General features: G+C 40.6%; 1 long non-coding RNA gene across 1 annotated transcript; it reads right to left on the bottom strand.

Moving 5' to 3' along the window:
- Positions 1–38,032: 38,032 nt before the first annotated feature.
- LOC122656777 lies at positions 38,033–48,720 on the bottom strand. The gene is made up of 3 exons (XR_006332161.1): positions 48,628–48,720; positions 41,789–41,791; positions 38,033–38,044 (listed from the first exon to the last, which is right to left on the bottom strand). It is a non-coding gene; the product is annotated as an uncharacterized LOC122656777 (long non-coding RNA).
- Between the last annotated feature and the right edge of the window lie 23,369 nt (positions 48,721–72,089).

Genomic DNA, 72,089 nt, shown 5'->3' with positions numbered 1-72,089 from the left:
TGAAGGATGTTACTGCCCATGAACTCAGAAGTATCTAATCGAAGGGGGGAAGCCCTCCAACAAGTAGTGTCATGGTTGCAATGTAAAAGCGCATGGTAGACTTTCTTCTTCCTCCTTGCAGAATGGGCAAATTGGAGAGGTTCTGATCTCTCGGTCATAAAGGGCTTTGTTAACAACCAAAGTGTTAAATCCGTGCCCAAAAATGCGGGCTAATTTGAATTTTTGGTTTAGGTTCTAAACCCGAGGTCAAAGCTACCAGTACACTATGGTGCATTGAACCCGTGGTTGAACTTAATGAGGTAGCCCCATTGGTGAGGACCTACATACTATTATGAAGGCAAACACCAACTCTTTGCAACTGTATAGCTCACCACCAAATGTACAGCCTAAGGTTGGTATCATCCCTTGACTTCTAGGGCCCTACCCGAGTACATGATACATTAGGCCTATGAAACATTTACGGATGGTTAATGCGTGAAGACATTAGCAATAAGGTGATTTAGCACTGTTTCAGTAAGAAAGAGAGAAGAATAAAAGAGTGGCCTAGGCTCCTAAACTTAGTTTGAGTATGAGAAGCCAAGCTTGGAATTCTATCAAATTGCTCCCAAAATCTAAGGTAAAGAACCGAACCATGGGAACTAATCCTAGTTTTAGGTTAAACTAATGATGATCCTCATCACCTTGAATGTTTTAGATAAATCTTTTTCAGACCAGACATCAACTTGCACGTTTGATTTGATAATGAGAACCCAATTCCATTCATGCATGTCAAATCCCAACACAAATATCAAATTCTACTACTCTGTAGATTGACCTTCTCTTAGTTAAAATGATATAACTCCACCATCCGAACTCCATTTGTCTAGGTTCCAATTTTGTTAGAAATTAGACTCATAGAGCTGAATTTTATTAGAAGGAACCATTACCTAGTTATGTCTCTGAGTTAGCTAAAAGTTCATTTCAAGTTGCTGTCAAAATCAAATCCTTCTGTTTTGATAGATTGACCTTTGTTTAATAAAAATAGTATAACTCCATAATCCAAATCTTATTCTCTTTGATTCTAATTTTGTTAGAAACTAGACTCATAGAGCTGCATTTTCTTAGAAGGAACCATTATCCAATTATGCCTCTAAATGAACTGAAATTTCATTTCAATCCAAACAAATTCAGCAAATAATATCTCTGGGCGATGCACTGGGCGATTGACCCAAACACCCAGTGAAACGCCCAGAGTTGCACCCAAAGGCCCAGTGAAAGGCCCAGTGACTGATTTGTGACCAACCCTAATCTAAACCTTATGAGACTTCACCCATAGCCCCAAAATAGTAATTATAACATAAAAACCATTATGAACCCCTACCCCATGCAACTTTGCTATCCTCACTTTGGGTGTACCAATGTGCCCAAATGGCCATGATCCAAAGAGGGACCAAGAGATGGTCATTATGATGGGTGGTGGAGCCATAATTTGGAGGAGTGCCAAATAGAAGTCAACAACTGACTCCACAACTGAAGCTGAATACCTAACAGCTAGTGAGGCAGCCAAAGAAGGTATCTGGCTTAAGAAATTCTTGACTAACCTAGGGGTGGTTCCTGAGCTAATTGTGTCACGCCCCAAACCACTCCCTGGGAGGTTTTAGGCAAGTATGACATCCGCCAATCCCCAAGGATCCAGAAGCAGTACTTACATGTCACAAACGACACAATGAGGGTAAAAAAAAATAAACGAATATCAGAGTGCAATGGAAGATCGAACTACCTATAGATGATTTGTATCATTTATAATAAAATCTCAAATACCTATGCTATACCATATACATATCCATTTATATTCAAAAAGTACATTATCATGGTAATTACACTTCTTGAAAAAGAGAAACTCAAATAATAACAAAATTTCCATAGATCAACAACATGAGGAAGATCTACAGTTCCATCAACAGCTTCATCGTCCATTGGCAACCTAGTACCTGCAAAATCACCTAAAAGAGAATATACAAGAGTGTGAGCTCCACCAAGCCCCTGAATAAAATATAAACCATGTGTGCACATGCAAGCACAACCATGAGCCTATATGAATTCATTGTTATTCCACCTAACAGACAAAACTAAGGAAGGTATAGTGCTACTACAATCCCCAATACATGTATCCCTGGTGCGGGCCTCTAATCGCTTCCCTCGACACACCCATTGAGTTGTCGGAGAAAACCACTCAGCTCCAGCATCTCTTCCCAAGGTCAGCTCGACCTGCCCTCTGTGATTAATCTGTGATGCCATCTTACTTGAAGACAGGTACCCAACCGAGCAAATACCTTTGGTATAAGTTCTCTCATAAACATCCAACACCTTAACCCTTTCGTAGCACAGGTGATGATACCCTAGCCATATGCATTCTATATGACATAGTACGAGTCGGGTGGTGCCCTGCATCCCATTCTACGGGTCACCACTAGCCTCATTTCCAAGCCAGCTATGACATCTAGACTAGCAATTTTAATGATATCTTACAAGTCGGGTGGTGTCAACCGCATCCCATTCTACGGGCTACTACCGGCCTCGTTTATTTAAGCTAACAATTTATATGCAAGCATTCCATCAACAGTTCTCAACATAATTCCAATAAGAACATGAGAATATAAATATAAAGACAAAAAAGTAAATTGTTATTGTTATCATAACTCATTAGTTATGTTATACCTACACATATGGTGTAATTCCACTCACCTTGTACTAGTCCTGCTTGCTCTTTAGTCAACTTGGTCCCAGTCGGTATCTGACGCTGCACCTCGTGTTTGGGGTTATAACCTATGTTAACTAGACCATTAGAACATGTCAAATATGATTTAGAATGGGTTAAAGTCCTAGTTGGTCTAGGTTTGATTGAAAACAGATCTGAGTACCCAACATTGAGTTGTAATTCTCTGAGACTTGTACTGGGTCTTTGGGTCAAACGCCCAGTGCATCACCCAGAGATATAAAACATTATATCTATGAATTCCACCACATGGCTTACACATGTAGGGTCCTCATAAACTTTGGAGGCAATGACAAGGTTCCTTAAACTACCCTAGGCCTGTGGGTGATGATCCCAAGGGCTGGAATCAAATCAAACCTCAAACAGCCTCACTAGGCGTTTCACTGGATGTTTGGGTGTAATGCCTAGTGCATTGTCCAGTTCCTGTTGAACACGGGATTTTGGATTTAAAATCTGGTTTTGGCTATTGGGGTCATCCCAACTTGACTTGGGATGATTCCACGGGGGTAGGATCACTCATAATCAAGCTAATACATTAGCATAAAGGGTTCCTAATCATGGTTTATAGGTTGATGGATTGGGTCCAAGCATCAAAAGAACTAAGCATACAAGGCTATAATCAGGCATGCCACTACTTTATTTACTGTAATTCATATAGGAATAGATCATACATAACCATTTCAGCATCTACCCTAAACTAAAATACATTAAACACATAATGCATGCCAAGATCTACACCTCTAGCCTATCATTTATATGATATATGTACATATTTTATCATTTTCATCTATCTAACAAGGCCGGAAACTAAATTTATGAACTAATAGGTTATATTTAGTGTAGATAGTAAATATATCATGTGAAATCTAAGCATGCATGGATGATCCATGGCTGTCCTAGTACTCTAGATGATGATTTTACAACATACATAAATACATGTCTAGATGGCTTATGGATTTGAACTAAGACACCAAGAACAGAGTACAATTTATGGTGAGAGAGATGGCATGGGCTCAGGTTTGATTACCTTCAAGCTTTGGTAATTTTAGCCAAGGCTTCCCAAGCTTCATCCCAACCTCTCTCCTCCTCTTGACTTCTTCTCTTCTTCTCCTTCTCTTTCTTTCCTTCTTTTTCTTTCCTTCTCTCTTACTCTCCAACTTTAGGAAGAGTAGAATTCTAATACTGAAGTTGGGCCCCCTCCAATGTTAGGAATAGTAGAATTCTAATACTGAAGTTGGGCCCCCTATTTATAGATCTTATGGTACTAGGGTCTACTTTGCTTGGCAGTCCCCAAACTCAAAATGCATTTTTAGCTATATTCTTACCCATTTTAGCCATATGGGTGGGGCCCACATGGACCCAAAGGTAAGGGATGGTTCCTAAAATTCCAAAGTTCATATAACAAGTTTGGAATGGAAAATACAGGTTTCAGCTTCTCTGGAGCTTGCACTAGACCTTTGGGCCAATCATCCAGTGCATCGTCTAGAGAATGCAACTCTGCTGAGTTATTGCTGTGGCTTCCACAGGGGTTGGTTCTTCCACATGGTACCTTCCCTACACCCTGCTACCAATGCAAAAAGAACATATTTAAGGGCATGTCCCCCTTGGTACCCAGGAGAGAGAAACTACCTGTACTCTATGTTGTACAGTAGGTGATGGGCTTAGTAGCTATAGGTTGTTGCAACCCACCTTCTTACAGGTATGGTGGATATCATTTGTGGGGGCTCCCTACTAATTATAACCAACACACCACAGATCATTGATGTGGGTAACCCCAGATTCCTGTTATTTAAGCAGAGTCTTAGTCAGATTGGGGCAGGTTTAACATTCTCCCCACCTAACAGAAATTTTGTCCTCAAAATTGGCATACCTTGTGGTCCAAAGAGTTGAGGATATTTAGCACACATTTCCTCCTCACGCTCTAATGATGCTTCCTCTAGTGGGCGATTCCCCCATCAAATTTTAACAAATCCGACCATGTGGTTGTGTAGGTTATGCTCCTTTCTGTCGAATACAGTTGTTCCTTATAGGTCATATTAGCATCCAGCTGCTCCGGTTCGGCCAAAAGTACATGTGTCGGGTTGTTGATATATTTCTTTAGCATCGACACATGGAATACATCATGGACGCCTTCCAAAGATGGCGGTAGGGCCAATCGATACACTACTGGTCCAACCCTTTTCAGAATTTTGTACGGACCGATGTATCTCGGGCTCATCTTTCCCTTCTTATTGAATCATAGTAGCCCCTTTGTTGAAGAAACTCGGAGAAATACCTTCCCGCCAACTCCAAACTCAATGTACTTCCTCCGATTGTCGGCGTAGCTCTTTTGTCTGGACTGAGCCACTTTGATCTTTTCTCTGATCACATTCACTTTCTCACAAGTTACTTGTATCATCTCAAGACCTAGATACTTTCATTCCCCAACTTCGTCCTAGTATAACGGTGTGCGGCATCTCCGGCCATACAAGGCTTCATATGGTGCCATGCCAATGGTGGAGTGGTAACCGTTATTGTAGGCAAATTCCACCAAGGGGATGTGGGCGTCCCGACTATCCTTCATTTCTAATATGCAGGCTCTGAGCATGCCTTCCAGAGTCTGAATGCCCATGTTTTTGGGCACGGGTTTAACAAGTTGAGCATCCCATTGCATTATTATGTGATAACAGGGGAGCAATAGCGCAAGTAAAGGAACCTACAGTTCATCAAAGGAACAAGCACGTGGAGCGGAAGTATCACTTGATTCATGAGATCATACAGCATGATGATATAGCCATTGCTAGGGTTAACTCTGCAAATAATATTTCTGATCTCTTGACAAAGGGTTTGTCACCTATTGTATTTGAGAAACATGTTAAGAACATAGGGATTAGGTTTATGGGAGATTGGCTTTGATGTACAAACTTGATTATTTAAATTAAAGTGTTTAATTTATTTTGATTGGCATGATCATATATTGAGCTCAATTTGTCCATAGGTTTGTTTACCTAAAATTGTTCACTAATAGGGACGAAATTGGACACCCTGTCATATATGGTTGTCACATTATGTGTTCTTAGTGTTGATTCCAAGGCGCAAGTGTGAGTGTACATATGGTGTGTACATTGAACTAGATCACTTGAGAATTTCACATGTGATGATACTATTAGTTTAAAAGGAAAAATGAAATTCTCTTAAGTAGTTCACGATTAGTCCCTGGACCTGAGGGGTCCTTATCAATGCAGTCAAGCACTATGCGTTTTGGCGTACCAAAGGTTGATGTCTCTCTAATTATATATATCGGTGCACTGGATTCATAGTATTTGGCTGTAGTCGAAAGAGATGGCCAACAAGGAATCCACTGCCTATTCTTTTAGGAGAATATCGAAGAGAGAGATAGTCTATGACTGATTGGATGCAAACCCAGATCCGGTGGCATTTTCTTGTGGTTTGAAAATGTTTTTGTAGTTATACATACAAAAAATTTTATCTATTTTTTCAAGCCTTTTGAAAATGTTTTTCTTTGTCCAATCAAAGTTATGGAATCTCTGACATGATATTACAGTTCATTGGGGAATTGACAGTATTTTACACATGCCCTATATTAAACTATGTGATATTGCTCAGTGGGAGACGGATGCGTGTATTTACTACTTTCTTTGGGTATTGATTGTTACATTTGCTTGGGAGCTTTGTGTTGGTTATTATATATAGATATAGTGTGAAAACCCTGGGATAGACTCTCATAATATTATTGAGGTTTTCCATCTTCTCTAGATTTCTTCTCTACCAGTCTGCGATTAGGGTTTTGGTAAAAATCCAAATTGATTGTCGAGGAGCTTGCATTCAAGGGAATGCAAAGTTGTACATGTGTATGAGACTCATTGCAAAAGGGCTAAGATCGCTTGGAGGCTTTGCACTTGTGAAGTTTCAGGCAATGATTAAAACCCTAAGTTTCGTTTAAGTTTTGAATGGTTTATCCCATCGATTGTAATGATTCCAATTCGCTTCCGCCAGATTGTACCCACGATTCTAATAGAAGGTCCTATGTAGCATTAGTGGGGGGATCCTCCTTTCCATATATTGAAGGATTACCGGATCCAATCCATTCAGGTAGCATTACAAAGATTGTGATTCCACAGAAGGATTATGAAGATAATCTTCTAAAGCCCTGTTTTGTATTGATTGGTTGTGTGAACTTTCATTTGATATCTTTGGATGATCTTTAAAAGATGGCAAGAGACACTTGGAATTTGAAGGATCGAGAATCGATGATTCCCTTTAGGAAAGTGATAAACCCAAAATCACACCGGCCAATCGTGAGCTGCCATGTGTCCCCGAAAGAGAACTAGCTTATGTGCGAACCACAAGAACATTCGCGGGCGCGACCTCCTCTTGGGCACGACCCTTTCCTGGGCGCGACCCCTTCCCAAGCGCGACCTCCTCTTGGGTGCAACCCCTTCTTCGATGTGACCTCCTCTTGGGTGCGACCTCCCCGGGGGCGGGATCACCCTTAGGCACGGCATCCCTTAGGCACGGCCTCCCTTGGGCACTGCCTCCCACGGGCGCAGCCTCCCTTGGGCGCGGCCTCCATCGGGCGTGGCCTCCCTTGGGTGTGGCCTCACACAGGCACGGCCTCCTTGCTGGGCGCGGCCTCATCAGGTTCTACACCCAGATTGGACGTTGCGACGCCTAGACTGTGATCCAATAGCCACTGTAGACATGCACCATCTCCAGGACTCTAGGCCACAGCCTAGAGGTCACGTCACCCTGAAGGACTCAAACACCAAAGGTGTTACCACCACACGCCGGTGTCTATCTACCAAGGATCCCAACACCACTGGGACATTCCGTCCCATAGGGAGACAACCAACCAGGGAAGAGCCCTGCTACCCAGGGTCTCTATCCACTATAAGGACCACTCGCCATCAAACTGGGACTCTCCACACCGCCATACTCCACTATAAAAAGGAAGGTATGCTACTCCATTAATCATCTTGAATACAATGATTCATCTGTTTTCTCAAGAGATCTGACTTTGGCATCGGAGAGTCCTAGGCCGGAACCACACCAGTTCTCCTTTGTCATCCCCTGGTTCTTTTGTAGGTTACAATACTCGAAAGGACCCTTGAGCGATTTTCTGACGCAACAGATTGGCGCTGTCTATGGGAACGACGCTAGCCATCATATCTACTAGCTTGTTTCCATACCTATTCAGCAATGGCACCACGAGGCAAGAAGACCACTCCCTCCACCAACAATGCCCCGAGGGAGGGGAATGGATCACCTCCTCCAGAGAGCTCCCGTCGTAGGGTTACTGACCACATCTCTCACGAGGAAGAGATCCCAGAGAACCAATAGGATGAGGCAGTCAACCTCAACCCCGAAGTAGCCATTGAAGCCATTATGGAGCCAATACCAGATCCCAATGCACCAGCGACTGTGGGTTAGATCAATGACCTGCAGCGCCAGATCCTTCGTGACCAGCAACTCTTCCGTGACTACCTAAGGCAGCGTGCAACATCCCACCATCATAGGATGGATCCACGACGGGAGCAGAGCCCTAGGAGGTTACCTCCCAGGGGTGATAGGTCAAAGAGGCACACCAGATCGCAGGGGGATCCCACCTAGCATCTTAGGAGAACAGAAGACCTCCCAGTACAGTCAGACCATGGGAGAACACCATCACACCGATCCGTGGTACCTAGTCCACAAGGATCCATTAGGAAGTCGGTGTTCCGACTAGGAGGAAGTCATACACCAGGGCAGAGCCAGACCTATCGAGAATAAAGCCCCTCACGTTCATTCCAGGGGTCATCACGACATGACCATTCGTCATCCCGCCAACACTCAAGACAAGAGGGAACTTCAAGGAGAGGTCGAGAGCGAGGTCGCAGTGAACATCCAGCCAGATGTGAGGGACAGTCACGAGAAGAGGAGCTAGATAAGAGACTCCGATATTTAGATGAGAAGATGGAAGGATTGAAGAAGCAGACCAAGGGCGAGACACACTCGACACCCGAGCAACATCCATTCTTGGCAGAGATCATGACAGCCACACTCCCCTCCAGGTTTAGGTTACCCACCTTCGAACTCTATAGTGGTACCACAGACCCCAATGATCACATCAACTACTTCAATGGGATGATGACCTTATATGGGGGATCAGACGTGGTCTCCTGCCGAGCGTTCCCTGCATCCTTCAAGGGTGCAGCTACATCATGGTTTTCCAGACTATGACCAAGGTCGATAAGTTCATTTGCAGGGTTATGTGGATAGTTCATCACCAACTTCCAAAGCAGCGTCAAGCAGAAGAAGACCACAATCAATCTACTGAACGTGGTACAGAACCCTGAGGAGTCCCTCAGGGAGTACGTCACTAGGTTCACCAAGGAGTCCTTGGAGGCCAGAGACCTGGACTTGATTAAGGACCTGGCGCAATATAAGACCAGGACTGTGAAGGAGCTTCTGGAGCGGTGTAATGAGTTCGCCAACATGGCCAAGGCACTACAGGCTCGGAAGAATGTGATCGAGGCCAAGCCACAGGATAACAAGAGATCAGCGTCCGACGACTATAAAGAGAGTAAGAGATCGAGGATCGAGCGCCGATAGGAGGAGGACGACCGCCAATGGCTGCAGACAGGAGACCACGACCAAGAGACCATGGCCATGAGGCCATGGCCGAAGGGCCATGGGAGCCATCAATGGGCGGCGACTCTTAAGAGAGAGAAGAAAGAGAGAAAAAAAAAAAAAAAGGGAGGCCAAAAGGCCATAGCCAAGAGACCATGGTCAAGACCATGGCCAAGAGGCCACGGCCAAGGACCGCGATCGACAAGCCATGGGTATGGACAAGGTTCAAGGTTCAAAATTTGAGGTCAAGGAAAATAGGAAGAGGTTCGAGGTCCGAGGTTCAAGGACCGAGGACAAGCCGAGGGCATGGATGAGGTTCGAGGTTTGAAATTTGAGGTCAAGGCCGAGGAAGAGGTTCAGGTCCGAGGTCCAGGATGAGGTTCGAGGTTCGAGGTCGAGGTTCGAGCCAGGATGTGTATGTGGCCAAAGACCAATTTGAGTCAATATTGTCACACCCCAAACCACCCCCTGGGAGGATTAGGTAGGTGACCCGAATTGTGTAACGGCAATCCACCAAATCCCACGGATCTAAAAGCAGTTATTACATTCATGGGTCCGCATTCATCACATTACTACAGGTAAGATCAGAGTACTACAGATAAACCACAATTATAATAACAAGAGGAAGCATAGCGATATGGGAAATGATGATAATATATACATACATGTGATTGTTCTGGTACATTTCCCAAACTACCCACAAACTGAAAAGTAAAGCTGAAAAGAAACAAAACCAAAGAAAATACATACATATATATATATACAGGGTGAGCTGACTCAACCCCAAAAAGAAAGTAAGAGGACTACAACAGAACCACAGGCAGAACGGGGATAAACTCCTAAACAAAACAAAAAGGAGTCCCCAAGATAAAAAGTATTAAGTGCACTCTTCAACGGTCTTCATCAATGACCACCGAGAATGCATGCATTATCGGCACGACCTCCATCGGGGTCCACACCAATATCATCAAAATAATCAGGGCTCTCCCCCTCGTAATGAGCCTCCATGCCACAGCGGCATCAATTTGCAAAATCATCTAAGTAAAACATATATAACAGAGTGTGAGCCCCACTGAGCTCGTGAGCAAAACATATCATCATGCATGCACGTTCAACCACAATCCACATGATCCTACATGATATGCAAGTCCAGATTATTTAATAGCCACCTACATTTACAACTAAGTCAGGTCTGTGCTACTACAATCCCCAATACATGTATCCCTGGTGTGGGTTTGGTTACCTCTTCCCGCGATACACCCATTAAGTTGTCGGAGAGGACTAGTCAGCTCCTGCATTCGTTCACCAAGGTCAGCCTGACCAGCCCTCTGTGATTAACCTGTAGGGTAATCCATCACATTTCTCTTTTCCTTTCATTTTTGTCTTATAGCCCATAATCACCATTCCGTTGCAAACACATTTCTTTTCTTTTCTCGTATACACAATATGGTCACCCTCACATGCATCCAACACCTTAACCCCTGTTGGCAAGGGTGCGTAGCACGGGTAATGAAACTCTAACCCCATGTCTATATGACATCGTATGAGTCAAGTGGTGTCAACCGCATCCCATACTACGGGCTACCACAGACCTCATTTCCAAGCCGACTACAGCATCTAGTCTAACATTCACAATCATCAGATAATATTCACAGTGTTGATCAACAGACAATCGTTGTTCAGTAATTTGAGTCATTGAACAGAATTAAATAACACAGCATTTAAGATTTAAAAATTATTTACCGATATACAATTACACATGCATATATGATAATACTTTACTCACCTGGGTCTGGTTCTAGGAACTCAGTTGCAAATTCAGTTCCAACAGCAGTTTGATTGTAGGCCTCGAGCGCGGGATCAAATCCTAGATATAAATCAGAAGTTGTCATGTTAAGTTTCCAATTTGTCTCTGGTAGTCCTAGGTTTAACCTAAGCTCACTGGGTTGACCCGGTGTTCAGTTGGTTCTCACTTGGAACTCTCTGGGCCTTGCACTGGGCCTTAGGTCTATGTCCCTGTGCATCATCCAGAGATGGTGTTCTAGGGGTAAAATGGTCATTCTCAGTGATTATACCTGACCATAGGTCATAATAGGCTTACTGTGCTGCCCTCAGCTTGACAGTGCTGTAGGACCAAGCACGGGCAGGGTTTCCATCACCTGCGGGACCCACTTGGGTTCTCAAGCCATACCTTCATAAGGGCAGATGTGGGGAGGGGCTTTTATGTCATTTTTTGCCTTCCCACATAGTACCATGGCCACTGGGTGAGGTTCCCTAAGCCAGGTGAGAAATTCTGCCAATATCCATTCACTGGGCGATGGCTCTAGGCCGTGGGTGCATCGCCCAGAGTCTTTAAATCGACAATGGGCTGAGATCCCAAGGTTGCAGCTCATGGGCAGTGATCAAATCATCACCCCATGCATGTTAGGGCATAAGGTGACCCCTGGGGTGATCTTCATCATGGTCCATTTGGATTTTCCACTGGGCCCACCACTTAGCTGCCAGAGGCTGCCCAGACAGCCCAGTGAATAGTATCATAGGGTTTTCTTCAGGTATGAAACTCACTTTCAGCTATATGTTAAGCTAGAAACAAGTGTAAAATGGTGATTCAAGGTTGCTACCACCTAGGACTTGGTCCCATACAACCAGGGTTTGCATCCAGGGTTCCAATCAGCCAGGCAACAGAGCATCTGGCAGTGCAGCTGTGCACAGCCAGATTTTGGCTTCAAGAATAGCATATCAGACTTATAAAATTTACTAAAAATCACAGATCTCCCATGCTCTATGCTTGCATGGCAGATCTGGAGCCATCTATAGCATTTCCCAGCTATTCTGGGCTACCTAAGAGCAGAGAAATCAATAAACAGCAGAGTTCTCAAAAGGACAGCAGGTATTTCATGAGATTTTATACTTGCATAGGTGTGAGAATCTCGATCCCAAGCTTGGATACAAAGCTGCCACCCAATCCTTCCTTCTTCTCCTTCCTTCTTCTCCTTCTTTCTCTCTTTTTCCTCTCTTTTCTTTCTTCTCTTCTTTCCCACGAAATGAGTAGTAGCCAAGAGTTCTAAATGGGCCTAAGGCACTTCTATATATAGCCCAACCTTGACTAAGGCATGTGTGGCTGGTTAAGGTCTATTTTCAAAATGCATTCTTAATTGCATTAATAGCCTCTCTGGGCTCTCTGGTGGGGTCCACAGTGAACCAAGGGTATGAGGTGGTCCCTCAGACTCCCCTCTATCTATGGAGGGTGCCCATGTCCATTATGGGTGGTCCCCATAATTTAAAATTAATTAAATCAGCTATTTTGCTCACTGGGCGATGTCTCTGGGCCTTGTCTGCATCGTCCAGTGCCATCGCCTAGAGATTTCAGCAAACTGAATCTCAGTGGGGCATGCATAGGGGTTTGATCCTTGGTCAGGGCATTGTCCCCACATGCCATGTAGAGGTTTTTTACACACTTTTCTAGAGGTGGGTCCCACAGTTATAGGGAGGAGAGAGATTACCTGAAGTCCAGGCCATACATCATGCTATGAGCTGTGCAACTGCAGGGGTCTGCTAACCACCTTCTGACAGGTATATAGGATGACATGCACAGGGTTTCCTCATTAATCCAAGTCACTGGAGTGATACTCCACAATGTTCCTGGTTGCCTGGTCAAGGGTTCATATCCTTCAATCAAAATTTCAGCCAGTCAGGAGCAGGGTTTGACATTTCTCCCCACCTTACAAAAATTTTGTCCTCGAAATTTGCTTACCTTGCAATTCGAAGAGTTGAGGATATTTCTCTTTCATTTCTTCTTCTCGTTCCTATGAAGCTTATTCCACTGGGTTGTTTCCCCAACGAACTTTTACAAAAGCGACGGTGCCATTACGGAGGTTATGCTCCTTTCTGTCCAATATCTTCGTAGGTTGCTCTTCGTAGGTCATATCCACATCCAACTGTTCAGGTTCAGTTGATAGTACATGTGTCGGGTTGTTAATGTACTTTCTCAGCATTGACACATGGAAAACATCATGGACGTTTGACAAAGATGGTGGTAAAGCCAGTTGGTATGCTACGGGTCCCACTTTATTGAGTATTTCATAAGGACCGATGAATCTTGGGCTCAACTTGCCCTTCTTGTTGAAACGTAACAATCCTTTAGTTGGAGACACTCGAAGGAATACTTTTTCTCTGATCTCAAATTCAATGTCCTTTCTTTGATTATCCACATAACTTTTCTATCTTGACTGGGCTGTCTTGATCTTCTCTCTTATGACATCCACCTTGTCACAGGTCGCTTGTATCATCTCGGGTCCGAGATATTTTTGTTCGCCAACTTCATCCCAATATAGTGGAGCTTGACATTTTCATCCATAAAGAGCTTCGAATGGTGCCATGCCAATGGTGGACTGATAGCTATTATTGTAGGCAAATTCAACCAGAGGTATGTGAGCATCCCAACTATTGTTCATTTCCAAAACACAGGCTCAGAGCATATCTTCCCGAGTCTGAATAGTTCTCTCTAACTGTCCGTCCGTCTGCAGATGGAAAGCTGTGCTAAGATTTAGTTGAGATCCCAATGCCTTTTGTAAACTCGTCCAAAACCTTGAGGTAAACTGAGGATCTTTGTCAGACTCGATACTGATAGGCACACCATGTAAGTGGACTATATTTTCTATGTATAATTGAGCAAGCTTCTCCATAGAATAACTTATCTTGATTGGTACGAAGTGAGCTGCCTTTGTCAGTCCGTCTACTATCACCCAAATCACATTCATGCCCTTCCTGGTGTTGGGCAAATTTGTCACAAAATCCATAGTGATCCTTTCCCACTTCCATTCAGGTATAGGAAGTGGCTGCAATAAACCATACGGTCGGTGTCTCTCTACTTTTATCTGTTGACAGGTGAGGCACTTGGACACGTATATTGCTATGGTCTCTTTCATTCCCATCCATCAGTAATACTTCTTCAAATCTTTGTACATCTTCGTACTTCCGGGGTGAATTGTATAGGGTGAGTTATGCGCCTCTTTAAGGATTCAGTCTTGGACATCATAATCATCAGGCACGCACAGTCTGTCTCAAAATTTTAGTGCGCCATCTTGGGCCAAAGAAAAATCTGGGTACTTATGGACACCTTGTTGTACTTCCCAAATGATCTTGGCCAGCTCGGGATCCACTAGTTGCTTTGCAATTATCTCTTCTCGTATCGACAGCTGTAGATCCATGACTTCTAATTGTATAGTCATTCCTTCGATCACGAGTTCCAGATTAAACTTTCGAACTTCTTCTATCAACTGCTCGCTTACAGCTAAGGAAGCGACAGATGCAGTCTGAGATTTTTTGCTTAATGCATCCGCTACAACGCTGGCCTTACCAGGGTGGTACTGGATTTCACAATCATAATCTTTTACTAGTTCTAACCACCGCCTCTATCTCATGTTCAGTTCCTTCTGGGTGAAGAAATACTTTAGACTTTTATGATCGCTAAAAACTTCACTCTTTTCACCATATAGGTAATGCCGCCATATCTATAACGTGAAGACCACCGCTGCCAACTCTAAGTCATGAGTGGGGTAGTTCTTCTCATGTTCTTTTAATTGTCTGGAGGCGTAGGCGACTACTTTACCTTTCTGCATCAGGACGCCACCTAATCCTATCCTGGATGCGTCAGTGTATACCACCATTCCTCCAGTGCCGCCTGGAGTGGTCAGGACTGGAGCTGTCACCAATCAGTTTTTCAATTCCTGAAAACTTTTCTCGCACGCTTCATTCCATTTAAATTTGGCTCCCTTCTTTATAAGTCTTGCCATAGGTGCCGAAATCCGTGAGAAATTTTCGATAAACCGTCGGTAGTAATCGGCTAACCCTAAGAAACTTCGGATCTCAGTGGCACTCTTTGGAGTCTCCCATTCGAGTACCGCTTTCACCTTTCCTGGGTCCACTTGAATGCCATCCTCAGTGATGATGTGTCCCAAGAATCCAATCTAATGAAGCTAGAATTCACACTTACTGAACTTGGCATAAAGTTGGTGCTCTCACAGCCGCTGCAACACGAAGGTAAGGTGTTGAGCGTGCTCTTCCTCCTTCTTGGAGTACACCGGGATGTCTTCAATAAACACAATGACAAAATTATCCAACACATCATGAAATACTCTGTTCATCATGTCCATAAATGCTGCTGAGGCGTTGGTTAGTCCGAATGATAAAACCAGGAACTCGTAATGTTCGTATCGGGTTCAAAATGCCGTTTTGTGAATATCACCGCTCTTGATCTTCAATTGATGGTATCCCGACCTAAGATCGATTTTGGAGAAAACTCTTGCTCCTTGTAACTAATCAAATAGGTCATCAATGCGCGGCAATGGCTATCGATTCTTGATAGTCAGCTTATTCAACTCACGGTAGTCGATACACAGCCGTATACTACCATCCTTCTTCTTAACGAACAGCACGGGTGCTCCCCAAGGTAATACGCTGGGCCATATTAAACCCTTCTTCAGCAGGTCTTGAAGTTGAACCTACAACTCCTTTAGTTCAATTAGCGCCATCTGATATGGTGCCTTGGATACCGATGCTACACCAGGAATCAGATCAATCGCAAACTCTATGTCGCGATCAGGCGGTAGCTACATCAGATCTTCTGGAAAAACATCAGGAAATTCTTTGATGACTTCTAGTTCCTCCAAGGGTTTTATCTTTGCCTCCATGTCTATTACAGTGGCCAAAAAGCCTTGGCATCCATCATCCAGCAACTTTCGCGCCTGGAGGGCTGATAAGGTTATTCTCCTGGGTTTCTTTCTTGGTTCACTTTGATAGGTGAAGATTGACCCATCTTTCAACTTAAACATTATCTTCTTTTTCGCACACAAGACGTTTGCACCATAGGCAGACAACCAATCCATGCCTAGTATTACGTCAAAATCCTTTATATCCAACTTTATCAATCATGCGGTTAGATTCTTCCCACAAATCTCAATCTGACAAGGGTCGTAGACTTCCTTCAAACTTATGTCACTACCCGTCGGTGTGCTGACTACTAGATTGTGCCCGATGTCTCTCGATTGATCTTTCATCCTACTCGCAAAAGTGGTAGAAACGAAAGAGTGGGTTGCGCTCGAGTCGAATAACACTCGTGCAAGTATGGTTGAGACATCCAGGGTACCTAGGGTTCATACATAATTTAGGTTATATGAAGTAAACCAGTTATTCCCTATAATTTAGTAGTGTTCAACAAACTTACCTCTCAATACATCGGGGTTCGCCTCAGCTTCTTCATTCGTCATCGCAAACGCCTTTCCTCGCGTCCGATTATCCCGTGGCTGAAAAGGTCTAGCGTAGGGCTGATTTGGTGAGTTGTTACGGTACCCTCACAATCTGCAATCTCTATCCATGTGCCCTTCCTTATTGCACACATAGCACTTATAGGGTGGAGCAGTAGGTGTGGAGGCTTGGCTCACTTGACTTTGTGTTGGTCGGGCTGGCGAAGCTGCCGTTGTCACTTGACTCGTAGTCGGTTGAGCAGGTCGATTGAATGTGGGGCGGAAAGGGTTCTGACCCACGTTCGGCCTACGATACGGAGTCGGATTAGGGCTTAAACTTGTTCCTCGATAAACTTTATTTGGCCACCCAAAAGTTTGAAAATTATTTGGCCTTTTGTTCAACCCAAGCGACGTCACAGTCTTCTCTTTCTCCTTTTCCTTGAATCTATCTTCCATTGTCTTCGTCTTGTCGACCATTTGAGCATATCCCGGATGTCCATGATTGACAATACTGATTCGATCTCAGTCTTGAGTCCTTTCTCAAATTTCTTTGCCTTACTAACTTCCCCTTTCAGGTGCTCTGGAGTAAAATGGAACAAGTCTTCAAATCGCTGCTGGTAATCAAATACTGATTTGGTTCCTTGCACCAGTGCGATGAATTTAGCTTCTTTTTTGTCCCTATTACCCTCTGAGAAGTAGTTCTTAAAGAAAACTTCTTTAAATTGCTCCCACATGGGATTCGGATGAGTAGCTTCCAAGTCAGGCTTAGTAGCTTTGCACCAAGCTTCAGCTTCATTCTGTAACTGATAACCCACACATATCAACTTCTGTGCATCTGTGCACTCAAGTACTTCAAATGCCTTCTCTAGGGCACTGATCCACCGTTCCGGCTGCATTGCCTCGGAAGTTATTTTGGAGAATGCAGGAGGTTGTAGTTTCTTGAGTCTCTCCATAACCTTGGCGGTAGAGTTCTCCGCTAAGTGTTGAGGCACAGGTGGTGGAAATAGTATGGGTAGGTTGGGTGGTGGTGGTGGTGCCGCACGTTCATGCATCATGGTTGCAAATTGTGTAGACATCTGACCAAGCAATTCTTGTTGTTGTTGCATGGTCTGCATCATAGTGGTCATGAATGCAGTTGCGTCGCCGGCTGCCACATTTGGCTGAGGTGCTGCAGCAGTGGCTTGTGCAACCACTGGTGCCTCTGACGAAGCAGTCGATGCCTCAGAATTTTGAGCCTCAGTCCCATTTGGTAGTTCAACCTCCGGTATAACACGAGGTTGTTTCCCTTTGCGACCACCACGAGAACTTCTTCTTGTGTTGACCTTTGTGGCTTCTCTGAAAAGAGGAGCATGTTCAATATTCCAATATTGCTCATCGGGGTCAACAATTATTTCCTAGTTAGTGCAGGTACAAATCTAGTCCATAGTTCCAGTGAATTTCATGAGTCGCACCAGTAAGGTGGATTGTTAGATATTTTATCTTGGTTTATTATGAGATGTTTCTTTCCTTTGTGTTTTGTTTCTCTTCTTAAACATTTTATGTAATGGTATGCTATGCATGACACTATATGAGAGATTTCAAAATTTTCAAATAAAAGACTTTTAATTATTTACCTGGTCTAACAAGCAAGCAATTCCAGCTTCTTCTCGGTCACAAACTCCATCGCAAGTAGGTATTCTATGTCGGCTCTTACTTCTTCAGCTAAGGACATATAAAAGTCTCGCTCTCCTGATCCACTAATGGCAGCAAGGGCTAGATAAAAGTCCAACTAGTTCTCAGCTCGGGTTAATACTAGTCATATCCGTCTCAGCCTCTCTCATAGCTGTCTAATATAGATCATGATGCTGGGGTCTCCAGCCTTGGCTAAGGTAATAAGTCCTGTCATAGAAAATGGTTCTAGGCATCAGGTCATACTTAATCAAAAGAACTAAGTACATGTCTACTGGAATTTAAATGACTAAGAATCAATAAAAATATACTTGGGTTGGCTCGAGGTACCTTAGCGTATAAAGTGTTTTGATTGGTTAGACAACCTATTAGATCCTATTCTTGGCTGACCTAGTCTTTGGATAGGGTAAGATCTACGCTCCCTACACGTAGTAAATACGTATTACAACATACCTACATATCTATGTCCGGTTTTACATAGCACCAAACCACTCAGTTTGTACATCACAGTATCAACACATAATAGCTAAATAAATTACACACAAAAACGTTCATAAGTATAAGTATATTTATTTGTCGTTGGATACTTACACTAATAAGGAAATCCATGTACATGTATTTCACTAAAAACCCCAAACAGGAGTTGTATTCCCTTAGTCTTATGAAATTAGTGTTTGTTTAGCTAACTAGTTAAATTAATTGTATCTTATTAGTATATACTATTTTTATTATTATTTTATTTTATTTTTTTTAAACCAATTATGAAAATTTATATTTTCAGGTTTATAAAGGTCATTATAAGTGAAATCCAAGTTTCCATGTGTCAAAACTTCAAAACCAGCAAAATACATTCACTGGGTGATGTCTCTAGGCGTTGGATGCATCGCCCAGTGCCATCGCCTAGAGAATCGGGGCGCAGGTATATGAGTCCGAGAGGGGCCCATTTCAGTCCTAACTTCTTCTAAACTCCTCTAAACACTTGGAGTGAGTCCTTGGAGGGTAGTGTGACTATTTCCACACCAATTCCTCACATTTCTTCGAGTTCTTTGCGAATCCACGCGTGCTTAGGTAAGATTCCTTGGCTCCGTTCACATATTTGGTTTCCTTTTGTTCTATCCTATTTTGGCTTGGGTTTTTTTTTTTTGTTAGTTTTCCTTGCCCTAACTATTCCTTTTTCCTTCTCTTTTGCAGCAAGATGTCCACTAGCCACCATACGACTAGGAAATCGGTAGCCCGGAAGAGGCTACGAGTTGAGAGTGACCATTCTTCATCATCATCATCCACAGTACCTCCCTCTTCACCTAGGGATGATTCTTCTTCAGAGGAGCCCGAGTTTGACCAGTTCCTCTTCTCTAGGTATGAGCATTTTAAGGAGTGGAACAACTTTAAATCCCTAAAAATTGTAAATGGTCGGGTTGTGCGGGTGGTGATGAGCATGAGAAGGGGGTGCAGGGTGACTTCGAGGGTATGCATGGAGAGGAGCAGGATGTTGGTGTGCAGGATATGGGTCAGGGTGACTTTGAGGGTGTTGGCACACAGTTCACAGACTTACCTGCCTATGAGGCGATAAGTGCTACCAGTTCTCAGGTTCCAGGGCCTTCCGAGTGGGCGCAGATGATGTCACATTTCCAGGGCCTCAGTACCCAGCTTTCTGACATGGCAACTAGGATGGATCGGGGCTTCACTTCATTAGAGAGCAAGGTAGGGTCTGTTGAGCAGCGCTTAGACTTTTGGGATAGATTCTATCGTGTTGACTCACGCCAGTCACAGCCTCCTTCGAGCAACTTACCTCCACCGGAGTAGTTCTTCTGACTAGCTCTGGTGTCTATGCTACGTGGTTCTGACTTATCTTTTTTTTTTCTTTATGCTTATGTACTTTTCTTTGTTCGAGATGTATCCAATTTTAGTTAGTTTTTTTTTTTTTCAACTTATGTAGTTATTGAAGTAATACTTTCAATCAACTGATGCAATGGCTCAGCCACAGTTGCCTTTAAATTTAATACAAAATTATGCATCTTTTATTTAATTGCATCTACCTCCCCTGTGGCTTTTAATTATTACTTGTTTTAATTGCATCGCCTAGAAGTAGTTATTACATTCATGGGTCCACGTTCATCACATTACTATAGGTAAGATCAGAGTGCTGCAGAAAAACTACAATTACAATAACAAGAGGAAGCATAGAGATACGGGAAATTATGATAATATATACATACATGTGATTGTTCTGGTACATTTCCCAAACTACCCACAAATTGAAAAGTAAAGCTGACTAGAAACAAAACCAAATAAAATACATACATATATATATATATATATATATATACAGGGTGAGCTGACTCAACCCCAAAAAGAAAGTAAGAGGACTACAACAGAACCACAGGTAGAATGGGGATAAACTCCTAAACAAAACAAAAAGGAGTCCCCAAGACAAAAAGCATTAAGGGCACTCTTCAACGGTCTTCATCAATGACCACCGAGAATGCACGCATCATCGGCATGACCTCTGTCGGGGTCCACACCAATATCATCATAATAACCAGGGCTCTCCTCCTCATAATGAGCCTCTATGCCACAGCGGCATTGATCTGCAAATCATCTAAGAAAAACATATATAACAGAGTGTGAGCCCCACTGAGCTCGTGAGCAAAATATATCATCATGCATGCATGTGCAACCACAATCCACATGATCCTACATGATATGCAAGTCCAGATTATTTATTAGCCACCTACCATTACAACTAAGTCAGGTCTGTGCTACTACAATCCCTAATACATGTATCCCTGGTGTGGGCTTGGTTACCCCTTCCCACGATACACCCATTGAGTTGTTGGAGAGGACCAGTCAGCTCCCGCATTCGTTCACCAAGGTCAGCCTAACCAGCCCTCTGTGATTAACCTGTAGGGTAATCCATCACATTTCTCTTTTCCTTTCATTTCTGGCTTATAACCCATAATCACCATTCTGGTGCAAACACATTTCTTTTCATTTCATTTCATTTCTTTTCTCATATACACAATATGGTCACCCTCACGGGCATCCAACACCTTAACCCCTGTTGGCAAGGATGAGTAGCACGGGTGATGAAACTCTAACCCCATGTCTATATGGCATCGTATGAGTCAGGTGGTGTCAACCGCATCCCATACTACGGGCTACCACAGACCTCATTTCCAAGCCGACTACGGAATCTAGTCTAACATTCACAATCATCAGATAATATTTACAGTGTTGATCAACAGACAATCATTGTTCAGTAATTTGAGTCATTGAACAAAATTAAATAACACAGCATTTAAGATTTAACAGTTATTTGCCGGCATACAGTTACACATGCATATATGATAATACTTTACTCACATGGGTCTGGTTCTAGGAACTCGGTTGCAAATTCAGTTCCAACAGCAGTCTGGTTGTAGACCTCATGCACGGGATCAAATCCTAGATATAAATCAGAAGTTGTCATGTTAAGTTTCTAATCTATCTCTGGTAGTCCTACGGTTAACCCAAGCTCACGGGGTTGACCCGGTGTTCAGTTGGTTCTCACTTGGAACTCTCTGGGCCTTGCACTGGGCCTTAGGTCTATGTCCCGGTGCATCATCTAGAGATGGTGTTCTAGGGGTAAAATGGTCATTCTCAGTGATTGTACCTGACCATAGGTCATAATAGGCTTACTGTGCTGCCCTCAGCTTGACAGTGCTGTAGGACCAAGCACAGGCAGGGTTTCCATCACCTACGACGCCCACTTGGGTTCCCAAGCCATACCTTCATAAGGGCAGATGTGGGGAGGGGCTTTTAGGTCATTTTCTGCCTTCCCACACAGTACCATGGCCATTGGGTGAGGTTCCCTAAGCCAAGTCAGCAATTCTGCCAACATCCATTCACTGGGCGATGACTCTAGGCGTTGGGTGCATCGCCCAGAGTCTTCAAATCGACAATGGGCTCAGATCCCAAAGTTGCAGCTCATGGGCAGTGATCAAATCATCACCCCATGCATGTTAGGGCATAAGGTGACCCCTGGGGCGATCTTCATCATGGTCCATTTGGATTTTCCACTGGGCCCACCACTTGGCTGCCAAAGGCTGCCCAGACAGCCCAGTGAATAGTATCATAGGGTTATCTTCAGGTATGAAACTCAGTTTCAGCTATATGTTAAGCTAGAAACAAGTGTAAAATGGTGATTCAAGGCTGCAACCACCTAGGGCTTGGTCCCATGCAGCCAAGGTTTGCATCCAGGGTTCCAATCAGCTAGGCAACTAAGCATCTGGCAGTGTAGCTGTGTACAGCCAGATTTTGGCTTCAACAATAGCATATCAGACTTATAAAATTTACTAAAAATCACAGATCTCCCATGCTCTATGCTTGCATGGCAGATCTGGAGCCATCTATAGCATTTCCCAGCTATTCTGGGCTGCCTAAGAGCAGAGAAATCAACAAACAACAGAGTTCTCAAAAGAGCAGCAGGTATTTCATGAGATTTTATACTTGCATAGGTGTGAGAAGCTCGATCCCTAGCTTGGATGTAAAGCTGCCACCCAATCCTTCCTTCTTCTCCTTCCTTCTCCTTCTTTCTCTCTTTTTCCTCTCTTTTCTTTCTTCTCTTCTCTCCCACGAAATGAGCAGTAGCCAAGGGTTCTAAATGGGCCTAAGGCACTCCTATATATAGCCCAGCCTTGACTAAGGCCTGTTTGGGTGGTTAAGGTCTATTTTCAAAATGCATTCTTAATTGCATTAACAGCTACTCTGGGCTCTCTGGTGGGGTCCACAGTGAACCAAGGGTATGAGATGGTCCCTCAGACTCCCCTCTATCTATGGAGGGTGCCCATGTCCATTATGGGTAGTCCCCACAATTTAAAATTAATTAAATCAGCTGTTTTGCTCACTGGGCGATGTCTCTAGGCCATGTCTGCATCACCTAGTGCCATCGCCCAGAGATTTCAGCGAACTGAATCTCAGTGGGGCTTGCATAGGGGTTTGACCCTTGGTCAGGGCATTGTCCCCACATGCCATTTTGAGATTTTTTACACACTTTTCCAGAGGTGGGTCCCACAGTTATGGGGAGGACAGAGATTACCTAGAGTCCAGGCCATACATCATGCTATGAGCTGTGCAACTGCAGGGGTCTGGTAACCACCTTCTGACAGGTATATAGGATGACATGCACAGGGTTTCCTCATTAATCCAAGTCACTGGACTGATACTCCACAGTGTTCCTAGTTGCCTGGTCAAGGGTTCGTCCTTCAATCAAAATTCCAGCCAGTCAGGAGCAGGGTTTGACAAATATCAAAAAGAAAAAAAAAAAAGGCGGAAGTACAAGACGTCATATTTGACACGAGTTCAAGGTTTAGAGGCAAAGTCCGAGAATTTCATGGAGTTCAAGAAGTTCGAGATGGTTTGAATACCAAGGCGCAATTCCACCAAGGCGTAATGCCACCAAGGTCCATAGACCACCAAGGCCCATCGGCCACTAAGGCCTGTTGGTCACCAAGGTCTGTAGACCACCAAGGTCCGTAGACCACCAAGGCGTAATGCCACCAAGGCCCGTTGGCCACCAACGTCTGTAGACCACCAAGGTACAACGCCACCAAGGTCCGTAGACCACTAAGGCATAATGCCACCAAGGCTCGTTGGCCACCAAGGTCCATAGACCACCGAGGCGTAATACCACCAAGGTCCGTAGACCACCAAGGCGCAGTGCCACCAAGGTCCTCGGATCACCGAGCCGTAAGGCCTCCGAGGTCAAATGACCACCAAGGCGTAAGGCCACCAAGGTGCACAGACCCCCAAGACTCAAGGCCACTAAGACTCAAAGCCATCAAGGTTTGATAACCACCAAGGCTTAAGGCCACTAAAGTTGAACGACTACCCAGGCCTATCTGCCACATACGAAGGGCGAGGAACAACAACACCCAGAAGGGAGGAAAGAATTCAATCGTAACTATCAAAAGAAGGAAGTGACAATAATTACAGGCCAAGTGACCCAGTGACCGAGGCACGGGCGACACGGGCACAAGGAGGCGACAAGCTCATGATCGAGACCGCGGATGAGATCAAGATCAAGAGTAAGCAACACTAAGTAGGCCAAGGCTGGGCAAGCCACCAGGAAGGCCTAAGGCTAGTAGCCAAGAAAGGAAGAGACTAAGAGGAGAGCAAGGGAGACAAAGCTTCAAAAACAAAAATGAAAAAGGCTATTCTCTTGAACACTCCGTTCCAAGAGAGTGGGGGGTAAATGATAAACCCAAAATCACACCGGTCAATCATGAGTTGTCACGTATCCCCGAAAGAGAACCAGCTTATGTGCGAACCACAAGAACACTCGCGGGCGCGACCCCTTCCTGGGCGCGACCTCCTCTTGGCCGCGACCCTTTCCTGGGCGAGACCCCTTCCTGGGCGTGACATCCTCTTGGGCCCGACCCCTTCCTGGTCGCGACCTCCTCTTGGGTGCAACCCCTTCTTGGGCGCGACCTCCTCTTGGGCGCGATCTCCCTTAGGTGCGGCATCCCTCAGGCGCAGCCTCCCTTGGGCGCGGCCTCCTTGCTGGGCACGGCCTCATCAGGTTCTACACCATAGATTGGACGTCGCGACGCCTAGACTGTGATCCAACCGCCACTGCAGACATGCACCATCTCCAAGACTCTAGGCCACCGCCTAGAGGTCACGTCACCCTGACAGACTCAAACACCAAAGGTGTTACCACCACACGTCGGTGTCTATCTCTACTAAGGATCCCAACACCACTGGGACACTCCCTCCCGCAGGGAGACAACCAACCAGGGAAGAGTCCTGCTATCCAAGGTCTCTATCCACTATACGGACCACTCGCCATCAAACTGGGACTCTCCACACCATCATACTCCACTATAAAAAGGAAGGTATGCTACTCCATTAATCATCTTGAATACTATGATTCATCTGTTTGCTCAGGAGATCTGACTTTGGCATCGGAGAGTCCTAGGCCGGAACCGCACCGGTTCTCCTTTGTCATCCCATGGTTCTTTTGCAGGTTACGGCACTCGAAAGGATCCTTGAGCGATTTTCTGACGCAACAACCACACCGGTTCTCCTTTGTCATCCCCTGGTTCTTTTGCAGGTTACGGCACTCGAAAGGACCCTTGAGCGATTTTCTGACGCAACAGAAAGGATTTGTTATTCTTCAATTCAATTCTGAAGCAGACATGGCATCAATTTGGCATAAGACTCCAATTAGAGTTGGAGTGCAATTTATCCGCTTCCAAAAGTGGAGACCAGATTTCAACATTCATGAGGATCAATTGATGACGAAGCTGGTGTGGAGTGGATTCCCTAATTTACCGTTTGAATACTAGCATGAGAGTATTCTTTTGTAAATGGCCAAAGCAGTAGGAAGACCTGTTGGCACTAGATCGGCATACCCACCTTGCCACGGTGGGGGTTATACAAGGGTCCTTGTAGGGGTTCCTCTCATGGATTCTAGATTGAAGGAAATCCAAGTCGAGCAGGAACAACCTGGCACTGCCAAACCCTACATCTTCAAACAAGTAGTGATATTTGAAGATTCTTCTTTAATGTGCGGTTTCTGTAAAAAGAAAAAAGGGCATCAGATTACAAACTGCCGAGAGAAGAAGATTGTGGATGCTCAATCTCGCTCTTTGATTTCCAATTCAGGGATTCCAGGGCAACAAATGTGGAGGAGGATGCAAAGAGAGATGGCAGAAGTTGCAGCGACAGAGATCCTTGAAGCAGTGTCGTCAAGGAGTGTTGATACGGTGGTTGCTAGAGAGGATCCTCAAGAGGGATTTTTCATCCTTGTAGGTGTGAACACATGGCTACAAGGAGAACAATTTTCTTCTTTTGCTGCTGCTATTAATGTGGCAAATTCAGATTTTGAGACAACAACATTGAATCCGGTTGTGGTCCTTCCATTGACAACCCCCATGTGGGTCACTTCGACTTTTCTTCTTTTAATACCTTATCTACTGGTGATGTTGGTTTTGAAAACTTTCAAAATGATTATAGTAGTGGAGAGCAATCGGGGTTAAATACGCATGCCCTCTAAAATGCACCCAATATTCCTCGTACTTCTTAAGGTACTGACAAGTCCATGTATCACTCCTGAAAATTTCATGTATCGCTCTTACTTTACCTCCTAAAGCCATTTAAGATGGTAAAAAATGATCAAACTACCTTTTCTTCTATCTCTTCTAAAATTTGAAAAGACCTAATTACCCTGACCTATTTGTTAAATTTTGAAAAGACCAAAATGCCTTCATCGTCCCCAAATCATCATCTTCTTTTACATACCCAATATTATCACCACCACCACCACCACCTCTTTTCAGGTCCTTTTTCATTTATTCATCCATTTATAGGATCCAAATCGAGATTGATTCTCTAAGATAGAAGAGAAGATCAGATTTTCGATTTTTTTTGGTTCTTCGCATCTTGATTCATTGTACGCATCCTGAGGTTGCAGAATGATTGAGTTTGTAAGAGGAGGCTCTCTTAGTCCCCAATCAAAAGGTTTGGAAATCTCGATTAGGAATCGAATATCAGATATGGGCTCAGGGGAATCAGTGCTCGGGATCAGTCTATAGTTTTTTGCGGTCCCATATTTCTTTATCTATATATATATAGGATGGAGTAATGGGTATTTAGGATGTGTTGCTGTATCGCCCGCTCTAACAATTGACTCTTTCGGCTAGGTAAAGACCCACCAGAGAGAGGCAGGTGTTTTCTCTGTAATCCATGCGGATCCAGGAGAGGGAAATGGAAAACGTGGATAGACGAGTCTTTCTTCTACCTCTTTATTGACCAAAGAGAGTTTCCAGCGAGATTTCATGTCAAAAGTGAGCCTTCCCCTCCCCTTTCTCAACAAGTCAAGCTTTAAACCTCTAGTAGGTATCTTTGTGCGGTGTTGGTTGTTGTACACGACCTCATAAAAAAAGAATGAAAAAACACAGGCAGCCCTACCTAGTTCAGTCAATTCATCTATTTATGATTTGATTGATAATATGAAACAAACTTTTCAAGTGCACTGGTAAGCCAACCCAAGAGGCTATTACCTATAACCCTTCCTGTCTATTTCAAGGAGGCGGGGTAAGAACTTGGAAGAGGCACAACTCAAAGAGGGTCATCTTCCACAATCCCCATCTTGAATATTTTAAAAACATACTAAACAGAAAGGGAAACTTAAAGTTTCTATCTTGTGTTTATATTTCTTTATCGACGCCATAAACGTATGTTGTTACCTATTCGAGCATTGTAAACATGGCTTCAAAGCTATTCTTTCTATAGCGCTTGCTTCTCTCGGGAATTGAGCTTAGCCCTGAATCTAGATCTAGATGGATCCCTATCTTTATCTCTATCCACGGAGATACCTATCTATATGGAGAGAGATCTATCTAGGAGGAATGCGACTCCTGCCCGGACATCGCATACCCCCAGCCAAAGAGCTGAAAAACAGGAAGTCTTGGTCTTTTCTTGACATCATATGTTCTTAAACTGAAATAACATTAAATCTCCTATGTGCTTCATGTGGTTAGATACATTGTATCTTGTTAGAGTACTTATATTTTTGAGTTAACGTCAAGTGGACCCGGATGTGATGATCTGCTATGCTTATCAACAAAGATGAGATACAAATACTGAAAGTGACTCTTACTGTCATATTATTCAGTAGGGTGATATTTAGATTTCTTAATTATCTTACACAAATTTTATGTCTGACTACTAGTTCTTGTTCCTTCTAAATGTGAAATAATTGATTTTTAAGCTTTGAGTTTCATTGTTTCCTTAGAACCTTAATCTATAAACAATGATAAGATTATATGTTGTTTTCATATCTCTTCCTAATGTGGTTAGAGTATGAATATCACTATCTTTTTCTATTTACCTTGATGTTGTAAAGTGTCTCTTTTGTTGAACCTAGTTCTCTCAGGGCTGATCTTAAAAGTGAAAAGTTAGCAATGAACTAATTGAGATTTGGCAAAATAAATGACAAAGCATGGGCTTACAAATTAAGTGTATTCTATTTGGATCGGGGCTTAATTATGCACCATAAGTGTTACATAATTTGAGTTTTTAATTGATTATTTAGGAGCAAATTAATACACTTTCATTATTTATTTTGATTCCAGGATTCCAAGATTAAGCCAGCGATTTGAGAAGTATTAGAGTCAATTGTGCATAGTAGAGTATCATGGGACCTAGAGGAATTTCGGTTCTCCACAGCCCGCGCACAAAGAAGAGTGTTTAGAGGGTGATATGAAAACTCATCTAGAAGGACGCAAGAGGGATAGAGTTGGAATTTCACAAAGAGAAGGATTGACTCTCAAGCTAATTGATTTCTAGCCAAAGAATCTCATTTAATTCTTAATTGGAGGAGTCGTATTTTGCCATGTCTTTTCCAAATATAACTAGACCATATCACGTTTGGAGGTTGATCCCATCCCATAATCTCTGTCTTTCCTAGTCTCTCTCCTCCTATTCTTTCTCCTCCAAGTCTCTCTCACATTTCTTCTCTCCCATTATTCTAAAATCCCAACGGTCATCTCATCTCGAACTCCCTCCACGTGATTCTCTCTTTTTCCCATCTCTCCTAAAATAGCTCCCACTTCTCTCCAATCCCCCGCTCCCACAATTCTATCTCTCCATCTTTCCTCCAACTCTCTCACAATTTTCTCTCCCATCTCCTAATCCTTCTTCCTAAAATCCCATTGGCCCACTGAAACTCTCGTTTTCTCTTTCCTAAAACCCCTCCACTTTTTCTTCTCCTTTTTCCCCCAAAATCCCTCTAATGTCTCCACGGTTTCCCATCTTCTTAAAATCCCAACTCTAAAATCACTTTGGATATATTGTTTTTGAAAAAATCACATTATCATCTCTTGAGGTTTGTAATAAATATAGAACGACCCCTGTATTTTTAAATTATACAATCACACCCCTGAGTGAACGATATTAAATAATACATTTTAAATATCAACTTTATTTTTCTATTAAAATAATCTTATTCTAATTTTTTTTATTTTTTTAACATAAAAAATTGGGACCCACCACTATTTCTTCTTCTTCTTTCTTGTTCTTCTTCTCCCACCATCGCTGCAACCTTCGTCCCACTCCATCGTTGATCTGCAACTCCATCGCACAGTATTCATTTATACGTCGATGTCTTCTCTCCCTCATCTCTTCTCCCTCTATTTCCCCTCGGATTTTTTTCCCCTACCCTCATTAATTCGCTATTAATCCTAAAAAATCTGCAAACCCAAACTTTGAATCTCAACCTAACATGATCTGCGTCGACAGAACCTCCTTCTCTAGTTTCAGAATCAACTCGGCTTCCTCTATTTCTTTTACCATTCGACTCAACTCCACCTCTCACCTTCAACTTTCTCTAAAAACCAAAATTAACCAGATTCGTTGCTTGGTCCACCTAAACCAGCACCTTCAACACCTGACCTTCAGCCGAACACCTGCACTCCAGCCGAACCAGCTTTCCTACCACCTCCAAGACCTCACAAAGATCTGTGATTCTACTCTGTATCAGATCAGAGCTGCCCTATTTCAATTGGTCCTGAAGCAGATCTCAACAACAGATACATGGTGCCCCCCAGATATCTACTTCAGATCCACTAAGAGAAAGTTAAAGACTGCTTTGAAAGAGAAAATCAAGCGAATCTTCAAAACAAGGAGCTGATCGCACTACACGAACTTCATGTTTCCATAACTCCCTCAATATCCAACGGATTTTTGAAACATAAGGGATAATCGTCACCTCTGAGATCTCAGATTAGTAACTATAAAATTCCAAAAATGACAAATCACCTGAGGTGGAGCAACACAAAAAACTTATCCAATAAAAGGAAATTAAGGCACTTATCTATAGTTGCAACAACAACGTATTTCTTCTCCACTTGGACAGAAGCCCCAAGATCAGATCTGAAATGGTTGGTTTTCTCCACCTAGACAGAAGCACCAAGGCACCAAAAACGAGCTGATTTGAAACGCCAAAAACAGATCCACAATTTCAAAAAGTGTCGATCCAAAAAAGAAGACAATTCTCTTCTCTGGGAATCAAAACCGAACAAATCTGAAAAGCCAAAAGTAGATCCATAGATTCAACAGAATCGATCCAAAAACAAATCAGAACTCTCCGCTCTCTTGAAGAACTCACCGCCCCTCCAACAACTACTTACAATATCTCCATCTCTACCGCTTAGAAAACTAATCAAGCTATACAAGAGGTAAGTTTCTGTAATCATTTATACTTTTGATTTTGATCCAAAATAGGTTTTATCAAGATCAGTTTTAATCAAAATCGGAGTTAATCAATTCCACTTTGAATAGATTGGTTCTATAGATTTTCTTATTTTACATTTATGTCTTTAGTGTTGTGCAGCTTGCCCTTTACACTCTCAATTCATCACGGTATTTCAGCCTCATTTCTTTGACGTTTATATAGTAATTGCAGTCCAGGTGCAATGTAGCATACTCTTGCGGGGAAGTTGGGGGTTGGGGAAGGAACAAAGGGAGAGGGAGGGGAGGGGAGGGGAGGGGTGTGGTGGTGCTAGGTGGCGGGGGTAGTGGGGTTGGGATTGGGTTGCAGCAGGTGGTGGGGCCAGTGGGATTGCGGAGAAGAAGAAGAAGAAGGAGGAGGGATGGTGGGTCGCATTAAGTTTGTTTCACTGGTAAAATTAGCAATAAGAAAAAAATTGAGAATTAAGGGTATATTAGTCCTTTTAAGTCATGAATTATCAACACCGTACCACTTAACGGGAATGATATAACAGAGTGGGGCTGTCTGTAACAATTAACCAAACCTCAGGGGATATGACTATATAATTTAGAAATACAGGGGGTCGTTCTTTATTTAATACAAACCTCAGGGGGTGATAGTGTAATTTTTCCATTCTTTTTTTATTTTTTTTCTCTAACTCTAGCATCCACGATCTATATAGTAGCCCCTTACATCTTCCACCAAATAATTGTTCTCTTCTTAATCCCTTTCTTCCTCTTGGACGTTTTACTTTTTAACAGCAAAGCAGCACAAGAGCATCATCGTTTCAGCAGTCTCGCACCTCACTTCATTGCGCCTGTGTTTCATGGAAAATCACCGTTGTTGCTGCCGTTTGTTGATTCGAACCATGAGCAGCTAAGTCTCTTGTCTTTCTTTAGGTTTAGATGAAATTTTGGTTTATTATTATTTGATTTTCGGTGGTAAAACATATTTGATTGTTTGATGTTAAAGATCACTTCTCTTGTAGATGAATTTTAATAGTTAAATCAATTTAGAATATTTGTCTCTGTGATTCACTTGTTCTATTTAAACAATGGTTTCTCTTTATATGATTTTTGACAAACACCGATGATAGCCTTTAACCAATCAAACTAAGCGTGCTAAGTGAAAGCAATAGACGATAGTGCTTGATAGGATAGGTTATACTTAAGGTAGTCTGGAATCATATTTCTTTTTGTAGTTGCATTGGAACTTGTAGTTTTAATGAACCGAAGTATGCACCAGAGATTAGGTAATAATGTGAAAACGGATTCAAAACCTAAGAATAGCTTCTTCTCATTAATTCACCTATTTGTTAATTAGTTTTTACTTAGTTTTAATTTAATTTTGAGTTTTGCAAAGTTGATTCCCAAAACAACATTTACATCAATTTTAGTAAGTTTAGCCGTTTAGTTCTCTATGGATTCGACCCCTTTCTTACCACTATCTCATAGTTTAGTTAGGGTCTTATTTCGATTCGTTTACAACTCGATCATATGTATCCCTTCTATTTGTTTGGTAGAATATGTATCCCCCTTCTTTTACAGTACATAATTTGGTGATTGTCTTTTAATATTTCTGTTTAATGGTGCCCTTAGCACCCCCCACCTCCAAAAACAAATCAGTCAATTCTTTTATTGAAAGATATCATTGAGCTAGCTGTTTGTATAAAATCATGAATCAGTTGACCGGGTTGTGAACCTATCAAACTGATGGCCAACTCACCAAAATGGGTCGACGGGTTGGGAGGGCTTTAAAAAAATGGAACTTGTTGAATAATTTGATGTCTCTATGTTCATTTGCATGTGAAGCTCCATTGCTGTAATTTTGGGTTTCCTAATAGGAGGATGTAGAAGGCTAAATGGTTAAAGTGGCCAAGTTGGAAATGTTGGAAAAGGAATTCGATTAGGAATTGGATTTCAATTCCCATTAGAAAAATCTAAGGGTAATTTGGTAACTGCCCCATCACTTAGTAATAGGATTTTGCATTATATATAGATATGGTGTGAAAACTCTGATACAGTCTCATAATAATATTGAGGTTTTCCATTTTCTTCAGTTTCCTTCTCTACTAGTCTGTGATTAGGATTTTGTACGTGGGAATCATTATGAAAGGGCTAAGATCATGTGGAGGCTTTGCACTTGTAAAGCTTAAGGTAAGGATCGAAACCCTATGTTTTGTTATGAATTTTGAATGGTTTCTCCCATCGGTTGCAATTAATATTCCAATTCGCTTCCATCGAATCGTACCCACGATTCTTACAGTGGCATCAGAGCCTCGCTTCCCTATGGAAAAACCTTCAATTTTTTTTCCCGTATTATACAAGATCTTTTAATTTGTATTCTAATTAAAAAAATATTTTTCGACCAGCGCAGCATCGCCGCGAGATTTCTGGTTGAATATGCTTCGGATCCGCAACCATTGCCGTGTACAGGGGATGTAGCATCAGATATATTTATAAAAAAAAAAAAAAAAAAAAAAAAAAAAAAAAAAACAAACAAATATGTTTATTTACTGTTCCGTGAACAGTAATGTACTGTTCAGAAGAGTAACAAACTAAAACCAAAAGGTCTTTTGTTGAATTGTTATCTACTCCTGTAACTGTACAGTACAGTACTGCATCGTGTGGCGCAGCAAAGGCCATGTGGTACAGCGGATCCCATATGGTGCACATGGCCTCTACAGTCGTACGATGCAATACTGCACCGTGCAGTAACTGCATAGGATAAAAATTCTCTTTTGTTTGTTTTTTTATTTGATTATAATAAAAAAAAAAAAATTATCAGGGCCACACCTTGACGTTTGCCTATATTTTAAAGCACACCAACTAACTACCATAATATCAACCATTACTCATTTTTTATCGGTGTTAGCCTCAAAAATTCATTTGACCAAAATACCCATTATCCTTTATTTCTTTTTTTTTTTCAGCTACGTTAATCTCTCAGTAATCCGAATCCCTGAAACAAGAAAAATAAATAAATAAAAGTGGTCACCGCCTGAATTATAGCAACAGCTACACTTTGATCACTCCTATGGTTGCTTTCGATCAGACTCCAATGGGATTAGGCCCTGTGATTGAACTCCAATGGCCATCTCAGTTTTTTTTTTTTTTTTTTTTTTTTTTGAGCAAGCCTTCACTGGTTCAGATGATTGTATCATTCAAAGCTGAAGGAAAGGGTTAATGGGGGGGGGGGGGGCAGCAGCTTCTCTTCTTCTTCTTGCAACCACACCCAAACCACCCCACCTACCTTGCACCCTGCTGCAACTCAAACCACCATACCAGCCCCCTCCTCCTCTTCTTCTTTTTCTTCAAACCATCCACCTGCCCCCATCCCCTGCTGCAATCCAACCCACCACCATGCTGGCCCCCACCACCCAAACCCCTTGAAAACACACCCCAACCCTTCTTCTTTCTTTCCCCCTTCCCCTTCCTAACTCTTTGATCGACTGCTAGTTTTCAAAAACTACCTTACATGCTCTGTTTGTTGTTGTTCACCCATTTCAGTCTTAGACTTGGGGTTTTCAATCGATACCCATTATACTGAACCTCAGTTCGAGGGCTTGCAAGACCTGGAAGTTCTAATAAAGTTTAGATCTAATCTTTTTTTCCTACTGCCATGGGAGTTCGGTAATGATGAGGTTTTTGTTAGTGGTTGGCTGAGTGTGAGGAAGAAGAAGGGTTTGTTGGTATTTTAATTAAAAGGGTAGATTAGGTACTTAGCCCATTAAGAAAGGCAAAATTGTCTTTTAAAAAATATTAAATTGCTTATATAATCACTTAATAGCTCTTAACTAACGGTAGGGGGTCTGTGTGGAATTAGTTTGATAAAGCAGGGGGTGGCGCTGATAATATGGTACTTAGTGGGTGTGTTTTAAAATATAGGCAAACGTCAGGGGGTGACGCTAATAATTTTCCAAAACAAAAACCAAACAAAGTTTTTTTCTTAATTCCCATCTCCCTTCCAGGTTGTTGGCCATGGACCAGAGTGCAACAGCTGGCCGTGGCCTGCGGCTACAGCCTGGCCCCTACCCGTGGCATATATGTCTTCTTTGGCTTTGCTTGGCCGGCGGTAGCCAGTGAGAGGCTGCTTGATTAAATAAAAACTGCAAATTAGTTGCAATGTTGTTGCAGCTGGGAAGTTGGAAGGAGGAGAGGGAAGGAGAAAAAGAAAGGTTAGGGGTATTTTTTTAATTTGAAATGACCTTAGTGCCCTTTTTCTTTTTGGGTTGGGTCTAAGCTGTTAGAGCCCATATGAGTTTGGTTTTTTGGGATAAATTTAAGGGCCTAAAAAAAATTATTGGATTTTGATCTAATTTTTTTTATGTGCATTGGATGCACATTAAACTTTTGACATGAGATGTTATGCAGTACCAAGAGTTAGTATGTGACTGTGTATTTTTATTATTTTTACATAAATTGGAATTAAAATTGAATGGATCATGTACAATATGATGACTATGAGTATGGGATTTAAAAATTATAATAATGAGATGTATTATGTGAATGGTGAATGGCATGGCATGCATGTGGTGATGTTTGTAATTTTTTCCTTTCTTTTTCTCTCCTTTTTTTTTTATGTAACGGTTGTAATTCCTCAGGCAGTCCAATAGGTGGGCTGATTTCCTAAGTTTTATTTATTTAAAGAGAATTTAATAAATAGGATTAGATGTTAATTTTATTTGATCATGATATGATCGTGATCGTGGGTCGATGCCAGTTTGATGGTGCTGATCGAGAGGAGATTGGAGGATATGATTGCTTTTTTGAAGGGTTCAAGGCCTTTTTTTATTATTCCCTATAATAGTTATGGAGGATATAATGTTAATTGCATTTGCATTTCTATTATCACATTAATAATGCCGTGTGGGAGTGACATTTGAGGCTATCATTACTCTCACCCATCATAGAGTTAAAGTGAATTCACATTACATGCAAACTCATGTTGATTATAGATGTAATCCCATAACCACTAGTTCCTTTTATTTTCATGTGATGGATGGATGACCATATTATGGTGATGATTATATGTATTTTCGTTTTTCCTTTATTTAAAGCAAGTGTGATATGGGAAAATCTAACTGGTGGGATTCCCATGGTCTCCCTTAGTCGGTGAGTGTAGAAATCCTGTTGACCTACTTTGCAGATGTCGATAGGATAATGCTTCAGTAGTTTAATGGGATGGTCTACATTTATCTCCTATGTGATAGATAGAGGATACGGTCAATGGGAGATATACTGCGATAGTGGGAATTAAACTCACGATGCCATGATTCACTCCGAGACAAAGGGTATGCACTTGACTTGAGTGTGTGTTAACTGATAGGAATGGACATGACACTTAGGTGGCCAAAAATCATTGAAAGTCTACGTGACGGACATAATAATCCACTCAACCAACATGTATGTGATGAACTCCGATAGGCTAAGTCATATACATAAGGGTTGATTTGTTCCAATGCACACCACAAAGCTTGGAGGGAAGTTTAAGGTGTGAGAGACAGTTGATAATGCCCCTTCCTTTCAATGGTTTTAGCATGCTAATTTGTTGTTTTGTACATCGTGTAGATTTACTACAATGTCTTCCCGAATCAATTATGCTAACCTTATCAAAGAGCACACTTTAACTGGCGCAAACTATATTGACTAGAGGAGGAACATTAAGTTGCTTTTGACCATAGAAGGTCTGAAGTCTCTCCTAGAGCAAGATGAGCCTGAATACCCAGAAGACAAGAACCCTAAACTTATAAAAGCCTATGAGTTGTTCAGGCAGAATAATTCTAAGGCCAAGCTTCTTATTTTGAATTTTATTGATAAGACCATCACTGATTCTATCAAGGATCTTGCCTTGGCAAAAGCTATGCTAGAGGAGCTGAAAGAGTTGTACGGTAGGTAGAATAGACACGCCCACCATCATCTAGTCTCGCTTATCCACAGTATAAAGTTGACCCCGGGGACTCCATTGATTGACCATGTTATGAAGTTGAGGAATTTATTCCAAGAAATTGAGACCCTAGGAACATCTCACCAGTTGGAATATAAGACTGATGTTATACTCGACTTTCTTCTTAAGGATACCTACAGATCTTTTATTAACAATTTTAACATGAATAGAATCTCCGTAGAACTTCCCAAGCCTGGCAATATGTTGCAAGAAGTTGAGGCAGCATCAAAGAAAAGCAAAGCGGAGGTCTTAACAACAGAACAAAAACCTTCTTCTTCTAAGCCTAAGGGTAAGAAGAAGAAGAAGATCAACAAGCGTAAGACCCCTAAGGTAGAATCCAAAGGAATTCAGAAGAGCAAAAAAACTAAAAAGGGACCTTGCTTTTATTGCAAAAAGGAGGGACATTAGAAGAGGAACTGTCGTGATTTCCTGGCATCTCTGAAAAAGAAGCCGGAAGAAGGTATTTCTGAAACTTTTTTCCTTTATGAGTCGAATTTTTTAGAAGAACCATTTAACAATTGGTTGGTGGACTCTGGTTCTACCACCTACATTTGCAATATGTTGCAGGGGTTCAAGCTGACAAGAAGGCTGAGTAAGGATGAGGTTCGTCTCAGAATGGGTATCGGGGCAGAGGCCATTACAAAGGCCATTGGAGATTTTTATTTACGTTTTGATAATACTTTTTTCGATTTAAAAGATTGTATTTATGTTCTCAGTTTTTAGAGGAATATTGTTTCTATTTTGAAGCTAGTTTTGGATGGATATACTTTTCAGTTTGGAACTCTATTCGGTTAAATGGTTCATATGGTACTACTGGCTTCCTTGATAATGAATTATAACTCTTCAAACCGGTTCTTGATGTAAATGAAATCTCCAATATTACTATTAAAAGAAAATCAGCCCAAGACAATTCAACTTATCTTTGGCACTTGAGATAAGTCATATTGGAGTAGACAAGATAAACAGATTGGTAAAGGACGGTCCTTTAGATAGTCTAAAGGTAGAACCTTATCCAACCTGTGAATCATGTTTGCAAGGAAAAATGATCAAGAAGCCCTTTTCCAATAAGGGCAAGAGGGTTAAAGATTTGTTAGAATTGATACATTCAGATGTATGTGGACCCATTAACGTTCAAGCGAGGTATGACTACGAGTATTTCATAACCTTCACTGATGATTACTCTCGATATGGACACATATACCTAATGTACCACAAATCGAAAACCTCTGAAAAGTTCAAAGAGTTCTGAGTTGAAGTTGAAAAGCAATTGGGTAATTTTGTCAAGTGCCTCAGATCAAATTAAGGAGGAGAGTACTTATCAGATGAGTTCAGAGACTATCTGAAAGTTGCTGGGATTGTATCTCAGTTGATGGCCCCAGGAACACCTCAATAGAACGGTGTTTTTGAGAGACGAAACCGAACCCTATTGGATATGGTTCGAGTTATTCAGAATTACCTTTATCGTTTTGGGGTTTCGCCTTGGAGACTATAATCTATACATTGAACAGAGTGCCAACAAAATCTGTACCCAAAACACCCTTTGAGTTGTGGTATGGGCACAAACCCAATCTACAACATATTAGGGTATGGGGCTGCATTGCACATGTACGTAAGCAGTAGACAAACAAGTTGGAATCTCGTACCGATAGATGCTATTTCTTGGATACCTTAAAAGTAATATTGGATATTACTTTTATGACCTTGTTGGATAGAAGGTTATAGTAAGTAAACACGCAACATTCCTGGAGGATGATATGATTTCTTGTAAATCTGATCCAGTAGTCATTAAAGAAGTAATTAATGACCAAGAATCTTCTGCACCTGTAGTACCTTCAGTCGACATACGCACTGAGGAACAACAACCTCAAGACCCTCAACGTAGTGGGAGGTCTATTAGGCCTCCAACTCGTTTGAATATTCTTACTGAAGTAGATCAAAAAATGGAAGAGTTCCACAAGGTGTCTGATGCTTCGAACACAGATCCCTATACTTACTCTGAGGCTCTAAAGGATGTTAATTCTGCAAAATGGTTGGAAGCAATACGCTCTGAAATGGACTCTATGAACTCCAACCACATCTGGACTCTTGAGGATCCACCTCAAGGCGTAAAGCCCATTGGATTCAAGTGGATCTTCAAGAGGAATAAAGGTGTAGATGGAAAAGTGGAACGTTTTAAAGCAAGATTGATGGCGAAGGAATACACACTCAGAAAGAGGGTATTGATTATGATGAAACCATCTCACCAGTGGCAATGATTAAATCCATTAGAATTCTATTATCGATCGCTGCACACTATGATTATGAGATATGGCAGATGGATGTACAGACCATTTTCCTTAACGGACATTTAGATGAGGTCATATACATGGATCCATCAGAAAGTTTTTCTTCTCCAGGAGAAGAAAATAAGGTATGCAGATTATTGAGGTTCATTTATGGACTAAAACAGGCTTCTAGGAGCTGGAACATCCGTTTTGATCAAACTGTCAAGGAGTTTGGGTTTGAACAAAACATTAATGAGCCATGCATTTACAAGAAAATCAATGGGAATGGCGTGTGTTTCCGTGTCCTCTATGTGGATGATATATTGCTCATTGGGAATGATGTGGGACTACTTTCATCTATAAAGATGTGGTTATCCAAGACATTCTCAATGAAAGATCTAGGTGAAGCCAGTTACATCCTAAGGATAAAGGTTGTGAGAGATTGCAAGAAGAGGATGTTAGGCTTATCATAGTCCACTTATATTGACAAAGTGCTGAATAGATTCAACATGCAGGATTCCAAGAGAGGAAATGTTCCTCAGAGGCATGGAATCGGTCTTTCTAAGTCATAGTGTCCTCAATCTGTTGAGGATATTGAGGATATGAAGAGAATCCCTTATGCTTCTGTTGTAGGGAGTCTCATGTATGCCATGTTGTGCACCAGGCCAGACATTTGTCATACAGTAGGGATTGTGAGCTGTTATCAATCCAATCCAGGGCAAGAGCATTTGACTCTTGTCAAAGGGATCCTTCAGTATCTAAGGAAGACCAAGGATTACTTCCTAGTTTAAGGTTGTGATTAGGTGTCAGTTATGGGTTATACAGACTTAGATTTCTAGACTGACAAAGATGACAAGAAGTCTACATTAGGGATGGTCTTTATGATGGGTGGTGGAGCCATAATTTGGAGGAGTGCCAAACAGAAGTCAATAGTCGACTCCACAACTGAAGCCAAATACCTGACAGCTAGTGAGGCAGCCAAAGAAGGTGTTTGGCTCAAGAAATTCTTACCGACCTAGGGGTGGAACCTGAGCTAGTCGAGCGTCCCATTGCATTATTATGCAATAACAAGGGAGCTAGGGCACAAGCAAAGGAATCTAGAGCTCATCAAAGTAACAGACATGTGAAATAGAACTATCACCTGATTCATGAGATAATATTTCTGATCCCTTGACAAAGGGTTTGTCACCTATTGTATTTAAGAAACATGTTAAGAACATGGGCATTATTTTTATGGGAGATTGGCTTTGATGTACAAACTTGATTATTTAAATTAAAGTATTTAATTTATTATGATTGGCATGATCATATTGAGCTCAGTTTGTCCATAGGTTTTGTTTACCTAAAATTTTTCACCACTAGGGACGAGATTGGACACCCTGTCTTATATGGTGGTCACACTTTGTGTTCTTAGGAATGTTGATTCCAAGGCGCAAGTGTGAGTGTACATATAGTGTGTACATTGAATTGGATCACTCGAGAGTTTTACATGTGGTGATACTATCAGTTTAAAAGAAAAATGAAATTTTCTTAAGTAGTTCACGATTAGTCCCTGGACCTGAGGGGTCCTTATTGATGCAGTCACGCACTATGCGTTTTAGTGTACCAAAGGTTGATGTCTCTCTAGCTATATATCAGTACGCTGGATTCATGGTGTTTGGCTGTAGTCGAAAGAGATGCCCAACAAGGAATCCACTGCCCATTCTTTTGGGAGAATATCGAAGAGAGAGATAGTCTATGATAGATTGGACGAAAACCCGGATCCGATGACATTTTCTTGTGGCTTGAAAATGTTTTTATAGTTATGTATATAAAACTATTTTCTATTTTCTAGAGCCTTTTTGAAAATGTTTTCTCTCTCCAATCAAGGTTATGAAATTTCTACCATAGCATCTCGGTTCATTGGGGATTTGACAGTATTTTATATATGCCCTATATTGAACCATGCGATATTGCTCAGTGGGGGACTAATGCATGTATTTACTACTTGCTTTGGGTATTGATTGTTATATCTGCTTGGCAGCTTTTATGTTGGTTAACCCTGTGTTTGGAATACAGTTCAGTTAAGACACATGGCATGCTAGGTGGAATCCCAATGGGATCCTACCCCTTTCCTTTAAGTCCAACTTATATGTACATCACTTGGATCATGAATTCTTTTCGTGATGGATCCTCATACGAGATAATATCTCATATTAGGATGGAGGAGATTGTTGGAAAAGGAATGAATTGGATTCCGATTCCCACTAGGAAAACCCAAGGGTAATTTGGTAATTACCCCATCACTTAGTAATAGGGTTTTGTATTATATATAGATATAGTGTGAAAACCCTGGTACGGTCTCTCAAAATAATATTGAGGTTTTTCATCTTCTCCAATTTCCTTCTCTACTAGTCTGTGATTAGGGTTTTGGCAAAAACCAATTGATTGTGGAGGAGCTTGCATTTAAGGAAACGCAAAGTTGTACATGTGCGTGGGACTCGTTGCGAAAGGGCTAAGATCGCATGGAGGCTTTGCACTTGTGAAACTTAAGTAACGATCGATACCCTATGTTTTGTTATGAGTTTTGAATGGTTTCTCCCATCGGTTGCAACGATTCGAATTCGCTTCCGTCGAATCGTACCCGCGATTCTTACAGAGAAACTTCTGATGAACGAATTGTGTTCTTGTGCCTAGTCCTTGCATATACTGGAGCAGCTTTAGCATTTGTGGTAGTTGTTCTTTGGGAAAATGGTACTTTCATGCAATTGAGACATCGGAGCCAATTCAAATCAAAGATTTAAAGATCGACACTTTGAGGTTGGATCATTCAGGGTCCATAACAATCCAATACGAATCAGATCGGACAATCTGATCATGGTTCCGGCTATATCAATGATCTCCTAAAACCTTGGATCTAAGGGTGTAATCAGTTTGGTTTCAATTCAGTTTGAGATGTAATGAACATAAACCGAAATCAAACTACTTATTAATTGGTTTCAATTTTTCAATCCAAAACCGATTGTTAACCTAATTGTCTTAATTGATTTCTAATCGGTTTCCTCTTTACAACCTCTTTCCAAAGGATTTTAAGAATGTGTAGAAGTCCATCAAATTTGACAAAAACAAAACAGTAAAAATAGTGAGAGAGGGTAAAACTCTTCGTCTCTCTCAGTCTCAGTCACTCCCCCTTATTCTCTGTCTCCCTATCTTAATCTTCTTTCTTAATAAGTAATTTATAATATTAAATTGATTTACTGATTTAACGATGTTTGCAACTAATGGTTTTTTGATTAAAATTGAAATGAAACTATTATTAGACTTTAAAACCAAAATCGAACCAATTATTAATGGTTTGGTTTAGTTTGAAACGGTTAGTTTTGGTTTAATTTATGGGCTCAGGTTCAGAATTGACACCTTTACATGGATCGGTAAATAATGAGAGTATTTGGATGGGAAGCCATGGGCATAAACAGTCAAAATAATCATTGTCCATGCAAGCAATCCATTTTAAGTACAACAATTATATTCTGGCAAGAAGCGTTGGATTCTTAGTCTTGCTTAAAATTTTTGAACCATTAAAAATACAAGGCATGATATGCAATAAAAAATAGGTCATACAATTGAATTATATCCCCAAACTTGACTCTGACCAGTACATGTTTGGTGTCCTCATATCATTCAATAGTTTTCGTTTATCCAATTAGCATTTGCCATGTGACAACTATTAGGCATTTGGAATAGTTGTATGTTGTCATTGTTGGGAACAATGTGTTGGTTGAGGTGTTCAATGTGTTTTTCCAGTGTTTGGGCTCATTTCACAGGTGTTTGGGTTCATTTCATTGTGTTTTAAATGTTAGGGGCATTCTGGTAATTTCCTAAGTTCTAATGTGGCACAGTATGTATCTAATGTGTAAAAAAGGTTACAACTTGTTTTTGATGTGTTGAAGATGTGTCGGACATGATACAATATGTTATAGCATGTCTTGGTAGTGTTTTATAAGCTCAAGGGCATTTCCATAATTTTTGCACAGATTCTAGTACAATTGGTGATGTGTATTGATGGTGTTTGATGTGTTATGATGTATATGGCATGTGGTTTGATGACAGAACATTGTGAACTGTGAGGATCCACCACGGGATAGGGGGTTTGTTCCCTCGGAATGTGGCTCATATTAAGTTTCCTCCCAAAGATGGTGCTCCTTTCAAGGATCAAAAAGAAGAGTTGCATAGTTATTGGAAGGTTTGGGTTAATGAAATATATAAAATGGAGTACCCACCTAGGATTAGGGCCTAGGACCCAATTGGTGTAGCCCTATTCACTACAAGAAAAAACATCAATGATTGCATTTAGCACGAGAGATATGGCGGCGTTGTTTAAAAATGTCGTCATAGAGGCATATTCAACGGCATTTATTTTGAAAAGTCGTCATATATAGGCTAATTGACGGCGTTATAAATAAATGCCTTTTTATCTCACACTACAACGACGTTTAGAGCATAACGCCATTAAACAATTCTAATCTGCGGCCTTTCTTACAAAACGCTGTTGTTGGTGTGCAAATTCAACAGCACTCTTAGTAAAATGTCGTAACAAGTTTATTTACAATGGCATTTGCTAGAAAACGTCGGAATATATCCATTTTTATATTCGGCTGCCACGGCGTTTACGACGGTGGTGAAGGATGAGTGCAATATAACGACATTTATTGTGAAACGCCGCATAATATTTCCATTCCCACCAAAATCCAAACTCTTCCCGCTCTTTCCTCTGCGCTCATGGTCGATACTCTCTCAAATCTCTCTCATTCTTCTCACTCCCGCTAACCGTCCCTTTATTATCAACTCTCAAATCTCTCACACTCTCTCAAATTTCTTTCAATGTTTCTCCCATTGCAACCTCTGCGGAGGATTTAGGGCTTCAGAAGAAGCTTGGCACTCTCCCACTGCAACATCTGTAGAGGATTTGGGGCTTCAGAAGAAGCTTGGCACTCTTTCGCTGCAACATCTGTGGAGGATTTGGGGGTTCAGAAGAAGCTTGTGCTAGAGAAGCTTGGCATTCTCCCGCTGCAACATCTGTGGAGGATTTGGGGCTTCAGAAGGTATGTTTGAGTCTCTGTCTCTCTCTCTTCGGATACACGACCCACCCTCGCCCATTGGAACCTCTAAGAAAGACCAAATCTAACTTGGATTTGGGCGTGAAAGAATTAATGCTGATCAGTTCTCTGCAACTTCTGTTTGAATTTTGTTTTTTTTTTCTATTTTTAATTATTTTGGATTACTATAACCACGTATAATAAGATTTCAAACTTGGAAGACCCCTCAGTGTTTCTCTTATTTAAATAATAGCATGCGTTGCGTAGGCTAAGCACTAGAATTGGACGGCATTGGTGTAGAAGATTTCCCTTCTGTCGAATTGAGATTTCTTTGGTACTAGAGTAGTTGGGAAATTTCTTCTTCTTTAGTTTATATAATAATTAATCCAAGGCTCCATGGAATATTGTCGAACTGACTGTTTTGGCTTCAAGTGCTTAACTTGTCTTTTATTGAGTAGCAAAGGAGAAAAAGGTTGCCTTCTTACGGGATTTAGCTTTTTGAATGAAGGGATTTCAGGATTGACTACACACCTGCCTCTCTTCTACTATGCTTTAAATTCATTTTATTATTTTGTGTTGCATACAAGTGTGGAGGAGGAGGACAACAGAGATAAAGATCATGAGAGAAACACTATGGTGTCCTTTTCATAAACCTCACAAGAGGAAAGAGGAACAGATCAAGGTCAATAGAAAATTAAAGGAATAGAGTTGAGGAATTAGGAGGACTTTATTTTGGGGCATGGAAGGGTTCTATGGGCCTTGGGATGGATGTTTATTTGTTGTTTGTTGCATTAGGCCTTACCTAGAAGCATATAAAGTGGGCTGAAATAGTACATGAGATTAGTGTCTTAAGTATTTGAGTTAGATGAGGATACTTTTAGCTTAGATAGTATTCTGTTTTGAGTCTACAAGTCATGTTTGTTTGTGGAAGTGATAAGGAGTCATTTAATGAGTCTAATTACGAGTTTCAAAAGGTTATATAAATGTATATCTACGGATCCACCATTAGTTCGACATGATTTGATCATAGAATTTGAAGTTTTTTTGATACGGGATTGGTATTCCAGAAGGTCAATTGCTTTTCTTCTCCTATCTGAGTTCTACTGCAAATCAGGTGTTCTCTCTTCAATCCTTCTTCTCCTAATTTTTATTGTTACTTTTTCTAAACTGCATACTCCTGTTCTAGATCAATTTACGGCTTGCTTTCTATCTCTATATCTCTCTAGTTACTGCACTCTTTTTAGCTATAAATTGAGACACAAGTTCCACTTATCTTCCTCTTTGAAATTCTATTAATATTTCTAAAGAAGTCTATTCAATTCCTTTACTTCTAGTTCTGCTACTTATATCCCTAGTAGCTCTAGGACTTCCCTTTAAAGTAAATGCTCTTCCCTATAATGTAGGAATCCATGGTAAAAATGTAGTCATTTGCAATCTTGTTTAGGCGTTGTTAGTCGTAGATTATGGTGGGCGGAAAGATTTGATCTATATTCTCTCTCTCTCTCTCTCTCTCTTTCTCTCTCTCTATTCTATATGCATTTATTCTCCATTGTCTACTAATGATACAGAATGTCATTCCTTAAATTTATATATGCAAGGTATAATTCCTATTAAGATACTTTTTTTAAATAAACTCCATATAGAAATGAGACGGGACGAGATTTGCTAACCAATGGAGAGGAATCAACCGGATATAGTGATGGTAACACAATCTTAGGCTTCTTCAATAAACAACATATTATTGCGTTATTTCATGGCTTTCAAGCCTGAAAATCCAAACCCAGATGTACCTGATGGATGCTAAAATTTCCTACAAGGATAACATGCTAACCTAAGGTAGGCACAATCACTCTCAAGGACTGTCTAGTTAGGGGGGGGGGGGGGCAGCGGCATACATGATGCACGTACATTCGCGGGACAACAATAACAGTGAGCAATGAACAATAGAAATCATAGGTTGCATGTATTCAACTAAACAATGTTCAATTGGATGCTATAGAGGTTAGAAATCAGGCAAACTAGGAGCAGATTGTTAATAGAGTAAGACAATCTGCTAGAGGTATGTTAATTAAATATGTGTTAAACTAGTGTCCAACCTATTGGATATCTTGCTTTTTGTTACCTCAATGTGTAGGATCCTTGATTCTATCAATTCTGCTTTTCAAAAAATGTTGTGACTACTGTCTCTTATTTCATCCCCCCCCCCCCCCCAAAAAAAATGGTATCCTATCTCTTTGTCTGCCATGTGTAAGCCAAAATTCTAAGGTTGGGTTATTGCTTTTTTATGTTTTCTATACATAACTAGCCTCTTCTCCTTAATTTGCCATATCGCCTTCTAAAAAAGCCCTTCTATTTTATGTACATCTATTTGAAAAGCTAGATACTTCCACAATCAGTCTTTATTTAATGAGGCAACTCTTAGGAAAAAAGGATCTCCAATATAGAATAGACGAACAATATCGCAAAAGTTTTCGAGTTGAAGGTAGGAAGGGATATTTCAATATGGGAGAATCGTTGGATACCATCTCTGAACAATATTATGGTTCCTACTTCTATTCATCCATACCCTTTATATTCTAAGGTTAGCGATTTAATTGTAGATGGATGTTGGAATGTTTAAATTTCTTCTATTTTTTAATCTTATGTATCTGAGGCTATATTACGCATTCTTTTTTTTTTGGTAAACATATTACGCATTCTTTTAAGAGCTTATTATATTTTAGATGATTATGTTTGCCCTCTTACTAGATCAGAAAAATTTTCTACTAAAGTGGGTGTCAAAGTGTTGTTTATTAATCACATTTCTGGTTCTTTGAGTTTGGATTTCTCTTATATGTGGCGATTTATTTGGGGTTTGCAAATTCATTCTCATTTTGTCACTTTTCTTTGAAAATTTGTAGTTGGTGCAATTCCCACTATAAGTATGTTACCACAGCAATTGTGGATTGATTGTTTTATATTCATTTTGCCATAGAGAAACTGATATTGACCCCAAATACTAGCGAGGTAGGTTGGGGTCTGTATTATGGGGGAGGGTGTACACTAAGTCAAATTCTAGCATGCATGAACTTTCAAGAATCCTAAAAATTGTAAGACTAATTAAGCATAGCAAGAATTTCAGCCAAAATTCATGTCAAGACAGCAACACTGCCAACACAGAAAAATTATAGCATAAAATAGGTGAAAGGGAATTAAAGAACAGGGTAGTAAAAAAAATACCACTTAGATTTTAGGGGCTACAGTTAGTGAACAGCTTCCATAAAGTTGTAGTTCTGTCCATTACCTTCACTGTAAAGCAGAAAATTAAAAGAACAAGAAAGCAGCAACAATGAGGGGGGGTGGAGAAAAAGAAGACAGTTCCAAATGGGGCATTAAAACAAGGAATAACAAAGGGGAACAGTGGGGGAATGGGGTCACGACATTAGGAGAGATAGGCCGTGAATCAAAGATCTGACAGTGACAACATCAAGCTTAAACACTATGGACTTGATTGCTCTAATTAACTAGAATTCAATTGCAATATTGCATCCTGACTAGATGGTTTATGGAAAAGAGGTCTTGTTCCATTGCAGGTTTAGGAGATGGATGAGCACCAGGAGATGGATGGGCACCAAGAGATGGATGAGCACCAGGGGTCCGGGGGCTCTAGTTCATCATCATCATCTAGAAGTTTGACCTTCAATTTCTAGTTTGAATACATAATAATTACGCTAATTACATTAAATAAACACCATTTTGGTCACTAATAACATTGCATTTTTTAATTGTAGAGCGTAAGAGAGGTTTTACAAGAGCCATTCGAGTCCTTAATAGGCCAAGTACTGATAAGAAAGATCTTCAGTTAAATAATTTTGACCAAGTGGTTGGCAGTAACGCATCTGAAGTGGCCACATTCACTGGTATTCTTGCCAGGATCCCAACATCTCTACCATTAAACTATAATGATTGGAGATTGGTTCCACGATATCACAAAGAAGATGCATGGAATAGGATTAAGGTATGGTGACATTACATCTTATAATCAATATATAAAGGACCTAATAATGCATAGGTATGTAGTGATTGTTGATTAGTTTAGACTCATACTAATTCATTTTGTTTAATAAGAAAAATATAATGTAGCAGACAAGGCCCAGCGTATTGTGATGATGAAATTGGGTCACTCATGGCGGGATTTCAAAGCAGAACTGCACAAAGTCACAGAGGAAAAATATCCTAATCTATTTGATGCCCCTCGTCCTACTGATCCCATAGACATTCCAGCTACCCAATGGGAATACCTCATTGGGATGTGGACATCTGAGGCCTGGCAGGTAATATGATTTTTTTAATCAATGTATTGATCTAATTTCCTTTTGTTTTATAATTTATGAATCATATTTTAATGATGGATTTGATGTATGATAGAATAAATCTACAAAAAATAAAGAGAGCAGATCGAAACTAAGTTATGTCTCAGACAGCTGGTAGGATGTCCTTTGCACAAGTGGAACATAATTTAGTAAGTTTCTTATGCACATTTCACACATAGCTAGTTGGTAAATATCATAAATTGTTGTGAAGTTATTTGATCTAACTCGCATATCTATTTGTTCAGATTGCTGAAAACCCTGATGGTGAGCCACCTTCTAGAGTACAGATATTTAAGTAAACCCACACAAGGAGAGATGGCACCATCATAGATCAGGCTGCGAGAGATATCATATTAAGTATTTATGAAAAAAAATGCTTATATATGGTGATTACTATGGCGTATGGTGTTGATGAAATTGGATCATTCATGGTGTTCGATTGTATTAGGTTTGTGTAATACTGCTGTTCTACTTACTATGGTGTTTGATTGTGGTGGGAGAGATGATGTCTGTGGCCTCTGGGACTGGTGGTAGTTGGTTCAGTGATGGTTGGATTTTATTTTATTTTTTTGATGAAACAACAATAAAGTGAAGTGTAATCACACAAACCACACATCAATCCCAAAAGGTTAACCGACTTTTGGAACCGTGGAATAAAGTGATGGTTGGGTTTAATATGGACGAAACCTTCTTACCATAAGTATGTATAACTAATGGCAGGAGCTGCTGATTTTGTTCACCAATATGTATGTACTACTGATGGCAGGAGCCACCAAATTGAATCTTACCCTTTCTAACATCCAACCTCAAAGGATGGAGAAACAACCATTGTATTGTTAACTTGTATGTTCTATAAGTTTCTTATTATTCTCACTTGTTTACTTTATTCTTCAGTTCTTCTTTTGTTTTTGTTTGCTGTCTTTGCCCTTGCTAGAAATTCTTAGCCTTCTAAATGCAACAAGAAGCCTATTTGAGTTCTTTTTTGTATAAGGAATAGCTTGAATAAAAGTTGCACATTATATTGGATCAAAAGCATCTTGAAATACTGCATTGAAATAGGATTAGATTGTATCAATATGGTATAAGCATTTGCATGTTAGAATGTATGCTATTTTTTATTCCACCGTTAATATGTTTTACATTGGTTTTCAGAACAATCTTGATGAGAAATTGGAGGAACTACCCCCAGAAATGAGAGAAAATAGAGATGTCCAAAATGAGCAATTCGAGAATTTGTTTGGCTCTGATTCACATGGTCGAGTGCACAGTGCGGGCCTGGGTGTAAGGCCAACTGATTTTGGCACCACAAAAAGAAAAATTGAGAAAAGAAGATCACAAGAAGAATCACAAAGAGAAGTTAGAGAATTGAAGGAACAAGTTGCCAATTTGACAGAAAAGTTGGCAGAAAATTTGACAGAAATGGATGCAATGAAGCGCCAACTAGATATTATCACCCAAATGTTGATGGCCAATAGAGGTAGTTCACAGAGTTCAGTTAACTTATGTAAGTTAGAAAATTGTAAAATTTTGTTGGTTTCTTTATCGGTCTTAAGTACTATATATACTAATTTTCTCACCTATTCATTTGAACAGCTGATAATTGAGGGCCATTTCATAAGCTAGCCTATATTTTGACATCAATGCATGCGGGTAAACCTTTTTCTCTGACCTATCAAGTAGAGTTTGGAATTTACAATTAACCATGAGTTTAGTCTATCTCAGTTATTCATTTTTAGTGATTGTTTGGTTGTTATTCTTAGCCTTGAAGGAGCTATTAGTGCTATTGATTAAGCAACCAAAGCCATTGTTGAAGATTTACTATCTTAATGGCTTGTTATTTGATACTGAAATCAATCTATAATCTGGTTTGTCTGAACCTTCTATCGATTCTTAGATTTGAGAATTCCTTATTCAAGTAGTAATCTTTAGATCCTAAGAATCTGACTATTGGATTAAGCCTGATTTCTGATATTATATTGTCCCATCCAATTTGAGCCTTTGACAAGAATTTTGCCTGAATCTGATCCCTTGATTCTTTGTTGTTAAAATTCTTTGAAAATCTGGTTTTATTACTTATGTGTGATCATGTCACAAGCATATCTCCCACTGAATCTCACAGGTTTGAGAATAGCACTGCATTTGAAGGGATTTTGATCTCGCTAATTTTGTCAATGATAAGATTATATGCTGTAAGGCCACCTCATCAAAATGTTAAGTTGGTGTCTTAGTAGTTGTTTTCTATTTATTTTCTTATTTATTATTTTCTCTTAACTTGAGCTAGAATAGGCTTGATGTTAGCAATCCAACTTATCTCCATCTTATCTCTATCTCTAGAGTTAGTCTTTTAGTAAAATATGCTGTTGTTTTTTATTAGGGACTGGTTTTCACATATGGTCGTGTATGAAATGTGATCAATACCTCAACCGTCGGATAGACACACAAGAATTGAGTATTCCTATCCAAGGGCTAAAATGTTGACCATGTTCATCATGACCATGTATGAAACCTTTCAGCCATTTATTATTTTCTTTGGATAAGGCTATCTATCATTTTGGATAATCTCTCTCTCTTATTTGGAAGATGGAAGTACATGGAGTATTGCCTCTCGTTTAGGCAATCTTCCAAGATTGATTTCGTATAGACCATGCATATTTTACTGATCTATTTGGCCTGAGATTGATCACATAATTCAATTTCCTGTAGGCCAATTTGAACTGTTTTCTGTTCATCCATATGATTCCTATTTTGGTGGGGTTTGATCTGTCCTAGTCCCACTAGGACTTGAGCAGTAGTGATGTCAAATGATTGTATGCTATATTTGTTACTTACCATGAGATTAATGATTATGATTTTACTTGTTTTGTCTCTTGCAGTGTTTATTGCAGTTTTCATTCTTGGGATAGCAGTCGGACTTGAAGTAATGAGATGTAGAAAACTTCATATGCAGAAATTGACAACATGCAGTTGAATTGGTGTGGTCCCAAGTGGGTGGTGGTGTTGATGAAATTTTTTTAGGCTTATCTTTTCTCTTGTCCAAGTCAAGGCTGAAATTGATGTTGAACATATTTAGTGGATGTAGCACCTTGAACTTCCTTTTAGTACTTTTGTTATTGTTCGTTATTTTACGTTTAGTGCTTGTAGCTAGTACTTTGAACTTCCTTTTAGTGCTTTTGATACTGTTCTTTATTTCATATTTAATGGATGTACTACGTACTTTGAACTTCCTTTAAGTACTTTTGATACGTACATTTCATATTTAGTAGATGTTGGGCATTATTTAAAGTACTGTTTTAAGTGGATGGATGTATATTATATATGAAACAGGTGACTGGATTAATGTGGATGGAAGTAGTATATGAAACTGATTTAAAAAAAAAAAAAAAAAAACTAATGTTAGCGGCGTTTACCTACAAATGCCGCCAAATAACTAAAACAGATTTATATCCCGGCGTTTATAGATAAATGCCACGAAACGGTAGAATTCCAAACAATATACCGGCATTAATTAAACGCCGCTGTAGTATATTTACCTGCGGCATTTATGTATAATTGTCGTTAATAAACAAGCACTTTTATACTATAACGACATTATGATAAACGCCGTTGTAAATTACCATATTATGGCGTTTCTTTGGAAACGTCGTGAAAAATATATATACACGGGCATAAGCTATGAACGCCGCTGTATATTTGCGGCATTACATATCATGGCATTTTAGCGGCGTTTATTATAAACACCGAGAAATGAAACAGCAACACATTTTTATCCTTTAGCGGCGTTTAAGAAACGCTGGCACAGATCATTTTTCTTATAGTGATTACATGATTTCATATGGTCTGGTCAGAGATTCTGGGTAAGTTGTCAAGCTACGAGAATGGGAAGGTGTTAGGTACCCACCTCACCCGGTTAAATTGGTCTTTTTATTAGATGCTTGATTTCAAGTATTCTCCCATAACATCATGCCCTATACCAACATGCATGGCTAAATCATGATGCATTAACTATTCAAAAGAAGATAAAATATGTTATTCTAAATACTATGTACACTAAACAAAACTGCTTGAGAATCTATGTTGTGTCAAAATAGAAGAGTAAGAATGTATATCTGTATGATAAACCGATGAGATCACGAAGAATGCAATATAGAGAATGTACCCCGGCTCAGGTGGAGACAAATGACTGATTTATCCTTCGTCAGACAGAGTAACGGCTTGCAACGGTTAGGTTTTGATGCTTAGACTTTGGATAGAGTAACGGCGTCACGAGAGATTTGAAGCCAAATGCTTGATCATTGAAAAGAATAACAGCGTCGCAAAAGATTTGGAAGCCAAATGCTCGATCTTCAAACTGAACAACCGCGCTATATAGAACTCATGGGCTTTATAGAAGCAAAGTATGGGAATGGGTTGGGTAGTCGGATCCGGGCGATCCAGGCTACGGACAAAGTAACGGGGGCTAAGGATTTTGATGCTTAGGATGGGCGGACCCTAGGATAAGTGAAATAGGGCTTCGGACACTAAAACAGGCAAAACTGGACTCTGGGGGCACACTTCCCAAGAAAAATCCATCTACAAATGAGGGAGAGAACCCCTATTTATAGTGGTCCAAGGTCGCTTGCGGTGCCACAAAAGCCTTTTGTGGCACTGCAGTAGAATTTGGACTATTGAGGAGTCGTGGTTTGCAGTGCCTCAATAATCTAAATCACTAGTTCACGATGCCATGCTCTCTCCGGCATCGCACAAGGTAATCCCTCTCATCCGCAGAGCCACAGAAGCCTGACTTTGGCCCCACAACTGGGATTTCATGGGTGGGGTAATTTTGGTTCTTTGGAGGGTTTTTGAGGTCTCGGGGAGGCTTCAAGAGACATGGCAATCATCTGTGTCATGTTTTCGTCATTGCCGGTGTGACAAAATTCACTGTCTACAATTTGCCCCTCTTTGGCCGAGGCTTGTGCCAACAGTCGAAGGGCGAAGACAAAAGATCACCTGATTTTGTCACCAAAAGCATGTACTACCGTCACTTTGTTCACAGGTAACGAAGTTGAATGATAAAACTACTCTTCGGTAAATTGATTGATAAATCTTCATTGAAAACTAATAATAGAATCATGTTCGGTGAAAACCGATAGCAAAACCAAATCCAGTGAAAACCTGTCATTTAACCATTATTAGTAATGTGAGGGTGAGCAAAACCACTTCAACCATATCTAATCATGTGAGGGTAACGTGGTACTACTCAACTGTATTCAATCATGTGAAAGTAATGTGGTAGCACTCAAATATATTCAATCATGTGAAGGTAATACGGTACCACTCGACTATGTTCAATCATGTAAGGGTAATATGGTACCACTTGACCGTGTTCAATTATGTGAGGGTAATGTGGCACCACTCGACCGTCTTCAATAATTTGAGGGTAATACAGTACCACTCGACCATGTTCAATCATGTGAGGGTAATATGGTACCACTCGATTGTGTTCAATCATGTGAGGGTAATGCAGTACCACTCGACCGTGTTCAAAAATGTGAGGGTAATGCGGTACCAATCGACCATGTTCAATCACGTGAGGGTAATGCGGTACCACTCGACCATGTTCAATCATGTGAGGGTGATTCGGTACCACTCGACTGTGTGCAATCATGTGAGGGTAATGCGATACACTCGACCGTGTTCAATCATATGAGGGTAATATGGTACCACTTGACCGTGTTTAATCATGTGAGGGTTGTGAGGTTAATGCGGTACCACTCAACCATGTTCTATCATGTGAGGGTAAGGCAGCACCCTCGATCGTGTTCAATTATGTGAGGGTAATGCAGCATCACTCGACCGTATTCAATCTTTTGAGGGTAATACAGTACCACTCAGCCAGAAGTGAGGTATTCGGAGCTTTTCAGGGGTATTAGGGTAAAATTACCCTGGGCCATTCGTAGCACCATGAAAACTCAGGCTCGTTCTACAGCGTCACAATTGTAATACTGCACTCGCTCGAGCACCATTGTGTGGCACTGCAAAGGGTCTCCCCTCTATAAAATAGAGGGGACCCCCTCATTTTTTATTCTGACTTTTTGGTGCTAGGGCTCTTCTAAAAAATTTTTCTCAGTGACATTCATGTTGCATGGTATCCAGGGACGACCTTAAAGGATACTGGTCTAAACAAGTGCTGATGTGTCTAGGGACAGCACAACAATGTTGTAAGTGCCTTTACCTCTTTCATTTTTTTAAAATGATAGGCATACCTTAGGCACACACAAATAGGATCACTAGTGTGAAAACTAGTGCAAATTTATTTGATACTCCTCTAGGTACTTAGTGGTACATTAGTCCACTCACTTTTAATCCTTCTCATTTCTTGTGTAGGACCTTTATTGTTCCCACTACAAGAAGTACTGCCACACTGATTATGTACGCGAGTGGAACATGAGGCTATGCCCTAACGTGAGGGCAAGGGTCGATCAGACTGGTCTTGGGTACACAACCCAACTGATCGCACCGGAGATGTACACTCCGGTAGTGCGTGCTCTCACCGAGCGCTGGTTGCCCAGCACGCACACCTTCCATGTTCCGGCGGGGGAGGTGACCATCACCCTGCCAAGCTTCTATATGATTATGGGACTGACTTTTGGCGGGGAGCCTGTACGCCTTACTTGGGAGGACCGCTTGAGACCTCTTGCAGCTGACATTCTAGGAGTCATTCTCACAGAGCATGTTGTCAGGCTTACAGCTTTGCGGAGGACCTGGAAGACTCGAGTGGTGACCGATGACTCTCCAAATAAAGGAACAAAAATAAAGAAGAACTAAAGAAGAAGAAATAAAGAAGAAATAAAGAAGAAATAAAGAAGAAATGAAGAAGAAGAAATAAAGAGAAAAACAGAGAGGGAGAAAATTTTCACACAAACAAGAGAGAGCTCCATTGATTCTTTCATTTTTTTCAGAAGGTAATCCATTATCCCATTTTCATTCTCTATTTTAGAGTCATTTGAATATAGGAGATTGGAGTTTTAAGGTTGTCTTACTAGAGTGTACTGTTTTGGACAGATATTGTCTGCTGTTAGAAAAAGAATTGTAGTTCTTAATAGGTGAAGATTTTGGTCCCCAATTTCGGTGGGATTATGGATAACATACTGTTGCAAGTTTGGGATCCATCCAATTTCTTTTGATATCCCATATGAATGAAAACTTGGGACTAGTCTGCGGTCATGGTAAAATTTGAACCTGAAATTGGGAATGATGAAAGCTCATTTAATACTTGGTTTTCAGACTTGAAATTTGGTGTGAATCATTATTTTTTTGTCTAGTTTCATATTAAAAAAATTTGGAGTAAATTAGGTTCGGGATATGGTAGTTCTATATCTTTTAATTCTGTTGCGCAGATTCTAGCTGAATTTGAGTACTAAGATTGAAACACATAATTTAAATATGGAATGTGAGAATTTGGAGATGATTTTTGGTGGAGATCTTAGTATTAAGGTAAATTAGTTTTCTGTAAATTTTGAGAGTCTTAAGATATGTATAACTGGGGGAAATATTGGATTGTGAGGGCTGTCCGTGTTTGCAAGTTGGGTACAACCTTGTAGGGGTAGATTACCCTATTGATTTTTCTATTTATGATCTATGTAGGGGATATTGGAACATTACTTTTGTGATTTGAATTGCAGTGAGAATTGACTTAAAACTTGCTAAGGTGAGTGAGACCCCATAGAACCTATGTATTATTTTCATATACAAATCTTTTTTCTTTGATTTATTTTTTTATGAAATTTCATGATTTGAACAACATGACTATTTGTGCATAATGTTTTGAATTCAACTTTGAAGTACTATGCATGTTTTGAAACGTACTTGATTTCTATTGAAAGAATGCATGGTTGTGCCTTTATCAAAAGCATGATGAGACTTGTATTTTATGAGATATGATTTGAATGTAATACCGTTGGACTGCAACCCTTCCAACAGGGGGTTATGAGTTGGAGTGGATTGTTGAGCACAAGAGTGAGGCAAAAGAGTGACATTTAAGGACATGATCCGGTTCTATGAGCCAAGAGCTTGAAGCTCACAATTCCATTGTGTTTGGGTATGTGGACCGAGGGGTGAGGCAAGAGCGTGACGTTTAAGGAACGTAGTTTCCTCTCCATAGGAGCCCGTTATTGGTTCTGTGAGCCAAGATCCTGAGTCCCATCCCGTTGATTATATCGTGATCTTCTGATCATTAGCAGTGCCACTTTATGGACCTACTGAGACAATTAGTTGGAATCACATAAGATTTTTTTTTCCCTTTTTTTTAATGAGAGCCCGTTATCGGTTCTGTGAGCCAAGATCGTGAGTCCCATCCCGTTGATTATATTGGTGATCTTTTGATCGTTAACAGTGCCACTTTATGGACCTACTGAGACTATTAATTGGAACTTGTGTTATGACCATTTAAACTCATGGCATGTTTTACTAGAATTTGTGATATTTTTTTATTTATACAACTTATGTTTTGAGATTCTATTACATTTCTGCATATGCATTTGTTTATCGATATTTATGTTCTATTTTCCCTTACTCACTAAGCTTTCCCAAAGCTTACCTCTTTATTTAACCATACAGAGGACGAGAGTCAAGAATCATGCTCATGTGATGAGTGCACTGAAGTTGTTGGAGGAGATGATACTCAGATTGGGGATGATTAGAACATTTATAGATTCATTTATTTTCTGTTATTTGGAATGGTGGTAATGATTTTGGATTTAGATTTGACCATAGGTATATGGTTTCTTTTAAGATTTGGATGGATGGATGTAATAGGGATTTATTCTGACTTTTAGTTGTGGTGCCACCAGTGCCTTAGTTTTGAATATTCGAATTCATATTAATCGAATGCTGATTTTAATTGTTTAAGTCTTTTGTTGTGTTATATGATGGTATTGTTGAGGATTTATTTGGAAATCTGATTAATGGTTCAGTTTTGGTTCATCTACATAAAACCATTTCGATCTTATGGATTTGTGTGATGACCCTTACCCCTAGTCCAATTTGGGGGCGTTACAACAATGGTAGCAGAGAGGAGTTTTAGAGTAGAGTATGTACTAGAACTGTTGGCAAAGGATTTTGAACATAGTGATATTACACCTAGGATTGAACCCATATCAATAGGGTAGTTTGTCTTGGAGAGAATTTGATTGCAGACACTATGTTTGAGTCCTGTTTGGTTCTAAAATAGAGGGCAGAGAGATCCCAACAAACTTAATTCTTCTATACATGACAGACTTTGATGTCATACTTGGCATGACTGGTTGTCTACTTATCACGCCAGTAAACAGTATTATGAGAAGGAGGTAGTTTTTAAACTCAAGGATGATACTAAATTAGTTTAGTGGGTTGAGGACAGGTAAACTTGCATCGCCTCTGATATCAGCAGTTGGTGCAAGGAAGTTACTCGCTCAAGGTTGCCACAGATTTTTGGCTTCTCTAGTTGATTTGAAGAAAGAGGAGCATCGGTTGGAGGATATTCATATCTTTAGGGACTTTCCAAATGTGTTCCTTAATGACCTTGTTGGGTTACCACCCGATAGAGAATCAGAGTTTGTCATTGATTTAGTTCTTGGTACGGCGTTGATCTCTAAAGAACCATACCGAATAGCACCATTAGAACTAGAAAAGTTAAAAGACCACCTGCAAGAGTTATAAGAGAAAGGGTATATTAGACCTAGTGTGTCTCCTTGGGGAGCACTAGTGTTATTTGTGAAAAAAAAAAAGGATGGGACCTTGAGATTGTGCATTGACTATAGAGAATTGAACAAGGTGACCATCAAGAACGAATGCCCTTTACCCAGAATTGATGACTTGTTTGATTAGTTGCAGGGTGCAAGTGTCTTTTCAAAAATTTACTTGAGATCTTGGTACCATCAGTTAAAGATCAAGGGTGAAGACATACCAAACACTGCATTCAGGACCCGTTATGGCCACTATAAATTTGTTATGCCATTTGAGTCGACTAATACATCAGCTGCATTTATGAACTTGATGAACAGGGTATTCCATGACTTCCTAGACATATTTGTTATTGTGTTTATCGATGATATCTGGATATATTCCAAGAACAAGAAAGATCATGAGGAACATTTAAGGATTGTACTGTAGAGACTTAGAGAAAAACAATTGTATACCAAGTTGAGCAAGTATGATTTTTGGCTCAACCAAGTTGCATTTCTGGGTCATATTATATCAGCTAGTGGGATTTCAGTTGATCCTGCTAAAGTCAAGGCAGTTACAGATTGGGCCAGGACAACAACAATTATTGAGATCAGAAGCTTTTTGGGTTTGGCTGGTTATTACAGAATATTTATTGAAGGCTTCTCTAATATTGCTATACTTTTGACCAGACTTACCAGGAAGGGTGTAAAATTTGATTGGTCAGAGAAATGTGAGAAAAGTTTTCAAAGATTGAAGCACAGATTGGTAATAGCACCAATGTTGACTATATCAATGGGAATTGGAGGGATGGTTATTTACAGTGATGCTTCACACAGAGGTTTGGGCTGCGTGCCTATGCAACATGGCAAGGTGATAGCCTACGCTTTGAGACAATTGAAAAATCATAAGAAGAACTATCCCACACATGCTTTAGAACTAGCAACGATGGTGTCCGCGCTCAAAATTTGGCGGCACTACTTGTATAGTAAGAAGTGTGAGATTTGCATAGATCACAAGAGTCTAAAGTACTTCTTTTCCCAGAAAGAACTGAATATGAGACAGAGACGGTGGTTAGAGCTAATAAAGGACTATGATTGTGACATTCACTACCACCCAGGGAAGGCAAATATGGTTGCAGATGCATTGAGCAAAAAGTCACAAGGACTTTCAGTAATCATTTTGACTGAGCAAATACAGCTTTAAGAGGACATCAGGAGCCTGGAACTAGAACTGATTGTCAGTTGCCCGACAACATTATTTGTCGAATTGACTATCCAACCATCATTGATTGACCAAATTAAATCAGCTCAAACTACAGACCCTTGTAGAGAGGGTATTTGTAATTCGATTGGAAGGACTGCTTCCATTCCATAGACTAGCAAATAGGGTGTTGCCCCACTTGAAGTTCGGATGGATGTTCTGTATGCCCAAAGTGCATAGGGCAGCTTGTCCATCCAATCATTGTGTTTGTTGGCCATTTTCTGTATTATCCTCTTGATTTTCTTGTTGGTAGCCTCTACTGCACCATTGGTTTGAGGTCTATAAGGTGAAGGCACATGTCTTTGTATGTTCATTTTGTCACACAACTTCTTCACTTCTCCTCTAATGTGGGATCCTTGATCTGATATGAGTTTATTAGAGACTCCATATCGGTACATGATGTTGTTACTTATGAACTTAGCCACCTTGGTTGCTGTTAGCTTTGCATAAGACTGTACTTCCATCCACTTGGTAAAGTAATCGATGGCTACTAGAACGTACTCATGACCATTAGAGGACTTAGGGACCACTTGGCTTATGACATCAATGCCCCAAGTGTTGAATGGCCATGGTGAACTTAGAGTGTGTAACTCTGAAGGTGGTGTATGTATGAGATTGCCGAATATCTGACACTTGTGACACTTTTTCACATATTACGTACAGTCGGCTTCCATGGTGTTCCAATAATACCCTAGCCTAAGGGTCTTCTTTGTCATCATCGGTGTATTCATGTGAGGGCCACTTATGTCTTGATGGATTTGACCCATGACTAGTTTGTTTGTTCTTATCTATGCACAACAATTGTACTCCCTTATACAACCTTTTGTAGAGAATGTCTTATAGTAGCACAAACTGGGTTGCATATCTCCCCAAGAAACATTTTTCTTTGGTCGTGGCATCTTTAGAGTATTGTCCTTCCCTGATGAAATTAGTGATGTTTGCATATCATGACCTTCCATCAACCGTCAAAGTGAGGATGTGATTGGCGTATGCTAGTTGATGTCTTAGTTCGATCGAGAATGGATGTACCTTTGTTCCAAATTCCATCTCAACCATGGATGCTAGGGTTGCTAATGTGTTCATAAACCGATTGCTATCTCTAGGCAAATAGGAGAAGGAAATCTCTTCAAATTCCTTAGATAGTATCTCAACATGTTCTTTATATGGTATCAACTTCTCGTTCCTGGTTTTCTATTTCCCTTGCATTTGGCATACGACCAAGGAAGAATCCCCACAGACTTTTAGTCTCTTGAGTCCTATTGATAGGGCGCCCTCAAGTCCTATGGTGCAAGCCTCGTTTTCAGCCATGTTATTACATTCGAAGTCTAGCTTAAACGCCTAGGGTATATGGGTTCTGTCAGGAGTGATCAACAGTATGCCGACTCCATAACCCTTGCGATTGGCTTCTCCATCGAATAATAATTGCCAGACCATTTCGGTGTTTTTTGGTTCTTATTGTGCAATGTCTTCATCAGGGAATACATCCTCCAATGGTCTAGTTTCAACTTTCAAGGGTTGGATGTGTCAAACCCGCCCCTGACTGGCTAGGGATTTGAATGAAGGACAGGAACCCCTGACATGGCATCCAAGCACACTATGGAGTGACACTTTAGTGATTGAATTTAATGGAGAAGCCCCGAGGATGTCCTCCTACATACCTGTCAAAAGATGGATTGTAGACCTTTGTAGATGTACAACCCACTGCATAATGTATAGCCTGAGGAAGGTACTATCCCTTGATTCTAGGACCCTTGGACTTAAATCCTAGTTCTAGGCTAAACCAATGATGACCCTCATCAACTTGAATGTTTTAGATAAAACATTTTTAAACCCAAACATCAATTTGCATGATTGATTTGATGATGAGAACCCAATTCTATACATACATCTTAAATCCATACATAAATGACAAATTCTGCTAATTTACAGATTGACCTTCTCTTAGTTAAAATGATAAAACTCCACCACCCAAACTTCATTTGAGTTGGTTCCAATTTTTTTCGAAACTAGACTCATAGGGCTGAATTTTGTTAGAAGACACCATCACCTAGTTCTGTCTCTAAGTTAGTTAAAAGTTTAGCTCAAGTTGCTGTCAAAATGGGATCCTGCTATTTTGACAGGTTGACCTTTGTGTAATAAAAATAGCATAACTTCATAAACCAATCTTCATTTCCTTTGATTCTAGCTTTGCTAGAAACTAGATTCAAAGAAATTCATTTTCTTATAAGGAACCATGATCCAATTATGTCTCTAAACGGACTGAAATTTCATTTCAATCCAAATAATTCTGCAGATGAATTCTCTGGGCGATGGCACTGGGCGATGTAGCAAGGCCCAATGACATCACCCAGAGTGGGAAATTGCTGTATTTTGATCTGCAGATGTATGGGGACCACCCACATTGGCCATAAACACCCTCCATAGGATGAGGGGAGTTTGGGGGACCACCTCATACTCTTGGAACCATGTGGACCCCACCTATGTGGCTAAAATGAGGGAGAATTAGCCTAAAAATGCATTCTTGGAATGGGCCTGAGCTGCCAAACAGGCCTTAGTAGGGGTTGAGCTATAAATAGGAGACCTCAGCCTTATTTTAGAACCTTATTTCTCTGCTGAAATCGTGGGAGGGAAGAGAAGAAAGAAAAGGAAGAAAAGAGAGGAAGAAGAAGAGGAAAAGAGAAGGAAAAGGAGGAGGTGCAGCCCCGCACCTTAGGCCCTGGATTCGAACAGTCCTACACCTATTCAGGTATAAACACCTCTGTCCACACCTGCTGCCTTGATGATTCACTTCTGCCCTCTTGATTTTTCTGTGTTTTTTATGGATAACTGCCCATGGGCAGCCCAGAACAACTGGGGGCTGCCAAGGACCATCTCAGATCTACCATGCAAGCATGATGCATGGAAGATCTGACCATTTTCTGTTGATTCTCACATCTGTTCTTCAGATCTGGAACCGAAACCAGACTGAGCTTGGCTGCACCTAGTGTGTTGCACAGAGAATAGGTTGTTTGAAGCCCAGAACACCTGGGGGTTGCCTTGTGCTGCCTCAGATCTAACATGCAAACCTGTTGCATGTAAGATCTGAGCATCTTACATGTAATAACCCTGTTCATATCTGCTACCACCAATGATTCATATATTTTGATGGTTTTTCTACTCTCTGGAAGCCCAGAATAGCTGGGAAATGCTATGGATGGCTCCAGATCTGCCATGAAAGCTTAGATCATGGAAGATCTGAGATTTTTAGTTAATTTTATAAGTCTGATATGCTGTTCTTGGAGCGAATTCGGCGTGGCATAGCCGCACCGCCGCATGCTCGATTGCTTGACTGTTTGGAACCCTAGATGCAAACCTTGGTTGCATGGGACCAAGCCCTTGGTGGTAGCAGCTTTGAATCATTAATTTACACCTGTTACAGCCTTGTATGAGGCCGAAATCCAGATCTGCAACTAGAGAAAACCCTATGACACTATTCATTGGGCAGCCTGGGCAGCCTCTGGCAGCCAAGTGGTGGGCCCAGTGAAGAATCCACTTGGACGAAAAGGTAGATCACCTCAGGGGCCACCTTATGCCCTAACATGCATGGGGTGAAGATTTGAGCACTGCCCAGGAGAACCAACCTTGGAATCTCAGCCCATTGTCGATTTGAAGACTCTAGGCGATGCACCCAACGCCCAGAGACATCGCCCAGTGAATGAAAGTTGGCAAAATTACTGACCTGGCTTAGGGAACCTCACCCAATGACCATGGTACTGTGTGGGAAGGTGGAAAATGACCTAAATGCCCTTCCCCACATCTGTCTTTATAAAGGAATGACTTGGGAACCCAAGTGGGCCCCGCAGGTGATGGAAACCCTACCTATGATGGTCCTACAGCACTGTCAAGTTGGGGACAGCACTGTGAGACTAATGTGACCTAGGAACATGTACTAATGTAGTAAATGACCATTCTACCCCTAAGCTACATTCTCCTGATGATGCACCGAGACATGAGCCTAAAGCCCAGTGCAAGGCCCAGAGAATTCAAAGTGATCTCGGACAGAGCACCAAGTTAGACCTAGGAGCCTAGACTAACACTGGGTTATCCAAAATAGTTTTGAATAATTAAAATAACATATTTCTGATTTATTACTTTAGGATTTGTTTCTGTGCTCGAGGTGCACAATCAGGTACCAGCTCGAACTAAACAAACAACTGAACCAGTAGGATCAAACCAAGGTGAGTGGAATTACGCCATAAGTGCAGGTGTAACATGACTGATGATGACATCAACAACAATATTTACTATCTTTAATTACTTCAAATTGTTTTATATTCTCATTTGAATTCTCTTATCAAATTGGATGATTGCTTGTATGTGGAATTGCTAGATTAGATGCGTGCGCTTGAATGAGGTCCCGTATTATGGGATACGGTTGACACCACCTGACTCATACGATGCCATATAGACATGGGGCTAGAGTTTCATCACCCGTGCTACGCACCCTTGCCAACAGGGGTTAAGGTGTTGGATGCCTGTGGGGGTGACCGCATAATCCTTGAGCTATATGTCGGGTTTTAAGCCACAATTCAATTATGAGCTATATGCCGGGCTTAAAACCATAATAAGGAAAAAGGAATATAATCCTTGAGCTATATGCCGGGTTCTAAGCCACAATTCAATTATGAGCTATATGCCGGGCTTAGAACCATAATAAGGAAAAGAAATGTGATTATGAGCTTTATGCCACAATATAATCCAAAAGAAAATGAATGTGATTATGAGCTATATGTCGGTCTTTATGCCACAATATAATCCAAAAGAAAAGAAATGTAATTATTGAGTTAAGTGCCAAAGGTTACCTCATAGGTTAATCACAGAGGACAGGTAGGCTGACCTTGGTGAATGGATGCGGGAGCTGACTGGTCCTCTCCGACAACTCAATGGGTGTATCGCGGGAAGGGGTAACCAAGCCCGCACCAGGGATACATGTATTGAGGATTGTAGTAGCACTGACCTGACTTAGTTGTGATGTTAGGTGGCTAATAAATAAAATGATATGCACCTCATGTAGGACTCATTTGGTTGTGCTTGCATGTGCATGCATGGTTTATGTTTCATTCACGGGCTCGGTGGAGCTCACACTCTTGTATATTCTCTTTTAGCTGATTTTGCAGGTACGGGTTTGCTAATGGGCGAGGAAGCTATTGATGGAATTGTAGATCTTCCTCATTTCGTGGCTTAGCGACGATTTTGTTATTATTTAAGTTTCTTTATTTCAAGAAGTGTAATTACTAAGACAATGTACTTATTGAACATAAATGGTTATGTATATGGTATAACATAGGTACTTGGGAATTTTATTATTGATAATATATATCATCTGTGGGTAGTTCGATCTTCCATTGCACTCTGATATTCTTTTATTATCTTTTAACCTCAATGTGTGGTTTGTGACGTGTAAATACTGCTTCTAGATCCTTAGGGATTGGCGGATGTCGTAGGATATCCGGTCACTTACCTAAATCCTCCTAGGGGGTGGTTTGGGGTGTGACAGGATGTGCTGATAAGGGATTAGCAATTGCTCATCCTTTGACTGATCTTTGTGTCACATGTTTGACATCAAATTTTGATAACAAGAGCAATCATCGTGCTAATCTCCCAGTCAATGCGGGTTTTTCGAATAGGTATTTGATCGGATCCATCCTCAAGGTCAATAGTACTGTGTAGGCTATAATATAATGCCTCAATTGCCTTATGGCTTAAATTAGAACCTTGCAAACTTTCTCCAGGGTTGTGTACCTAGTCTCATAGTCTACAAACTTCTTACTCAGATAGTATATGGACTGTGCTATCTTTCCGTCTTCCTGATGTTGTGCTAGTATCACTCTCATGGCAGTGTCTGTTACAAATAGATATAGCAACAAAGGCTTGTTGGGTATCGGGGGTGCCAAATCCGGTGGGTTTGGTAGGTATTCCTTGATTTTATCGAATGCGGCCTAGCATTGTTCATTCCATTCCTTTGGCTCATATTTTTATAGTAACGTGAAGATTTTTTCGCACACCATGATTAACCGGACAATAAACCGACTGATGTATTGGATTCTCCCTAGGAAACCCCTGATTTCTATTTCGGTTTTTAGTGGTGGCGTATCCATGATTGCTTTAATCTTGGTAGGGTCAACCTCAATACCCCTATGGCTGACTATGAACTCTAAGAGCTTTCCAGTTGTGGTTCCAAATACACACTTCTGGGGGTGTAGCCTTAGTTTGTATGTCTTGATTCTTTTGAAGAATTTCCTTAAGGCTTCAACATGTCCCCTTAGCTCTTTTGACTTAATGATCATATCGCCAACATAGACCTCGACCTTCTTGTGCATTAGGTCTTGTAAAATGGTGGTTACCGCTCTTTGAGTAATAAAGGATGTTTTTTGCATGTCTTCTGGTGCCATTTTGTTCTTGTTGTACCCTGAGAACCCATCTTTTTTTTTTAACCCGAATATTATCTGGGACCCGGGGAAGCCCCTAAAATGTTATTAATGATCAGCAGAATACAATGGGGGGGGGGGGTACATACCCGCCTTACCCCAACCCAGAAGAACTAACTCTCACACAATCACAATCCAAAGGACCCACCCTTACAATGAAAGAAAGCCAAAGAAATCCTATTTTCTAAGCACCGGAAGACCCGCCATGTCTTCCCGAATAATATGGCGAAGGACCACCAGAAGATCCTCATCAGCCCGAAATAAAGTGTTTGAAGCCAAATCACATGCATGGTTTGCTAATCAATCCGCCGCCCTATTACTTTCTCGATAGGAGAAGGAGATGAGAGGATGTAGGGAATAACAGAGCCGGAGCACCTCCTAAATCCAATACCAGTAGGACCATATATTGCAAGACTTTTGGATGATAAAGGAAACAGTCGTCGAAGAGTCTGAATTTATATGAAAATCCGACAAGCCTAGCATCACATACAACTTCAAACCATCTGCAAGCACTCTTAATTCAGCCACCGTACTAATGCAATCGACATAAAAGTTGGAAAAATGTGGCCACCACATTACCATCCCTGGACCTTACGATTCCACCATCATCCCCAAACCTAGATTTCCCTTACAAGCACCATCCACGTTGAGCTTTATTGAGTTAAACGGTGGACACCAATAAATCGGCATGGGTGGTTTTTGTTTAATAGCAGGGGGAACCAACTCAAAAAAGGAAAGAACGAGCTACTCAATAGGGGGAGGCGCTCTTTTACATTTTACAGAGTAAGGAAGTTCTTTGACCCAAGTTTTCACCTTTTCAATTATCGTGGCAGCCATCCGAGGGCTCTCCGCGTGCCATCTATTATTCCTTTCACACCAAAGCTCCCAGATGATGATAGCAGGAATTAGACCAGTAATATAATGACAAAGGCCTTGACCACGACATGGTTATGCCAAAATAAAATCCTGCTCCTAATCTCCTGAGTTGAAATTAATTCCACATCAATAATCCAGAGAAGAAAGTCCATATCCTGCCTGCCGTTCTGCCAGAAACTAAACAATGGGTAATTGAATCTCTTCTTGGGGATCCACAACAAACACATTTTGACACTAAAAGAATGCCAATGGACAGTAAAGAGCCTTCAGTAGGAATCTTACCATTTAGCAGCTGCCACAAGAAGAATGCCATTTTGGGTGGTAAAGATTGATTCCAAATCCATTGGGCATAAGGCACTATAGGAGAAACCAGTCTAACTTCATTCCAAGCCGACTTCGACGAGAACAAACCATCACTGGTAGGGATCCAAACTAATCTATCTAGTTTGTTTGAGAGGGAAAAAATTACCTCGAAATATTTTCATGCACCTCTAAAAAATCAATTTGGCCTAAAACCACCTAGTCCCAACACCCTTCATTGTTGAGGACGTCCCTAACTCGGATGGAGTGGTCCACTTGAAGAGCACCATCAACAAAGTCAATAAGAGGGCCCCACCCCCTTGAGAACCCATCCATGAAAGATAAAATGGCGTGTTTGGCCATATTGTCTAAGAGTATATCGAGGTAAGGTAGGGGAAATTCGTCTTTTGGACTTGCTTTGTTCAGGTCCCTGAAGTCTACACACATTCATACTCGACCATCTTTCTTAGGTACCAACACAATGTTGACCAATCATTCAGGGTATTTAGTCACCTCTAAGAATCCCGCTTCAAGTTTCTTAGTGACTTCTTTTTATTTTCAAGATCTATTCCGGTCTCATCCGTCTTAATTTTTGCTTTACTGGTTTCATCCCAAGGTATAAAGGTAGATGGTGTGTGACAATGCTAGTGTCAATACCAAACATGTCATCGTATGCACGCAAAAACTTCTATGAATTCTTTCAAAAGTTCAATCAGAGGTTGAACCTCTTGTTCATTCAAAGTTAAGCCTATTTTTATTTCTATTAGCAATTCTGATGATCATAAGTTGATGATTTTAAAGCTTTCAGGGATTGGTTGAGATCTTTTTTCTTCATTTTGTTGTATTATTTTTAGGAGATCAAGTGAAGGATCATTAAACATTTCATCCTCAATGATGTAGGCAAGAAGGTGCACAATATAACCGAAAGAAAGTAATTCATTAAAATCAAACTCATCATCTACATCAGACTCAGGCATGGACTCGGAGGAACTAGAAGAAGAATTGGACTCGGCCTCAGACTCAGAACTATAACTAGAAGAACTGAAAAGAAAATTAGGACTAGGACTGTTGACACCTTCATAGAAGGGGAACTCCGAAAACTGGGTCCAGTTTGGTATAGCTCCTTCAATTGGGTAAATCATTGCTTGCGGGTTTGGATTCCAATCTTCAGTACCATCTAGTATAGTGATCACTCCTTCGAATAGGTCTTCAATGTGGAAAGAAGCCACTTCATCTTGCCAGTCTTTGTTGGAATCCACATGATCTTCTTGAAGGATCTTCAACCAGTCCATTTGATCTATAAAGAAGATTTTAAGACTTGGCATTAGTTTTTGAGAGTTCATCGTACTATGGTTCATTAAATCCACAATAAGGGAGGGTATCCCCTTCTTTGATTAAACATCCATTGAGGGTTTAAGATATGGTGTGGTGGCACTTACCTCAGCTTTTGTGCTTTTTGGCCTTTTTTCCCTCTGGTACTTCTTTGGGTCCTCCTTTTGTGGCTTCTTCAAATAAACTTCATACTTCCTTTGTTTCTCTTTCTGGACCCGTTTGAAGGGATCCTTTTTTGTAGTGGTGTAACCTAGACCATAGTATTCCTTGTTAGGAGAGGAGGGTAGTAAGAGCTCTGACATTCCTTAGTGAGATTTTCCAAGGTCCATACCCAAAAAATACTCCATCTTCTTGAGCATGTTAGGGACTGCCATATTGTAACTGTTCAGGCGCGTGAGAGGAAGCTTCTCTCTAAGGGGTTGTGTCGAGTATGTGGCACACACTGTATCAAAGTGAAAACTGGCTAGCTGAGAATCTGTTTCTTTATTGGTCTCAACATTAACTAGCATGCTTATCACCTCAGGGTCGGCCAGGATGGTGATGACCTAATCGTCAATTATGAATTCGAGCTTTTATTGGAGAAAAGACGGGACTGCCCCTGTAGCATGAAGCCATGGCCTTCCAAATGTTAAAAGATGAAGAGATGTCGATGACTTGGAATTTGACCTTGAATTTTGTTGGGCCAATAGTGGTCTCTGTACTTAGGACCCCAATCACATTCCTTTTAGTGTTGTCATATGCTCTCACTCCTTGTGTGGAGTGTTGTAATTTCTGAGGGTCGATCCCTATATGCTTGATTGTATGTAGTGGGCAGACAATTAGGGTTGAACCATTGTCCACTAAGACTTGGGGGAATCGGCTCCCGTTGTAGTCGACGGTGATGTAGAGTGCCTTTTATGGTTAAGACCTTTAGGTGGGAGATCCTTGTCTGAGAACATGACAGCCTTGACCGCATAGAGGGCCCCTACTATGTTGGCTAACTGGGTTGGGTCAGTTTCAATCGGTACATGTACCCTACCCAATGCTTTTAGGACTGCCTCTCTATGGGTTTGAGAATTGGTTAACAGACCCCAAATAGTGATGTTGGCTTAAGTTTTCTTGAGTTGTTTGAGAACCTCATTTTCTAGTTCAATCATAGTATAGTTCTGGTTCTGGTTCCTTGCCAACTCTGCTAAGTTGTCAACATTGAGTTGAACCGGTTTGAAATTCTTCCTGCTTCTAGTATTTGCATTGTTACATTCCTCGTTAGATGGGAAGTAAAGCTTGGAATCAAACTGGGCTAAAAGTTGATTGACATCCTGGTCTGATTCGTTCGATTTCCCATCACTTATGATGATCATGTTGATTTCGAGTATATTAGTTGTCACCCCCAGTTCTTGCAGCTTATCACAAAGTTTCCATACCAAGGCTTCAGTTATTCGTGTCTCTTCGTCGAGATCGCGGAGATGGTCAAAGATATCATTTTCCTCGCTAGGGAATGGTAGGCTGGTTTCTCACCTCATGCCCAGGCTCAACCGTAATGTAGGTATTGGCTCCCTGTACTTGCTCATTGATGGCATTGATTTGATAACGAACACTGTTCTAAAGGTCTGTATGTCGGTCCCATAGTCACCAATATCGCTCATCCATTCTCTGGTTCTTGTTTCATAGAGTCTCAATCTACTCCTTTTGGGATGCGATTATGTTCCGACCCAATAGACATATGTTCCTGTAATGCCCCCAAACCGGCCTAGAGGTAAGCGTCGTCACATAAATCCACAAGATCGAAATGATTTTAGATAGATGAACCAAAACTGAACCATTAATCATGATCTCCAAATAAATCCTCAACAATGCCATCATATAACACAACGGAAGACTTAAACAATGAAAATCTGCATTCGATTAATATAAATTCGAATATTCAAAATTCGGGTGTTGATGGCACTACAACTAAACATAAGAATAAGAATAAATCCCTATTACATCCATCCATCCAAATCTTAAAATAAACCATGTACCTAAGGTCAAATTCAAATCCAAAATCAACCATTCCAAATAAAAGAAAGTAAATGAAACCATAAATGTTCTAATCATCCCCAATTTGAGTATCATCTCCTCTAACAACTCTAGTGCACTCATCACATGAGCGTGGCTCTTGACTCTCATTCTTTATATGGTTAAATAAAAGGGCAAGTTTGGGGAAAGCTTAGTGAGTAAGGGGAAACAGAGCATAAATATTGATAAACAAATGCATATCCAGAAATGTAATAAATCTCAAAACATAAGTTGTATAAATCTGAAAATATCACAAATCCTAGTAAAACATGTCATGAGTTCAAATGGTCATAACACAAGTTCCAATTAATTGTCTCCGTAGGTTTATAAAGTGGCACTGCTAACGCTCAAAAGGTCACCAATATAATCAACAGGACAGGACTCAGGTTCTTGGCTCAAAGAATAGGTAACGGGCTCCTATGGAGGGGAAACCACGTTCCTTAAACGTCATGCTCTTACCTCACCCCTCGGTCCATATACCCAAACACACGGATTATGAGCTTCGAGCTCTTGGCTCACAAAATCGAACCATGTCCTTAAACGTCACGCTCTTGCCTCACTCCTGTGCTCAACAATCCACCCCAACACATAACCCCCTGTTGGAAGGGTTGTAGTCCAACGATATTACATTCAAATCATATCTCATACAATACAAGTCTCATCATGCTTTTGATAAAGTCACAATCATTCATTCTTTCCATAGAAATCAAGTCATGTTTCAAAGCATGCACAGTACTTCAAAGTAGAATTCAAAACATTATGCGCAAATAGTCATGTTGTTTCAAATCATGAAATTTCATAAAACAGTAAATCAAAAAAAAAAAAATTTATCTATGAAAATAATACATAGGTTTTGTGGGGTCTCACTCACCTTAGCAAGTTTTAAGTCAATTCTCACTGCACTTCAAATCACAAAAGTAATGTTCCAATATCCTCTACATAGATCATAAATAGCAAAATCAATGGGTAATCTACCCCTACAAGGTTGTACCCAACTTGCTAATACGGACAACCCTCACAATCCAATATTTCCACCACTTATATATATCTTGTGACTCAAAGTTTACATGGTACCAATTTACCTTAATACCAATATCTCCACCAAAAATCATCTCCAAATTCTCACATTTCATATTTAAATTATGTGTTTCAATCTTAGTGCTCAAATTCAGCCAGAATCTGTGCAACAGAATTAAAAGATACAAAACTACCATATCCCAAACCTAATTTACTCCAAATTTTTTCAATATGAAACTAGACAAAAAAAAAAATTATTCACACCAAATTTCAAGTCTGAAAATCAAGTATTAATTGAGCTTTCATCATTCCATTTCAGGTTCAAAACAGTACACTGTAGTAAGACAACCTTAAAACTCAAATCTCCTATATTAAAATGACTCTGAAATAGAGCATGAAAATGGGATATTGGATTACCTTTTGAAAAAAATGAAAGAATCAATGGAGCTCTCTCTCTTGTTTGTATGAAACTTTCTCTCCCTCATTGTTTTTGTCCTTTATTTCTTCTTCTTCATTTCTTCTTTAGTTCTTTTTTATTTTTGATCCTTTATTTCTTGGAGTAGGTTTCGACTCCCTTTTAATAAAACTTCAAGTTTCTTAATTCTCTCTTTCATAAAAAAAAATGTTTCTTAAAACCAAGTATTAATTGAACTTTCATCATTCCCAATTTCAGGTTCAAATTCTGCCATGACAGCAGACTAGTCCCAAGTTTTCATTCAGATGGGATATCAAAAGAAATTGGATGGGTCCCAAATTTGCAACGTTATGTTATCCATAATCCCACCAAAATTGGGGCCTAAAATCCTCACCTATTAAGAACTACAATTCTTTTTCTTACAGCAGACAAAATCTATCTAAAACAGTACACTATAGTAAGACAACCTTAAAACTCAAATCTCCTATATTAAAATGACTCTGAAATAGAGCATGAAAATGTGACAATGGATTACCAT

This window comes from Telopea speciosissima, chromosome 3 (assembly GCF_018873765.1).
Source record: "Telopea speciosissima isolate NSW1024214 ecotype Mountain lineage chromosome 3, Tspe_v1, whole genome shotgun sequence".
Taxonomy (NCBI): domain Eukaryota; kingdom Viridiplantae; phylum Streptophyta; class Magnoliopsida; order Proteales; family Proteaceae; genus Telopea; species Telopea speciosissima.
This window is presented reverse-complemented; position numbering and strand designations above follow the sequence as displayed.